This window comes from Lepus europaeus, chromosome 9 (assembly GCF_033115175.1).
Source record: "Lepus europaeus isolate LE1 chromosome 9, mLepTim1.pri, whole genome shotgun sequence".
In the NCBI taxonomy this organism is placed as follows: domain Eukaryota; kingdom Metazoa; phylum Chordata; class Mammalia; order Lagomorpha; family Leporidae; genus Lepus; species Lepus europaeus.
The window spans coordinates 74048269-74120357 of NC_084835.1; positions in this window are offsets into that span (position 1 = coordinate 74048269).

Genomic DNA, 72089 nt, shown 5'->3' on the forward strand with positions numbered 1-72089 from the left:
GCCTTTCCCCACACATCTACAAAGCTGTCCTTCTATTTGCCTCTAGTCTTTTGTGTAAATATCTCCTGTTGTATATCAATTTGTATATCTTACTGGGTCTCTGTCTTTGTAACTCCCTCTCCCCACGGGGTAACCATATCTGTTTTCTTCAGTTTACTATTACATTTAAAAATCACCTAGCACTTGGCAAACAACAGGCACTGAGGGCTTCTTGAATGAATAAATAAGTCACTCATTAGTCATATTAAAATTGAAAACCCTTGTTGGTTTAGCATTTTATTTAGATCTACCATTACCATATGTCTGAACATGGACATGTTTCATCTCTCCCCTTTGATTTATACCCCTGCTTGACACTGCCTCATCTGTCAATTACCTATTTGTTCTAAATCACAGTCTCCAAAAACTATCGACAGGGCTCCAATGCTACAATTGTGAAACTCCCATGTGGTAGACATCTTTCTTAGAAATCATTGCAGCACATTTTACATATCTGATGAGATCTGAATGTGAGGAAGGGAAGAAGGGAGGGAGAGAAGGAGGGAAGAACTACATTCTGAGAGCTGTGTCTATGAACTCCATTGAATCTGTCTTGTTTGTATTACTATCACATTAACATGAGAATTGGTGAGAATTACATTGTAGTAATTATTGTGCATTTGCTGTGACATTAATAATATAGTGCATTAATAGAATACTTTAAAAATGAATTAATTAGGGGTGGCACTGTGGCGTAGTGGGCTAGGCCTCTACCTGCGGTGCTGACATCCCATATGGGCACTGGTTCTAGTCCAGGCTGCTCCTCTTCTGATCTAGCTCTCTGCTATGGCCTGGGAAAGCAATAGAGGATGGCCCAAGTGCTTTAGTCTCTGCACCCACGTGGGAGACCAGAAGAAGCTCCTGGTTCCTGGCTTCAGATCGACACAACTCCAGCCATTGTGGCCATCTGGGGAGTGAACCAGGGGATGAAAGACCTCTCTCCCTCTCTGTCTCTCCCTCTGTCTGTAACTCTACTCTCAGATAAATAAATAAAATATTTTAAAATTCATAAATTAATCAATTAAAAATGAAACAATTTGGGTAAAAATGAAGTTACTAACTTGAAGGCACATCTCACGATGTTTCCAAAAATAATGTACAAATAGTGCTTTTAGAAGAAGCCCTAAAGTCACTTCTTTCTGCCATGAGATAAACTAATGAGTGTAAAGAGGAAAACCTTGAAGATAGTTTCCCCAGGAAGAAGGGGATATTTGTCCATTTTGTGGGGAGTTAGCAGAAGATCATACAAGACCACTGCTCAATCCTGTTCCTTCATATGAACTGACCCAGAATCTCTCCATTGGCCAAAGCAACATCTACTAGGAAAGCAGGGGAAAGTGCCATTTATAGGTGGGTCCTGACATATAATTTAATTCTGAAGTTCAATTCCCAGTCTCATCTTTCTTTCACAGAATATGGAAAAACACTTTGAAGCATTGGAAGCTCAGAAGACTAAACAACTTCTGAAAAAGGTAAATTGGATATTATGAATATATATATATAAAGTAGAAATTAATATACTTTTTGAAGGTGATCTTCCTTACTGCAATTATTTCATGGTCATGTGTTTTGGGTTGATGCTGGATGCTGGTTAATTGGCCAAATATGAATTATATATGTATATTTTAAGGATGTGTGCATGCATGTTAAAAAGTTTTTCCCTTTATTTTATTGTGAAGCAAATCATTTGATGTGGTGCTTCATAAAGCTCTAATACACATCAAAAAGCAATCAACAAACTCTTTGAATACATCAAGCAAGATAATTTAGATGGTTTTTAATCATGATTATGAAAACATAATTAGGTGGTTTCATGTTGGTTGTTGAGCATATGTAAGGGAAAGTGATTCTCCAAATAGAAAGATGTAGGCAATATTACACAGAAACCACAAGAGAGCTGCACAAATAATGCACAAGTGTGTGCTGCACATGCACACACACACACACACAAACCACTGGCCCCTTTCTTCAACACATCAACAGCTCTCTCATATTTAAAAAGAATATCATTTTTTCAAGATGTCAAAAGAAATCTTATTTAATCAACTGATTCTATAGAAATAGGTTTGAAAAATGCTTTCACTTAATGTCATCATAAACTTTAGCTGTTGCCTGCAATTTCCAACAGATCCTTCCTGCCATGACCCCCCACATTAAGAGAGCAGGGAAAGCTCATCATTGCCCAAGCAGCTCATGTGTCATTAGTGACTGCTGGGAGTCGGCACAGTCATGGATCTGCACAACTAAATGATTGTACACTTGTGGCCTTTTCTAATCCATTGGAAATAAGCCTGATATTTATCTATCTCCAATCCCCCAGTTTAGAAGTCGAACTGATGTGTAAGTTCCTGCACAGAAGGATGAATCACACACAGGCAAACTGCTGTCTCATTCCAGGCTACCCTGGCATCGCCACTACGGCTAGTCAAGATGGTATGGGGGACACTGGTTCTTTTGTCTCTGGTGGTTTCCTTTGCCCCCAAGTGTCCTAGTAGACTCTCCCTAGCCACATTTTATTTCCAAGATTACAGGTCCTATTAGAGACATCCATCCTTCCTAATCCATCTCGGAAATCACGTACTAGAGCCTGGAGTTGTGCTTAGAAGAAATTTGGTGACCAGTGAGCTGGCCCCTTTTGTTGGGAAATTCAAAGAGTTGCAGCACTGTGACTGTAACGAAGCCACAATTAGGGTGGCTTTCTTCCAGCACCATGTGTAATCTGTTTTACCACGGAAATACAAAGTTGCTGTCTGTGCACACAATTTTAGCATTTCTGGTTTTTATGCCATCTTACTTACAAGAAACTCCCAGCTGTTATAATTTGTCTCATCCATCGCGCTCTTGTAGAACCAGCCTTTGTTCCTTTTTTTCAGTGCCAGGGACTTGCTGGGTTTCACCTGATGTGATTTGTCCAGGCATTAATAATGCATCTTCAAGATGCAAGATGCATGAATTCCTTTAGTAGCAGATCTGCTGGCAGAGGGCTGTATTGTATTGTACAGCTTTGCTGCAAAAAAGGCAAGGCAAGGGGACAAAGAGAAGGTCACTGGCCTCAGGATTGAGGCTACTGGCTATTCTAGAAAGTCATTCCAACTGGCTCATGGTGAAGGCAAGGACATGCTGAGGAGAGTGAATACTAGTCCAACAATCTCTTTAAAAAAAAAAAAGCTTTTGCCAAATCTGTACCTTGTCCTCATAGACAAAAGTGAGCTGTACACATAGATGACAGTTCTGAAAGTCCAGGGTATCTGACTAGCCTGAAGTCTTACCTGGTGCCCCACTAGAGCTATTTTCTATCCATATATCCTTTTTCTCCCATTGGACCTTAGGGTACACTCCAGCTGCCTTTGCAGTGGCCTTGATTTGTTTGTTGTCATTGTTACCCATATGCATTGTTTTATCCTCTTGCTTTTGTGAAGAGCTTGTATTTTCAAGCTGCTTTATAATCATTAATAAATTATTTCTCACAATTAGCCTGAAAAGTAGGGCAGAGTTCTTTTCTCAATGTTATAATTAAGGGAAAAGAAGTGCAGAGAGGTTATCATGTGAAAAGCTCACAGGAAGTATGTATTCCAAGGTTGGAATAAGGACCCATTTAGAGGGTCACCCTACCTCCTAACCCAAATAGCTGCCACTGGCATGGTAATGGGAATAATTGAAAGCAGAGTGAGGGACCCAATTAGAAATAACCAGGTTGCATGGTTAACACAGTCATAAACCCTGCAGGGAAATAATCCTGCTTCAGATGATTGGGTTTTTCAACTCAGGGCTAACCCCACCACCCCGCTCCCACATCTCAGATCTTCTAAAGACGCAACAAATTTACGACATACCATTGAAATCAAAAAGTTCAGCCATGGAAACATTCACTTGTGCAGATGATCATTTAACTTCCAGTTTCTGCAAAGACTCCTGACAAGATTTGTCAATATCCAACCAAACCACACTCTCAGCACGGTCATTACAGTGGGTTCACCTGCTTCCTACTCCTGTTCTCACTATGGCCATCCCCTCACCCCCCCAAAAAAAATCTCATTTAATCAATAACATTTGCTTTCAGGGCAGCTCTCCTTTACTGCTGTTCCATCTCTGTCTGGGTTACCATAGCAACTATTCTCAGAGCAGTGTGATACCCAGTTTATACATTTCAGCCCTGTCACATGACTGACTACCTGCTTCTACTTTAATCATGGCTGGAGGGAACACTCAAAGTGGCTGCTTCCTGCTTCCTGTTGCAGTCCACCAAACTGCCGTCATGTTTTACATTTCCTCCTTCCACCTGGAAAACACGTGTTAATTGTGCTGACTTCCAAATCAGAGAACAAGAAGGGCTGCAGGGGTTGGAGACAATACCCAACCTGCTGGAATCAGTCAGCTGAACCATCAGGCTCTGCAGCCAATGTTCCGCCCACAGAGGCTCTCTGGGGTTTCCCAGGTCCCCTTTTCAAAGATCTTAATTATAGGAAAAAAGATGGGTCCAATCTCATCCTGGCCTGAGCGCCATCTTCCAGGGATCCCATGGCCTCTGAACACTCCACTCCATTCGTGAAGCCATCTCCTGGGCCCCTGCCCCTGCAAAGTAAGGCCAGTAGTATGGGACTCTTAGAAGCCTCACCAGTGGCCGCTCAAATGGATTCATTTAAATTACGTTAAAATCCTAACAAAATACAGCTAATGAAGCACACATGTCCTATCAGATTTGGAGCTCTGAGTCCCTGTAAAAGCCCAGTAACAATAAATAGAAGAAGACTCATAGCCATGGAAATGGGCAACTCACCTTTTTTTTTTTTTTTTTTTTGACAGGCAGAGTTAGACAGTGAGAGAGAGAGAAAGAGAGAAAGGTCTTCCTTCCATTGGTTCACCCCCAAAATGGCTGCTTCAGCCAGTGCGCTGCTCCAATACCAAGCCAGGAGCTAGGTGCTTCCTCCTGGTCTCCCATGTGGGTGCAGGGCCCAAGCACTTGGGCCATCCTCTACTGCCTTCCTGGGCCACAGCAGAGAGCTGGACTGGAAGAGGAGCCACCAGGACAGAATCCGGTGCCCTGACCGGTACTAGAACCCAGGGTGCCAGCGCCACAGGCAGAGGATTAGCCTAGTGAGCCACGGCACCGGCCATCAAGACCATTTCTAACCCCAGGACTTCTGAAAGCATTTGTGGCTTCTGGGTCAGTCACTTCCTGGACGCTCACAGGGAGCTGGGCATCAACACCCTGACTTGGCCACTTTCTTGGGGGCCATTTTCTTTCCTTTTAGAGCTGCTGGCACCCCAAAGTTCCCCTGGGACCTGGCAACAAGGACTTCCATGAGCAGGATTCCAAGGGGGCAGCAATATAGAGCTGTCAGGAATGACACCCAAGCACTCTTCTGTCACATGTCCTGTGTGTCCTGCAACCTTTCTTCTCTAGAACAAGATGCTGTCATTCCTTCATCCAAGGAAGAGCTTCCAGCTAGGATTTTTTTAATTATCTCAATTTATTTCTTTCTTAATTTGGTTGAAAGACAGAGCTAGTGAGAGAGAAAGAGATCTTCCATTCACTGGTTCACTCCCCAGAAGGCTACAAGAGCTGGGGCTGGGCCAAGGCAAAGCCAGGAACCCAGTACTCATCCAAGTCTCCCATACAGGTGGCAGGGCCCCAAGTATGTGGGCCATCAAATACTGCCTTCCCAGGTGCAATAGCAGGAAGCTGGATCTGAAGCGAACAGCTTGGACTCAAGCCCATGCTCCGGTATGGGATGCCATCAACGCAAGCAGCAGCTTAACCCACTGCACAACAACACCAGTCGCACTTCCAGCTACCATTACAGCAGCGACTGGTGTTGAAAAGGATCATGAAGGAAAGCAACAAAAGAGGGGTAAGTTTATTGGGAAACAAGATGAGACTGAGTCTTAGTCCAGAGTTCAAGGCCCTCTCTGGAGTAACAGGTGTGAGCAGACACTGCAGGGGAGCTGGAAGGCACCTGGGGGCATGGAAGGGGCCCCAGGGAAGAGGGGACATGCCCCAAAGAGAAGACGAGAAGGAGCAGAGTGCGTCTTCAGGAGCAGAGTTTGCCTCGCTCACACATTCAGCTTGCTGAGGATGACTAAGCAGCTTCTTTGGGCCTGGAACAAGGGCTGAGGGGCCGTCTGTGCCCATCAGAGGGCTGTTCCTCCTGTAGGGTAGCCACCTAATAGCGCCCATTCCCTTCCTGAGGCATCTGCTTCCTGAAACAAGCAGTTTGTATTAGAGCCAAAGTGGCTCTCGCAGGGAAGCCCCTGGGGGTCCACCTTATGGGTTTTGTTTTGAAGATGCAATTTTGGATTCCTAAATTCTCAAAGCTGGCTCTTGGAGGAAAGAGTCCATGTTCTCATTTTAAAGGAAAATCGCAGAGTGTCAGTAGTCCCTGGCATTCAAGTCTCCCCTTTCAGAGCTGACTATACCTCTCTGTCACTTAGCCATTCCCAGAAACCAGTGGTGGTGCTCTTCATGAGGACACTGAGGCATGAAACGACAGAGAGGCTTTCCTAGGGACATGTATGAATGCAGCAAAAGAATGGAGGCTCCTAACGACACCTTGTAGACCCCAAGTAAGGAAGCATTCCAAGCCCCAGGCATTTTTTCTTTCAAAGCAATCAATTCTGTCCATCTTCTTAGCTGAAAAATGAACGCTTTATAAAAATGGTCCAAGAAATTAAAGCTTAGGCTTGTGATTATTACGGTGATTTGTCAGCAGTAGCATGTGATTTTTGGAAGAGGACCAGCTGTATTAACAAGAGGATAAGAGTGCAGTTCATTTTTCATTTGCCTAATATAGACATCCTTGCTTTGCCAAAGAAAGAGCTAAAAAGAAGTGACGAAACATCAGAGACGGAGCAACATAACCGACTTCGCTGGAAATGATTTCAACCTTTTGCTGCCTGCTAACACACGGGATTCTTACCACTGATGTATGTGAAGAACTGTCTGAACTGTCAGAAATAACAACAACTCTGACAAGGGAAACAACAGAGAAGTTATGTGGGCATCTAAGACCATTTACCTACTGTCTCTACCATGTGACTCAGGGGCTAGGAGGTGGGACATGTGTCACAAAAACTAAACGCAGCGACCTGGGTGTTGACAGGGAAGATGCTGAAAGGGTCCACTGTTCAACAGGGCAAAACCTGAGGTGTGCTACACGGATTGACGACCTGTTGCCTTGGAACTTTCCTCTCTCAGTTAGAGCGAGTAGCTAGAATTGAGCTGTCATGCTAATTCACCAGGCAGAGCCAGCCAACCAGCTGTCCTGGCGTTCTTTGGCTGGCACCACCTCCCTTTTCTCCCCAGCTGTTTTCTTTTCTCCTTTTGGACTTTTATTCAATCCACCCCTGTCACCCCTAGTAACATGCTTCCAGCAGATGGGTCAGCCCAAAGCCGAAGAACATGTTACCTGTTTAAGATGCTTAAAAGAGGACAATCTTCTCTCAAGAATTTCAAAGGGAAATAAAGACCAAAGTGGTTGAAACCTTTCAAAGCGAATTTAATGTTGACATTATATGAAGATATCAAGAAGTTCATGGGAAAAAGGTGGAATTTACAGATATTTTTACTTTAGTTCAAAATAATTTGAAATCCATGTTTAGTTTATTTTTTTCATAATATGCATAGTCTGTGAATTTTGCAAGAACCCTTGTAAATTGAAAGACACTGGACAATGTGGATGCTTGGAAACAAGGAAGTTGAGTATTTTTAAGTTTAGAGGTCAAATAGTTGGCTTTTGCTGTCACTGCCCACTCCAGCCAGAGGGCAGGTGTTTGACATGAGGAACCAGGTGAACAGAAACCACAGCCCGGCATCACTGCCCTGGCCTTCCTCATGCTCTTCCCAGGGAGCAACAGGTGGGAAGCTTTACCTTTTCTGTTATACCAACAAAGTAGTGTTTGGATCTTCAGAATCAAATCCTCAGGAGTGCATCATAAGCCAATAGCTCTGCAACTATGCATAAACGGAGAAATGTGATAGCATCTGGTAAGTGTGTTTAGGCACTTTGACATCTCTTTCGCCCTATGCATCTTCATGATCCTTCAGGCAAAGGAAGCTTTGTTCAGGTGAGCTACCAGAGTAGACAGGCACAGGGTAACCCCACCCTCAGGGAGCTTGGGTAGATGTGGCCTAAAATTGAGCTCCACCAAGGCCTAATCTCTGTTCTCTGCTCTCCTCTGCCACATTTTTCAAAAGTTGCATCCTCAAATCATGTTAGTTCTACACTGTGATCTAGTGTCCCAGCTTCCAAAAAAGTATGACTAATATAATCAACTAACTTAAATAACATATTCTTGAACATATAGTGCTTATTTTATTTTTTAAAAATTATCTATTTGAGGGGCAGAGTTACAGACAGAGGGGGAGACCGAGAAAGTTCCTCCATCTGCTGATTTACTCCCCAAATAACTGCAATGGCTGGAGCTACACCGATCTGAAACCAGGAACCAGGAGCTTCTTCCAGTCTCCCACATGGGTTCAGGGGGAAACAAGGGGCTAAACATTTGGGCCATCTCTCACTGCTTCTCCAGGCCATAACAGCTGGATCAGAAGAGGAACAGCCAGAACTAGAACCAGTGCCCATATGGGATGTCAGCACTACAGGTAGAGGCCTAGCCCACTACAACACAGCGCTGGCCCCTAATGAATTCATTTTTAAAGTATTTTATTGGAGAGTGGCAAGATGGTGGAATAGGAAGGGCGCACACTGATAGTCCGGGAAGAGACAGTTTAATAGAAGTGGAGATACTGCAGGGTCAAGGAAGAGTAGGGGAAGAAACAGCAGAGGAAACTCTTCCGGAACTAGTGATTCACAGTGGACCTGCATGGAGAGCGTGAGAGCCCACAGTTTGGGACACCAGCGGCAGACTCAACACACCAGCACTGGAACGTGAGGTGAGCCGAACCTCAATAGCCTGAGACACCAGCGGGAAAGCAGAAAGAGGAGACTAGAGCAAACAAGGCTTGAAACCCCATGGGAAAAAGTTCACCAGGCTAACTAGAAGAGAGAGAGAGAGAGAGAGAGAGAGAAAAGTGACCGATATGGACACGAGTTTCTCTCTCTCCACTAACCTCTTAAAGCTGAGCAAGACAAAGAGCAGGCACCATTTTGGACATACGTCCTAAGCAGGGCGACCTCAGGTCTGCACCAGCCCTGAGCCTAGCAGAAAAACCTGACTCTGGGAGAGGGGGGTGAAATAACAGGAGATTGGGACATAGTGAATGTGTGTTGCTAAAGAACAGAGACTATGAAAAAAGAGACGGTGGGTGAGAGAACTCATGGAGTTCACATGAGTACTCTCCAGAAACACCACAATTCGGTAACCTTGGCAACCCAGTGGGAGACTGCAGGAGAATTGGAGCCCACACTGAAGGCAGCACAGATTCGCTGTGTGGTCCTTGGGAAAGAGCTTCCAATCTCTGGCTCCTGTGGGTATATCATTCGCCTGCTAACCACCTCCAATTCCGTTCAGCTGTACAGAATTACTTCCCTTTTGAATCAAAAAAAAAAAGAGAGAGAGAGAGAAAGAGAGATTTACCACACCTAACCTGGGAGTGTCACCTTTGGCACACCCTCAACCCTGAGGAACCAAACAGAGCTCTCAGGCCACACCCATCTCAAGACTCTAAGGCTCCATCCAAAGAAGACAGTCCACTTAATCTAGACTCATAGTATAACAAGAAAAAACACCACAGTGAAGAAATCAAAGAATATCTCCAATATGCCAAAAAACAAATGCAAACATCAAGGTAACAAGAATAAGGAAGACACTATGATGCCCCCAAATGAAAAACACACCCCAATTCAAGATTATGAAGATGATGAGATAGAAGAAATGCAAGAAGCAGATCTCAAAAAATTGATAAGAACATTAAGAAGTTCTCAAAAACAAATTCTTGAACTACAGAAATCCTTAATGGACAAGATAGAAAATCTCTCTCATGAAAACGAAATATTAAGGAGGAATCAAAATGAAATGAAACAACTAGTAGAACATGAAACTGTTATAGTGATGAGAAATCATAATGAAATGAAGAATTCAATAGATCAAATGACAAACACATTAGAGAGCCTTAAAAACAGAATGGGTGAAGCAGAAGAGAGAATATCGGACTTAGAAGACAGAGCACAGGAAAGCATACAGTCAAACCAAAGAAAAGAAGAAGAAATTAGAAATCTAAAAAATATTGTTGGGAATCTACAGAATACTATTTAAAAATCCAACATTCGGGTTCTAGGAGTTCCTGAAGTCATGGAGAGGGAGAAAGGATTAGAAGGCCTTTTTATTGAGATACTAGCAGAAAATTTCCCAGGTTTGGAGAAGGACAGAGGCATCTTAGTACAGGAAGCTCATAGAACCCCTAGTAAACATGACCAAAAGAGATCCTACCACGACATGTTGCAATTAAACTCACCACAGTGAAACAGAAAGAAAAGATCCTAAAATGTGCAAGAGAGAAACGTCAGATTACTCTCAGAGGATCTCCAATTAGACTCACAGCAAACTTCTCATCAGAAAGCCTACAAGCTAGGAGGGAATGGTGAGATATAGCCCAGGTACTAAGAGAGAAAAACTGCCAGCCCAGAATACTATATCCTGCAAAGCTCTCATTTGTGAATGAAGGTGAAATAAAGACCTTTCACAGCAAACAGAAATTGAAAGAATTTGTCGCCACTCGTCCAGCCCTGCAAAAGATGCTTAAAGATGTGTTACATACAGAAACACAGAAACACGGTCACCAATATGGAAGAAGGTAAAGGAAGGAAACCTCACATCAAAAGATCACAGGAAACTCAAAGCATATATTAGAAAATATCTTTGGCAAATGGTAGGGCAAAGTTACTACTTATCGATAGTCACATTGAATGTTAATGGCCTGAACTGTCCAGTTAAAAGACACCGATTGGCTGACTGGGTTAAGGAACAAAACCCATCTTTTTGCTGCTTACAAGAAACACATCTTTCCAACAATGATCCATACAGGCTGAAAGTGAAAGGCTGGAAAAAGGTATAGCATGCCAACTGAAATGAAAAAAAGAGTGGGCGTAGCCATCTTAATATCAGATAACATAAATTTTACCACAAAAACTATTAGGATAGACAAATAGGGGCACTATTTAATGATTAAGGGATCCATTCAACAGGAAGATATAACGATTATCAATGTATATGCACCTAATTACAGGGCACCGGTTTATTTAAAAGACTTGTTAAGGGACTTAAAGGGAGAATTATACCCCAATACAATAGTACTGGGGGACTTCAATACTCCACTCTCAAAAATAGACAGATCAATAGAACAGAAGATCAACAAGGAGACAGAAGATTTAAATGACACTATAGCCCAAAATGGATATCTACAGAACTTTTCATCCTACACATAAAGCATTTACATTCTTCTCAGCAGTACATGGAACCTTCTCTAGGATTGACCACATACTAGGCCATAAAACAAGTCTCAGCAAATTCAAAAGAATTAGAATCATACCATGCAGATTCTCAGACCATAAAGGAATGAAGTTGGAAATTAGCAACTCAGGAATCCCTAGAGCACGTGCAAACACATGGAGACTGAATAACATGCTCCTGAAGAAATTAAAGAGAAATCAAAAACAACATGCTCATAGAAAAAATTAAAAGAGAAATCAAAAATTACCTGGAAGTAAATGAGGATAATAGCACATCATACCAAAACCTATGGGATACATCAAAAGTAGTGTTAAGAGGAAAGTTTATATCAATAGGTGCCTACATCAAGAAAATGAAAAGGCACCAAATAGATGAGCTTTCAGTTCATCTCAAGGATCTAGAAAATCGGCAGCAAACCAAACCCAAACCCAGTAGGAGAAGAGAAATAATTAAAATCAGAGAAGAAATCAACAGGATTGAATCCAAAAAAATTACAAAAAATCAGCCAATCGAGGAGCTGGTTTTTTGAAAAAAATAAACAAAATTGACACCCCATTGGCCCAACTAACTAAAAAAAGAAAAGACCCAAATCAATATAATCAGAGATGAAAAAGGAAACGTAACAACAGACACCACAGAAATAAAAAGAATCATCAGAAATTACTACAAGGACTTGTATGCCAACAAACAGGGAAATCTATCAGAAATGGATAGATTCCTGGACACATACAACCTACCTAAATTGAACCAGGAAGACATAGAAAACGTAAACAGGCCCATAACTGAGACAGAAATTGAAAGAGTAATAAAAGCCCTCCCAACAAAGAAAAGCCCAGGACCAGATGGATTCACTGCTGAATTCTACCAGATATTTAAAGAAGAACTAACTCCAATTCTACTCAAACTATTCAGAATAATTGGAGAAAAATGGAATCCTCCCAAATTCTTTCTATGAAGCCAGCATCACCTTAATTCCTAAGCCGGAAAAAGATGCAGCATTGAAAGAGAATTACAGACCAATATCCCTGATTAACATAGATGCAAAAATACTCAATAAAATTCTGGCCAATAGAATGCAACAACACATCAGAAAGATCATCAACCCAGACCAAGTGGGATTTATCCCTGATATGCAGGGATGGTTCAATGTTCGCAAAACAATCAACGTGATACACCACATTAACAGACTGCAGATCCGGCGCCGTGGCTCAACAGGCTAATCCTCTGCCTAGCGGCACCAGCATACAGGGTTCTAGTCCCGGTCAGGGCACCAGATTCTGTCCCGGTTGCCCCTCTTCCAGGCCAGCTCTTGGCTATGGCCCGGGAGTGCAGTGGAGGATGGCCCAAGTGCTTCGGCCCTGCACCCGCATGGGAGACAAGGAGAAGCACCTGGCTCCTGGCTTCAGATCAGCACGATGAGCCAACTGCAGTGGCCATTGGAGGGTGAACCAACAGCAAAAAGGAAGACCTTTCTTTCTGTCTCTCTCTCTCTCACTATCCACTCTGCCTGTCAAAAAAAAAAAAAATTAACAGACTGCAGAAGAAAAACCATATGATTCTCTCAATAGATGCAGGGAAAGCATTAGATAAAATACAACATCCTTTCATGATGAAAACCCTAAGGAAACTGGGTATAGAAGGAACATTCCTCAATACAATCAAAGCAATTTATGAAAAACCCACGGCCAACATCCTATTGAATGGGGAAAAGTTGGAAGCATTTCCGCTGAGATCTGGTACCAGACAGGGATGCCCACTCTCACCACTGCTATTCAATATAGTTCTGGAAGTCTTAGCCAGAGCTATTAGGCAAGAAAAAGAAATTAAAGGGATACAAATCGGGAAGGAAGAACTCAAACTATACCTCTTTGCAGATGATTGATTCTTTATTTAGGGGACCCAAAGAACTCTACTAAGAGACTGCTGGAACTCATCGAAGAGTTTGGCAAAGTAGCAGGATATAAAATCAATCCACAAAAATCAACAGCCTTTGTATACACAGGCAATGCCACGGCTGAGGAAGAACTTCTAAGATCAATCCCATTCACAATAGCTACAAAAACAATCAAATACCTTGGAATAAACTTAACCAAGGACGTTAAAGATCTCTACAATTAAAACTACAAAACCTTAAAGAAAGAAATAGAAGAGGATACCAAAAAATGGAGAAATCTTCCATGCTCATGGATTGGAAGAATCAATATCATCAAAATGTCCATTCTCCCAAAAGCAATTTACAGATTCAATGCAATACCAATCAAAATACCAAAGACATTCTTCTCAGATCTGGAAAAAATAATGCTGAAATTCATATGGAGACACAGAAGACCTCTAATAGCTAAAGCAATCTTGTACAACAAAAACAAAGCCAGAGGCATCACAATACCAGATTTCAGGACATACTCCAGGGCAGTAGTTATCAAAACAGCATGGTACTGGTACAGAAACAGATGGATAGACAATGGAACAGAATAGAAACACCAAAAATCAATCCAAACATCTACAGCCAACTTATATTTGACCAAAGATCCAAATCTAATCCCTGGAATAAGGACAGTCTATTCAATAAATGGTGCTGGGAAAATTGGATTTCCACGTGCAGAAGCTTGAAGCAAGATCACCTTACACAAAAATTCACTCAGCATGGATTAAAGACTTAAATCTATGACCCAAAACCATCAGATTATTAGAGAGCATTGGAGAAACCCTGCAAGATATAGGTACTGGCAAAGACTTCTTGGAAAATACTCCAGCAGCACAGGCAGTCAAAACCAAAATTAACATTTGGGATTGCATCAAATTGAGAAGTTTCTGTACTTCAAAAGAAACAGTCAGGAAAGTGAAGAGGCAACCGACAGAATGGAAAAAAATATTTGCAAACTATGCAACAGATAAAGGGTTGATAGCCAGAATCTACAAAGAAATCAAGAAAATCCACAACAGCAAAACAACCCACTTAAGAGATGGGCCAAGGACCTCAATAGACATTTTTCGAAAGAGGAAATCCAAATGGCCAACAGACACATGAAAAAATGTTCAAGATCACTAGCCATCAGGGAAATGCAAATCAAAACCACAATGAGGTTTCACCTCACCCCGGTTAGAATGGCTCACATTCAGAAATCTACCAACAAAAGATGCTGGAGAAGATGTGGGGAAAAGGGGACACTAACCCATTGTTGGTGGGAATGCAAACTGGTTAAGCCACTATGGAAGTCAGTCTGGATATTCCTCAGAAACCTGAATATAACCCTACCATACAACCCAGCCATCCCACTCCTTGGAATTTACCCAAAGGAAATTAAATTGGCAAACAAAAAAGCCATCTGCACATTATTGCTGCTCAATTCACAAGAGCTAAGACCTGGAACCAACCCAAATGCCCATCAACAGTAGACTGGATAAAGAAATTATGGGACATGTACTCCATAGAATACTATACAGCAGTAAGAAACAATGAAATCTGGTCATTTGCAATGAGATGGAGGAATCTGGAAAACATCATGCTGGGTGAATTAAGCCAGTCCCAAAGCGACAAATATCATTTGTTTTCCCTGATAGGTGACAACTAACTGAGCACCAAAGGGGAAACCTGTTGAAGTGAAATGGGCACTATGAGAAACAGTGACTTGATCAGCTCTTGTCCTGACTCTTCATGTACAATGTAAATCTTTATCCATTTTAGTATTTTTTTTTCCTAGAACTAGTGGTTGAACTCTGTAATTAACACACAATTGTTCTTAGGTGTTTAAATTTTAACTGAAAAGTGATCCCTCTTAAATATAAGAGTGGGAAAGAGAGAGGGAGGAGATGTACAATTTGGGGCATGCTCAATCGGACTTGCCCCAAATGATGGTGTTAGAAACGTGCCAGGGGATTCCAATACAATCCCATCATGGTGGCATGTACCAATGCCATCTCACTAGTCCAAGTGATCATCTTCAGTTCACAATTGATCATACTGATAGGTCTAAGAGTCAAAGGGATCACATAAACAAGACTGCTAATACAAACTGATAGAACCAAAAAGGGAGAGAACGATTCAACATGGGAAGTGGGAAACACAGCAGACTCCTAGAATGGCAGATTTCCTAAATAACACTCTGGCCTCAGAATCAGCCCTTAAGGCATTCGGATCTGGCTCAAGAGCCCATGAGAGTATTTTAGGCATGGAAAGCCAAGACACTCTGGAAAAAAAAAAAGAAGACCTAAATGAAATATCTATGTGAGTGAGATCCCAGTGGAAAGAATGGGGCCATCAAAGAAGGAGGTACCTTTCTCTGAAGGGAGGAGAGAACTTCCACTTTGACTATAACCCTGTCAGAATAAGATCGAAGTCGGAAAACCCTAAAGGCTTCCATAGCCTCAGCAACTCATGACTAGAGCCTAGGGAGATTACTGATGCCATAAACAAAAGTGTCAAATTGTTAAATCAACAACAGGAGTCACTGTGTACTTACGTCTCATGTGGGATCTGTCCTTAATGTGTTGTCCAATGTGAAGCAATGCTATAACTAGTACCGAAACAGTATTTTTACACCTTGTGCTTCTGTGTGGGTGCAAACTGATGAAATCTTTACTTAGTATATACTGAATCGATCTTTGGTATATAAAGATAATCGAAAATGAAAAAAAAACTTGGTGTTAAATTGAAAATTGCATAGAAAATTAATCAATTATTAAAAAATATCATGTAGGATCTCTGTCCTTAATGTGCTGTACATTGTGATTTAATGCTATAACTAGTACTCCATTAGTATTTTTCACTTGGTAATGCTATGTGAGGGCAAACTGTTGAAATCTTTACTTAATATATACTAAACTGATCTTCTGTATATAAAGAGAATTGAAAATTAATCTTGATGTGAATGGAAGGGGAGAGGGAGCAGGAAAGGGGAGGGTTGAGGGTGGGAGGGAAGTTATGGGGGGGGGAAGCCATTGTAATCCATAAGCTGTACTTTGGAAATTTATATTCATTAAATAAAAGTTTTAAAAAAGTATTTTATTAATGCACTATATTCTTAGTGTCACAGCAAATACATAGTAATTACTACAGTATAATTCTCATCAATTCTCATGTTAATGTGATAGTAATACAAACAAAACAGATTCAATGGAGTTCATAGACACAGCTCTCAGAATGCAGTTCTTCCCTCCTTTTCTACCTCCCTTCTTCCCTTCCTCACATTCAGATCTCATCAGATATGTAAAATGTGCTGCAATGATTTCTAAGAAAGATGTTTGCAGCTGTCTACCACATGGGAGTTTCACAATCGTAGCATTGGAACCCTGTCAATAGTTTTTGGAGACTGTGATTTAGAACAAATAGGTAATTGACAGATGAGGCAGTGTCAAGCAGGGGTATAAATCAAAGGGGAGAGATGAAACATGTCCAAGTTTAGACATATGATGATGGTAGATCTAAATAAAATGCTAAACCAACAAGAGTTTTCAATTTTAATATGACTAATGAGTGACTTATTTATTCATTCAAGAAGCCCTCAGTGCCTGTTGTTTGCCAAGTGCTAGGTGATTTTTTAAAGGGTGAACCTGGGTCTTTCCTAAGAGTCCAGGAATGTTTCTCTGTCAGCAACCAAATGGCCTCTGGCCTGCTACAGAGGACCCTGCTCTTGGCAGGTGTGATGCCCACAATGGACTAAGGTGAGAGGCAGAACCTACTGAGCTCCACACCACAGAGCACAGTGCTCCTGACACAGACAGCCCAGTAGTTAACCATGTCCCAGCATCCTCTGCGCCACAGGATCGAGGAGAGAAATACTGATCTGCAAGCATCACAGTCCCTGTGCCTCCTAAAGTGCTCTCTAGTAGTCCGGGGATGGTGATGATAATGACAATACATTCCCTGGTGATGGCAGTGCCTATCTACCAGTATTCACATGACTAGTCAAGTATTTTATTAAGCAAAACTGCCAAAATATGTTTGACCTAACTTTCTGCTCCATCGTCATGTTTGCTATGTCACCACTAGCTTGGGACTATTCCTAAGAAAAACTGACCTAAATGTGCTCACTTCCTTCACCTATTAACCCACTCAACAAATGTATGGGTCATCCTTGACATGACAGGCACTAGGTTCAGAAGGAGAAGCAAAGACTAACCACATTGCTCAGTCCATAATACCAACAACAACATTAGTACTGCAATGAAAATACTACAAATAGGGGCCAGTGTTGTGGCATAGTGGGTGAAGCTGCCACCTGGGGATGCTGGCATCCCATATGGGTATCAGTTCAAGTCCCAGCTGCTCCACTTTTGACCCAACTCCCTGCCAATGTGCCTGGGAACACAGTGGAAGATGGCCTGACTGCTTGGGCCCCTGCCATCCACACAGGAGACCCAGATGAAGTTTCTAGATCCTGGCTTCAGCCAGGCCCAACACTGGTGGTTGCAGCCACCCGGAGAGTGAACCAGTAGATTGAAGATCCTCTTCCTCTCTCTCTGTAACTCTTTCAAAATAAATAAATAAATCTTTACTAAAAAGAAAAGATACTACAAATAGTATTGGAAGAAGAGAACTTGGATAGGCATTCATCTGAGAAAGAGACATAAAGAAAAAGTAGGGAACCACTTAAAAACTAAACTATTTTCAAGTAAATGGTTGAAAATAAGTAATACATTGGTGATAATAAGGAAGAGACCCTTAAAACAATGTCGAAATATTCAGGTGTCATACACTGGCACCTTTATAGAGGAGATATGTTATGCTATATTTCCAAAAGTTTGTAGAGAAAAAAGGTAAGTCTATTTCAACGCAAAAAAAATTTTAAATCCAGGCAGCAATTTTAGAATACATTTTCCACAGATTTTTTGAAAATCTTTATAATATTGTGATCCTGAGGGGAACTTGAGATATGACAATTCCAATTTTATTTTAACAGGGAGATCCTTATCACTCTGCAAGGAACTAACCTGATTAGTGAGATCTGAAAATTGGCTGAACACTCTACAGTTCTCTATAGTGTGTCCTGTGCTACACTGGTGGAGGGTGTGGTGAAAGCATGCTGATAACTCCAAGGCTGTCTCTGGAGCTAAAATGGCACAGCCAGTCTTAAGCACACAACTGAAAGTGCCACACCAGGCATTTGTGCCACATCAATAAAGCCAAGTGACATCTGAGAAGGGCACTGTCCCTGCGTGGGCTGACACAGAGTTTCCTGCAGTTATGTTGGGAAAGCTCTGTGGTTAAGGCTTCAGGCATCATTCCATCTCAGTCCTGATGCCATGAAGATGGCCACCACAGCCATTCTTACCAAGTGCCTATCATCTCTTTCCCAATGAGATTGTATGTTCCAAAGAGATTATATGCCAAAAGGCCAGAAGCCATCCAGCCAACATGTCCAGCATTAAAGTCTGAGAACACACATCCCCTTCTGTTTGGCTTTGCTGTTCTTCATCTCCTGTCTCGTCTCTCGTTTTTCACCCTGTTGTGCTTATACTTTATCACTCCATGCTTCCTACCTCTTTCTCCCCACACTGCTGTACAAGAGACCAGATTCTTTGCAGACCAAATCTCCCTTCTTTATATCAATACCTCATCTGCTTCCCTGCATGTATTTCCTAAGTAAGGGAGGGAATCCCTTCCCTTACTCATGAGCCATAGCAAATATGAAAATGTATTTATAACTTGACCAAAATGAGTTAAGTAAAGAGGGAAATAAAACCTCACCCATTTAAGTCAAGGAAGGATAAGAAATCACGCCAAGTATGGCCATCACACCCGTGGTCCTGGCCAAGAGGAAAGGTCACCAAAAAGTAGTGAGATGGGAGGATAGAAAGGGACAACACTGTAATTATTTGCATATGATGTGATTATCTAAAAGAAATATAATGGAATCAACTGGAAAATTGCTGTGACTAATCTAAGAGATGAATAAGATTGCCAGATACAAGATCAATGTACAAAAACCACTAGCATCTTCATTTATCAACAACATCCCACTAGAAAACATAATGGACAAAGGAGCTTGTCATAACAGCAAAGTGCAAAAATCAACTCAACTAATTTGTGCAATAGCCCCTGTGGTGGCTACTATTACCACCTCTATTTTTCAGATAAGAAAATTTAGACAAAGAGAAATACAAGTACTTGCCCAGAGTTATACAGATGGAAGGTGCTGTAGTGGAAATTCAAATCTTTATATGTTGACACCAGAGCCCAATTCATAGAAGAAAGCTATACAGTTATCAAAGTAATTTAAGAAAATGCAAAGATTAAAACACAGTGAGGTATTTTTACCTGTCAGTCAAAAAAAATTAAATGGATGATTACGACCAATGTCACTGAGATTTTGGGGAAAGAGCTGGGTCTCATTCTCAGTTAATGGAGATGTCCTATGTCATCACACTTAAAAGAACTTATACTTTGACCCAAAATTTCATTTCTATCCTAAAAAGCATCTGGACATGTGACCAGAGGTGCATAAAGTGAAAATAGCTTATATGTCCATCCCCATATGGGAATGATTAACAAAATGATTGTAGGCCGGCGCCATGGCTTAACAGGCTAATCCTCCGCCTTGCGGCGCTGGCACACCGGGTTCTAGTCCCAGTCGGGGCGCCAGATTCTGTTCTGGTTGTCCCTCTTCCAGGCCAGCTCTCTGCTATGGCCTGGGAAGGCAGTGGAGGATGGCCCAAGTCCTTGGGCCCTGCACCCGCATGGGAGACCGGGAGAAGCGCCTGGCTCCTGGCTTTGGATCAGCGCGGTGCGCTGGCCACAGCGGCCATTGGATGGTGAACCAATGGCAGAAAAAGGAAGACCTTTCTGTCTGTCTCTTTCTCACTATCCACTCTGCCTGTCAAAAAAAAATGAAATAAAATAAAAATAAAAAATTAAATAAAAAATTTTAAAAAATGATTGTATATCCAATCATGTGTAGTATGGTGCTTAAAAAGAATGAGTCATGTCTACATGAACTGACATGGAAACATGTGTAAGCTATATCATCAAGTGAAAAATTAACTCATAAAAGAACATATATAACCTGATATCATATACAAATATGTGTACATTATATACTCACTTAGGAACTGCACTCAACAACAATAACAAAATTAGCAACTAATCCATGCTGTGAACTATTCTAGTCAGTAGAAATAAAGTAGTGAGTCAAACAGAGCTGACTCTCTCTCCTGGGACTCCCATTTTGTTGGGTAGGCAGATAGTAAGCAAGCAAACCAATAAAAGACCCAAATAATGTGGATGATATGCCACCATTCCATTGTTGCCATAGCAAATTACCACACACTTGGTGGCTTAAACTACACACACTTGTTATCTCACAGTTATAAAGTTCAGATATCCCACATGAGTCTCACTCTACAAGGGCAGCATTCACAGCAGAAGGTTCTAAGGGAAAGATCTATTTCCTTGCTCGTCTGAGCTGCTGGCAGAATACAGATCTAGTGGTTGTAGGACTGAGGTCCCCGATTCCATGCTGGCTGTCAGCACAGAACCATTCCCGCATTCAGATGGCCACCTGCCTCCTGTAGCTAGCACCCCTGCCTTCTTCAAAGCCAGCAGTGTAAAGTCCCTCCCCTACCCCAAATCCCTGTCCTTCTCGCTGACCCAACAAGGAACACATTGTGATTTCTAAGGTCTCATATGATTAGACCAAGAATGCCACCATAAGTCAGGTTATCTCCCTGTCTCAAGGTCCATAGCTTTAATCATATCATACGTGGTCCTCTTTGTCATAGAAGGTGACATCTTCTGTACAATTTGGGACATGCTCAATCGGACTTGCCCCAAATGATGGAGTTAGAAACGTGCCGGGGGATTCTAATTCAATCCCATCAAGGTGGCATGTACCAATGCCATCTCACTACTCCAAGTGATCAGCTTTAGTTCACAATTGATAATAATGATAGGATTAAGAGTCAAAGGGATCACATAAACAAGACTAGTGGCTGCAAATACTAACTGGTAGAATAAAAAAGGGAGAGAACAATCCAACATGGGAAGCGGGATACACAGCAGACTCCTAGAATGGCAGATGTCCTAAATAGCACTCTGGCCTCAGAATCATCCCTTAAGGGCATTCAGATCTGGCTGAAGAGCACATAAGAATATTTTAGACATGGAAAGCCAAGATACTCTGTCAAAAAGAAAAAAATGACCTAAATGAAAGATCTCTGTGAGTGAGATCCCAGTGGAAAGAATGGGGCCATCAAAGAAGGAGGTACATTTCTCTGAAGGGAAGAGAGAACTTCCACTTTGACTATGACACTGAATAAGATCGAAGTCAGCAAACTCAAAAGGCTTCCATAGCCTTGGCAACTTATGACTAGAGTCTAGGGAGATTACTGACACCATAAACAAGAGTGTCAATTTGTTAATTCAACAACAGGAGTCACTGTGCACTTACTCCTCATGTAGGATCTCTGTCCTTAATGTGTTGTGCATTGTGAATTAATGCTATAACTAATACTCGAACAGTATTTTTCACTTTGTGCTTCTGTGTGGGTGCAAACTGTTGAAATCTTTACTTAATATATACTAAATTGATTTTCTGTATATAAAGAGAACTGAAAATGAGACTTGATGTGAATGGAATGGTAGAGGGAGTGGGAGAGGGGAGGGTTGCGGGTGGGAGGGTAAGTTATGGGGGGGAAAAAGCCACTGTAATCCATAAGCTGTACTTTGGAAATTTATATTTACTAAATAAAAGTTAAAAAAAAGAAGGTGACATCTTCACAGGTTCCAGGGATTAGGGCACATACATTTGGTAAGGGAAGAGGTATTATTCTTCCTATTCTCAGCGGTCATAAATGAGGAAAACAAAAAGAGTGATGAGTAAAAGGTGGTATAGGGTTTGGGGACAAGGAGCTGACTTAGATTGTGTTATCAGAGAAGCCCTGTGTGAAGAAATGGCATCTGAACTGACTGCCCTGGACCAAGCATTCCAGGTGTGCATTTAAATAGACAGAAATGGCAGAGAAAGCTACGAGGGTGCTTCAAAAAGTTCGGGGAAATAGAATTAAAAGATAAGTATATCTTGGTGCAAAAACACTTTGAAATTCATGCACACAAAGGGTCTTCAAAAAATTGATAGGAAATGCATATTATGAAAAAACTATAGGGGCCCGGCGCCGTGGCTCACTAGGTAATCCTCCTCCTGTAGTGCTGGCAACCCATATGGGCACCAGGTTCTAGTCCCAGTTGCTCCTCTTCCAGTCCAGCTCTCTGCTGTGGCCCAGGAAGGCAGTGGAGGATGGCCCAAGTGCTTCAGCTCCTGTACCCATATGGGAGACCAGGAGGAAGCACCTGGCTGCTGGCTTCAGATTGGCACAGTGTGCCAGCCGTAGTGGCCATTTGGGGAGTGAACCAACAGAAGGAAGACCTTTCTCTCTCTCTCTCTCTCTCTCTCACTGTCTAACTCTGCCTGTCCAAAAAAAAAATGTTTGCCACAAACTTACCTTTTAATTAAATTTTTTCACAAAATATATTTTGTATTCATTTGAGAGGCAGAGAGAGAGAGAGACAGACCAAAAGACAGAGCTCCCACCAACTGGTTGAGGGCCAGGGCTGAGCCAGGACTGAAGCTGCGAGCCAGGAACTTGATCCAGGTCTCCCAGGTGGGTGGTAGGAACAGAATTACTTGAGCCATCACTGCATTGACAGGAAGCTGGAATCAGGAGGCAGAGCCAGGACTTGAATGTAAGTGGGGATGCAGACATCTTAACTGCTAGGCTAAATTCCTGCCCCTCCACAAACTTTCTCAACTACCTCTGGACATCAAACTGCTCACAGGCTACCTCCAGAGAGAAGAATGGAATTCAATGGTGAGAAATAACACCTCTACTCATTCATCTATATCCTGTTTTCCTGAGTGTTTTACCTGTATAAATTTTTAAATTATTCATGTTTATAAAGATGCAGAAATGAAAAGGGAGATTATCTTTTCCTTGGGTCCCATGGAAGCCAAGAGGATTGAAATCTTAGGTATTGGTGAAAGGGAATCCGAATCTCAATTCTCTCTCTCTCTCTCTCTCTCTCTCTCTCTCTCACACACACACACACACACACACAGAAAATAAAGATAAAGCCTTGCCTTGAATCCTGAGAAAGCATCCACTCTAGAGGGGAGTAATAAATCAATGCCCTTTCTCTTCTGAGTCTTTAAGAACACACTTGCCAATTAGACATCAGCAGCCTTGGAAACTTCTCGTGACTGTAACCTCTTTATGTGGCTTCTAAGTCCTGACTCGGTGCTCATTTTCTGAGCCCTCACCCTGGACATCTCCCATCAGTTTGTGTGGTTTCCCAAGGAGGACACTAAAAGCCTCTCTCTGAGTGAGGGCAGACGCAAGAGAAGTTACTGAAAGGGCTCGCTAGTGCAGCAATTTGTCACGGCAAAAGGGGCAGTCATGCCAGAATGCATGACACAAACAAGGGAGACTTCACAGGAAGGTCCACGGCCGTGCCTGCCGGGGCACTGAGCAGGAGCCAAGACAGACGACCAAGGGCTGTGGCAGCACACAGCAAAGCCCAACTTGGAGCAATGTGCTAGAGTTTCAAAACTATGCAATACAACCGTAGAAAATGGGCTTCTGCTGGTAGTGTGCATGTGTGTGTGCATGTTTGTATGTGTGTACACATTCACGCATGTGCTAACCAACCCTACAACTCCACTGGAGCAAACACGTTAACGCTGAGAAGTGGTGAGAAGCAAATAACGTCTCCAGTTACAAATGAAGGAGTTCACATTTATGCGCTAATCACACAGATTTGTTTTCTCAGGCACCCTGGCTATCAAAGATAGGAATTCTCTGAGTAATATGTTTACAGGAGCTGGTAGACTCTTGTGTTGGAACGTCCTTTCATCACCTCGAGAGTGACAAATCCAAAACCTAACATATCACACTCTGCTCAGAAGTGCTTTCCCCTCCCAGCTCTTCCTGCCTGAGAGAGTGAGGTCCTCCTTTTCCTCATCACTCACGCCTGAGAACTCAGGGTCATTCTTCATTCATCCCTCACCTTCCACGAGTCCTCTGGGGAAGCAGGTGAAATATAAATCATCCATAAATAAAAAGAGCATTTAATCAGCCTCCAAATAGATCATCAATTATTGGGTAACCCCCTTCGTCGGGGCTCCCTCTGTCAGACACATACCCCACACCCCGCCCTGTGGAGGGGTCATCTCAGGAGTGGTTATCACAAGTGCTTCCCCAGGGGCCTGCCCCACCCACTACTATCAGGTTAGTGCAGTCTCTCTGCATCTCACCAGCTGGCCCACACAAACAGCCACTTTATCTTCCCCGACCCAGCCATGCTTCTGAGTCCCTTTCTGGCTTGCCTTGGAGTTCAAAGGCAAGACCGGCTCCTCCATCTCCCTGAGGCCTCACAATGCTTGAATACGGCTGTACATCAGCCCCAGCTTTCACTCTCGGCCACACACAGCCCCGGGACTTCTTCAGCAACGCAGATCTGCGGCAACCTCTTTCCTCCATGAGCCCTGGTGTGAGGGTACTGGAGCCTCACGTCCAGCCCCTCACCTGAGGGTCTGGACCACCTCCTGCCTTCTACCCAGGAGGTGGCAAAGCATGACTGAGCGCTGGTCGCTCAGCCTCTGCCCCCCAAAAGCAAACTGAACCATGAAACCCAACAAAACCACCCAAGTCCCCATCAGGGCAAGAGCAAATCAGGCCCATGTTATCTTTGTCCATGAATTTAAAAAAAAATCTGTTATTTACTTGAAAAGCAGAGAGAAAGATCTTCCATCAGTTGGTTCACTCCCCAAATGGTCACAAGGGTGGAGTTGGGCCAGGCTGAAGCCAGGAGTCTGGAACTCAATCCAAGTCACCCACATGGCCATCTACTGCTGCTTTCCCAGGCACATTAGCAGGGAACTGGATCAGAAGTGCAGCAGTCAGGACGGTACCAGTATGCATAGGGCATGCCGGTGTCACAGGCAGTGGCTCAACCTCAGCACCACAATGACAGCCCCCAGTCCAGACGAGAGAGAGAGAAAGAGAGAGAAGGGTGGGAATGAGCCGTGTCCAGAAACACAGCTATGACCATACACAAATCTCTAGTCCCAAATCAAACTTGATCTTCTCACTCATTTCTTCTTGAATCAGGTTTGTTTTTGAGTACTTACTAGGTGCCAAGCACTGAAAGGAATGCACAGGAGCCTTCTGAAACCTAAGTTCCAGTGTGAGACGTAGACAATGAAGAAGCAAACGTCGGCAGTGTTGCATCAGGCAGGGACAAGCCTATGAGGGAAACAAGCAGGGCACCGGGCTGGAGGGGGCGGTGGGTGCCGGGACACTCTTAGGCAAGGCCATCCCATGGGCCGCTCCGTGACAGCTGAGTCTTCCAACACCATGCATCTGATCCATGTGAGCTATTTTCCCCAGTAAAAACGGATGGACACATCCTTCACACGTGTATTTATTTTCCAGGCTGCCATAGCAAATATCATCAGCTAGGCAGCATAAGAAGACAGAAGTCTGTCGCTGGAATGGGCATGTGGCCCAGTGAGTTATCCACTGCTTGGGCCATCAGCATCCCATATGGGAGTGAGGCTTCAAATCCTGGCTACTCCACTTCCAATCCTGCTTCGTGCTAATGCCCCTGGGAAGCAGCAGTTGATGGCCCAAGGGCTTGGGATCCTGCTACCCACATGGGAGACCTGGATGGAGTGCCTGGCTCCTGGCTCCTGCCCGGCCAAAACCTGCTGCTGTGAGCATTTGGGGAGAGAACCAGCTGATAGAAGCTATCTCTCTCTCTGTGTGTCTCTGTGTGTGTGTGTCTGTGTGTCTCTCTCTCTTTCACTCTGTCTTTCAAATAAACAAATTAATTAAAAAAAAAAAAAAAGAAAGAAAAGAAATGCACTGTCTCCAGTTCTGGAGGCTGGAATCTGTGGCCCAGGTGTTGGCAGGGCTGTGCTCCCTCCGAGGCGCTAGGGGGCTCTGTGTCTTCCACCTCTCTCCCAGCTCTTCCAGCTCCCTGGCTTGTGGCAAAACTCCAGTCTGCATGTGGCGTTCTCCCTGGGTGGGGGTCTGTCTGCAGATTGTCCTGCTTTGTAAGGACACCAGTCCGGTTGGATTCGCGCCGCCCTGCTCCAGTGGGAATCAGCAGCATCCGCACCAACCTTATTTCTCATAAGGTCACATTCTGAGGTACAAGGGGCTAGGGTTGCAGCAGATGGATTGCAGCAGACATAGTGCAACCCGTAGTAATATCTCTGTAATAAAGAACTCCGCTGGGCCGCGGTGGACCGGCAATGGTCTGACGGAGCCAAGATGTCTACTGTCTCCCTCCCTGTCACCAAGCCCAGCATGGAATAAATGAATGGATACTGATTAATGGTACATTTTACACTAAGACTTAAAAATGTGTGTGTTATCATATGGAGGTAGTTTGGGATTTGTTGGTGTGCCAGGAACAGATCTCACGCTTAGCAGATAGCGAAAGGCTTACATGGTTTTAGGGTCTGATATGATTAGTAGCTGTTCCCAGAGCCCATGTGGAAAAAATAGAGCCTGCATCTGACGCTGAGCCAGCCCCCTTTGTCTCCCGGCCTGGATCCCACAGGTGCAGAGCTGATGTGCACAGGCAGGGTCAGCAGAGGTCACGTTTGTTGAAGATCCTAGAAGAGATCCTGGCGAAAGTGCAGCGGGCGAGAAGGCAGCCAGCCAGCCAGGCCTCCAGGCAGCTCGGCCCCCTCGCCCAGCCTGGGGATACACAGCTGCCCGTCCAACCTCAGAGGGGCAAATTCCTGGACATCAGAGACACAGCCCAGGGCCACTAAACAGAAACCTGGCCGGTGAGGAAGCAGCTGTTCTTGGCAAACAAAATATAATGCCCCAAGCAAAAACAGAGCAGGAGGGAGCCTGGAAGAGCTGCATTCTGAGGAGCCACTCCCTCCCTAAACCAATTTTTCAACCTAATCTAAAATGCTAAGTCTGTTCCGAAAATGCCACAGCAGATTCCTTCAGTCTCAATTCTCTGTGATTAGAAATTCCTGGAAAGTCTTTTTTTTCCGGTCAAAACACTCAGCAATTTCCTCCAAAAGTCTGCCCCACACTGCGATCAGGTACTTGGTGATCCACTTTGTGCTTTGTTTTTTCTTTTTTTTTTTTTTAACATAGCACAGACAACAAGACCTTGTGCATTTTAATGAGGATCTGTGTTACACAGAATTGCATGTTTAGGGACCATTTATTGTTTTTCTATCTGTTTATCTCATGAACGATTCATGACAAGCTACTTTTCATTGCTGAAGACTATAGTGGTGTATGCATGTGTAGAAACACAGCCACACCTTATGACACATATGTTTCATTCGTTTGCCAGTGTCCCACTGTGCGTAAGAATTCGTGAACCTGACATTCAGGGCACATGGAGTTCTTCTAAGGGCAGCAACTCTACAGATACAAGGGTACTTCAGAAAGTTCCTGGGGAAAAAAATGGAATTTAAAAGCAAGTTTACTTTGGTTAAAAAAAAAAAAAAAAAGAAAGAAAGAAAGAAACTTGAGATACATGAAAAAACTTGAATCTTTATCTTTGAATGGCATTTTTATCACATTTTCCATGAACTTTGTGAACACCCCTCGTGTGGCTGAAATAAAGTCGAGTGAATTTTCAAAGATCCATTCATAGCTAGGTTAGAGGATCTAAATGAGACCTCATCATTCTTATTGATAGCAGTAATAATAGAATTGATTATTATGTACTCACTACATGATAGACAGTGTTGTATACCTATCTGATCTCAAATCCTTTCAGTTTCATAAAGGAAATACTGCTTAGAAATATGTGATTTGCTTATGATGAAAGCAAGTATTGGGAAGAGTTGGGATTCAGATTCTAGTTTCTCAAACTCTACACCTTATGCTTAGCACAATTCAACAGCATAGCTAAAGGGGGGGGATAATTAAAACATGAAAGATCGCAAGCCACTAGTGGGTGATTCATTAACATAACTTAAGTCAACAATAGGAGTCACCATGTACTTACTCCTCATGTAGGATCTCTGTCCTTAATGTGTTGTACAATGTGAATTAATGCTATAACTAGTACTCAAACAATACTTTACACTTTGTGTTTCTGTTTGGGTGCAAACTGTTGAAATCTTTACTTACTATATACTAAATTGATCTTCTGTATATAAAGATAATTGAAAATGAATCTTGATGAGAAAGGAAGGGGAGAGGGAGCGGGAGAGGGGAAGGTTGCAGGTGGGAGTGAAGTTATGGCGGGGGGAGCCATTGTAATCCATAAGCTGTACTTTGGAAATATATATTTATTAAATAAAAGTTTAAAAAAAAACATGAAAGATTGCAAGCCACTAGTGAGTGATTCGTTAACATAACTTCTGCAAAAAAAGAAAAAAAAACAAAAACAGAAGGTAAATTCCAAAAACTGAACTGAGGCATAGCACTTGTAACGCTGAACTTCCTTGCAGCACAACTGTGTATCTACGAACTATCAATTTGGACTATTTTGAAGGTAAATTCTAGAAGCACTGGAGACTTATATTGATAAAAACTACACGATAACCTTTTCTGCAACAGGCTTAGTGAACTGAATATTATGTTAGTGATGCTATTCTAAGAACTAGTCATGCTGGGCTAAATTTTCCAAGAATGCAATTTAAGCCCACAGTAAGGTGTGTTATAAAATGAATGGAATACTGTGGTTCAAACGCAGCCCTCCAAACGGTCCATCTGTGGACCTTATCTCACCGATTCTCATTAAACAGTGATTTCATTCCTCCACCCCATCGCCAGCTCACTCCCGGGCAAGTCTCACAGCACATGCAAATATGAATTAAAGACGGCCGCCCCACAAGAGGAAGGAGGGTTCACCGAGACCCTTCTCAGTGGGAAGCATGGGCCCAGCCATCACAGATGGGAAAAAGAAGTTTGCGGTCCCAGCAGGCCTTCTGTTTATTACCCCCCGAGGCCTCATTTGGAGCCCGGCAGTCATACACATGCACACATGTGCATGTACACACACACATGCAGCTCAAAACCACATCCACACCCTCCACATCCCCTGTGCTCCTAAGGATAAAGATGTGTTTGGACCCCACGAAGATAAAAATTCCAAAGCCTTCACAGGACTTTGTCATCACTCTCCTCACTGCCCACTCAGCTTCTTATAAAAGAAGCTATGTTTTCCTCCCTGTGTGTATGGGGAAATTGGAATGTGAAATGTCACCATTAGTCCAAAACTAGGAGAATCAAAGCAAAAGACAGAAGAGGGAGTCTCCTATTCTATAGCCTCCTGTAATACGCACTGTGCATGTTTCTAATGGCCCCCCCATTGCTTTCCACAACACAGTCAAGTTGTTTGTAAATCTTTCTTTTCTCCCTTATGTGACAATAAGCTCATTAGGATGAGGGACTACTTGTATGCATGGATTTCAAATATTTTTGCACCATGGCTGGCATTGTGGTACTGCAGGTTAAGCTGCCATCTGCAATGCCAGTATCCAGTGCCTCTTTGAGTCACAGCAGCACCACTTCTGATCCAGCTCCCTGCTAATATGCCTAGAAAAGCAATGGATGATGGTCCAAGTCCTTGGACACCTGCTCCCACATGGGAGATCACCCACATGGGACATTTCTAGGCTCCTGGCTTTAGCCTGGCTGAGCCTGAGCCATTGCAACCCTTAGTGGAGTAAAGTATTAGATGTAAGATCTCTCTTTCTCTCTCTCTCTCTCTCTCTCTCTCTGTCTCTTTCTCTCTCTCTCTCTCTCTCTCTCTCTCTCTCTCTCTCTCTCTCCCTGCTTTTCAAATAAATGAATAAATCTCTTAAAAATTGCACCAAAAAATTTATCTGTTAATTCCATTTTTCCACAAACTTTTCTAAGTGCCCTCTATTTCTGGTTCATTTTTGTGTTCTCATCAGACCACACCTGCAAGGTTCCCTCCAAGGTTGTCTGTGACAACTGCATGTGGGTTTATGGCTTTTTACTGGAAAGGCAAAGGATACAAAGAAAGATGCTGGATGGATTGGATGGGCGGAGCACTGGCAGCAGTGGCTGTCAGTTGTGGAGATGTCTGGGCATTGGTGAATTTCCTTTATAGCACACACATCTCTCCCACAAGGTTGTTTTACTGCAAGTTGCCATGAAGGAAGGACAACCGCATGGTTACTAAGGAACTAGTGAGAGCTGAAGGAATAGGTAAGTTTTCCTGGAAGTAAACCCATCTTGTCAGTTTCCTGGTGCTCTCCACATCCCAGTGGCCAGTTTTTGTCGTCCCCACACCCCATCTCTCCATTACTCACACCAGGAACCCCATTCCTACTTTTAACTACATCTATCACACTTTAATACATTTACCTGACAATTTCTTTCTTTTCTAGGTAGGAAGATTCTTGAGGGAAGCCTGATCATGTTCACCTATTTTCGTCTCAGAGGTTAGCACTTACTTCAAACATCCTGAAGGAATTCATGAATGAACAAATAAGAGAAGTATTGAATGAGCGAGTAATGAACGAACCAACATTAGGAATCTATTGGCAGAAGTGATCAATGTGTACATTCCTCGTAGCTCTGACTGAAGAAAACTTTTGCTCAAAAGATGTCAAAATGCTTTGTAAGAACATCAGATCAATGCTGAAAACACATTTTGAGTCCAGTGGACATCTCAAGGAAGAGTCAAGGTCAGCCACAAATGGTGCAGCCACACAGAGGACCCAGTCCCTGGAGCCAACCTCTGGACAGGTCTTGTTCCCAGTTCCTCACCCAACTCCACACAGAGCCACACTGGGCCCTCTTGAAATGGACAGCCTTGATTTAAGTCAAATCTATATATTTAAGTAATACACCTCTCAAAACTCTCCAAATTCACTGAGTTGCTTCTCTACAGAATCTTTCAACAAACTTCAGATGAATTTTGAGTTCCCTGTCATTGAACTGGGTATCTTTATGAATTTCATATTGCTTCTCACAGTGTGACCATCTCAGTGAGTATACAGCCATACATCCTCACTAATGGCAGGAGTTTACACTCTCATTTGAGTGTTGATGCAAGTGATTTCAGTGTCCTTATTCATGCACACATCACCTTAGAAAAAAGAAAAAGTCAGACAGTGGTTTGCTCAAGGTGTCCTAAGGACACAAAGGCAGTGTTTCAAGTTAAGCCAGGGTTCCCCAAGCATGAACATCATTAAGTCTGGGTTGGAAAGAGGATTATCTTTGTTGATTTGATCATTATCAACAAATTTATTCATTAAACATCTACTGTGTGCATATATACAGAGGACTGTGCTAAACTTGTGGTATATGCACAGACTTTACATATTGTTTGTACCAGAGGAGAGCAATTGAGGAAGGAGACCACTAACATCCTTTAAAACCATGACTAACACTACAAAAAAAAAATGTGATTGGAACCCAGCTTCAAAGATCTCTATCTCTCCCTCTCCAGGGGCTACTGGACAATTGGGTATAATCTCAGTCTATCATCTAGACAGAGTGTAAATAACATAGATTCCACAGTCCCTGTCTGTGACCAGAGCTCAGAAATAACCATGTGTCCCCCAATCTTGGTCTGTCACTCAAAGAAGAAATGGAAGAACATCCCCAGGTCTTTCCCATTGCCTCAACAACAATGAACTTTTCTTGAATTGACTAATTTTGTCCTAGAATGTAAGCAGAAGAAGAATGCTTAATTAACTTTCACTCAATTGTCTTATCTAACTTAATGTGAAAAGTTTAATAAATCAAAATATTCTTTCAGTTGGGTCCATCTAATTAACCATCACAAAGTTAATTCTTAACTCATAAAATCTCGTGATTACTTTCTGAATCTTCAACATTATGACATTCATGTGTGCCTTTTCCAAATAGAGGGAAAAGTGTATTTGATTCCCTTTCATCTTGATCCCCAAGTTTCAATAGTCATAAAAATGATTTAAAAAAAAAAACTTTCCAACATTGACTTATGAGCACTGAAAGAGTTGAGATGTAGAAAAGTTTAAATAAAAGTTGAGACCTCAGCTTAGCTTTGAAGATCAAAAATACTTAAAATGGCGAGGGAAAGGACAGCTATTCCAGGAAGGTGGGTCAAAGGCACAGGCAGATTCCACGTATTCCTGGACTGCCTCTAAGCAAAGGGGGGCAGGCAGGGGTGATGGGAGAGGTAGTTAGAAAGTCAGGCTGATAGCATATGGGGATAGTCTGCAATGCCAGAAAAGGGACTTTCTCAGCATGCAAATGGAAGTCATTTCTGATTTGGGTTGAGAGATATGGTACAGGGTTGGAGCAAAAGACCCTAGAAGCCAGGAGAAAATAGTGGAGACTCACCTTAACAGTAGTTTGAATAGAAAGGAAGGGGTGTTGTGAGGAATGCTGTAGAGGAAAGACCAATAGCAAGTATAGACTGAGTCTGAGGAAGAAAGAGCAAGATAAGGTACCTCTCAAAGTAACAGCTTTGCTTCAGATGCAGTGTACCCCAAGGGTTCATGTGGTGGAAGTTTGGTCCCCAGTGCAGTGGGCTGAGATGATAAGATATGGTAGGACCTTTAAGGGGTGGGGCCTCGTGGGAAGCTCTGGCTTCCTGTCTCACCACATGATCTCTCCTGCTCACAAGCACGTGGGTCATTGATGTAATCCTCCTTGAGGTGGTGCAGCCAGTGGGGCCCTCTCCAGGGCTGGCTCCATGCTGCTTGGGCTTCCAGCCTTACAAGCTGTGAGCTCAATAAACCTCTTTTCCATATAAGTCACCCAGTCTCAAGTGTTTTGCTGTAGCACAAAAAATGGACCAATGCAGTAATCAATAGGATAAATGTGCCATCTGAAGAGACAATTAACAACTGGCAGGCTTGAATTCTATCTCTCACATTTACTAGCTGTGTGATCATAGGGAAAATTCTTTTTTTTTTCTTTTTTCTTTTTTGACAGGCAGAGTTAGACAGTGAGACAGAGAGAGACAGAGAGAAAGGTCTTCCTTTTTCCCTTGGTTCACCCCCGAAATGACCACTACTGCCGGTGCACTGCGGCCAGCGCGCTGCTCCGATCCAAAGCCAGGAGCCAGGTGCTTCCTCCTGGTCTCCCATCTGGGCGCAGGGCCCAAGCACTTGGGCCATCCTCCACTGCCTTCCCGGGCCACAGCAGAGAGGCTGGACTGGAAGAGGAGCAACCAGGACAGAATCCGGCGCCCCAACTTGGACTAGAACCCAGGGTGCCGGTGCCGCAGGCGGAGGATTAGCCTAGTGAGCCGCGGCGCCGGCCAAGGAAAATTCTTAACCTCTCTGTGCCTCTATTTTATCATCCATAAAATGAGGCTAATAATAATAAAGCTACCTCCTAAGGTTGCTGCAGTATTAAGGAGGTTAAAACTTGTAAAGCACCTTGCATTCAGCAAACAGCAGCAAGTTTCCATGCTGCTGCTGGTGCTGTAGTTGTTATGCAAACATCAAGATTGGTAGCTGTAGGAATAACATCTAAATCCCTTCAGAAATTGCTCTGGTGAGAATGGAGGCATTAGCAGAGGAATATATTACAGTAAGTCATTTTACATTTACCATTAGGATACAAAGCCCCCATTCATCTCCCTTGCTCCCCTAATGTGTATTTCCCTGGCTACTCTCCTGTGCCCAGACCTCCTAACACATCCACCCTAAAATTTCTAACCCTAATTTATTTGAATGGAAATGAAATTTCTTTTGGGATACTTACTGGTTAAAAGGGAATTTTAAAATCATTTTTTAAGTAGAGAAACATCGCTTTAAATGCATTCAGAGAGCCAGAAGCCTCCAAGAGAGACACTTTCCAAAGGACATTGGCTTTGAGTATTATATAATCTGGGCATCTAAGGATGAAAATAAATCCCAGGCACATTTGCCTCCCGCCCTTCCTGAGACAGGGCCATTGCCAAAGCTCTCAGCCGCCATTTCCCCATCTTCAAAGAGAGGATAAAAATGTAAAAATTACTCCAATAGGAATTGTACTTGTTGGAAGGAAAAGAAACAAGGGAAAAGGAGTAAATAAAGGAAAAAGAGGATGCATGTTTAGAAACTATTACACATTATTAGATTGGAGGGAGGGAGGAATTGGGGCACCTAAATACTTAAGACAAGGAGGGAACAGGAAATTAGGATGGTGGTCCTAGTCTCTTCTTCACAACTGAGCCACAGCTGGACGTGGAGCAAATTGCTGCCCTGATCTACCTGGGAGACCATGGGACTCCCCTAACGTCTGATCTCAGAGCTTCCCTAACTGGCAGGTGCCTAGAGTAAAGGTAGCATTTTCGTTTTCATTTCCTTATATAATAGTGAAGAAGGTAGCAAGAATCAGATCTAATATAACCCCACATTCATTCCTTTCAGGATGTTTCTGTCTTCACTTTACATTTTTGCTACTGCTGATAAAGCTTTCTTCCTTTAGACAGAAACTTTACAACTGCTATTTTAAAAGACGTCAAAGTGATATATTTCCATCTGAGAGTTGGAGGAAAGGCAGAGCTGAACTAAAGTCTGAGGAAGGTTGACACATGATTTGATTTCTACAATGGTACATCATAGTCCAAGGCCAGTGTAAATTCATTGTTCAGTGGACAAAGCTGTTCACACCTGCACATTTTCTTCCTAGTGTGCGTGGCTACGTCTCTGATGTCAGCCTTCCTGGTGCTTCACAGGGAGCTTTATGATGTCCATCATTTCCTGACTCAGGTCCACTCTGGTTCCTGAGTCATCTCCACTTATGGCCAAAAGTCTATCAATTGTCTCAACCCATCTCACATCACCTGACTGTCAATAGGGCCAGTCACGACTGCTGCCTTCATGCATTCTCCAAAATAGTCTTGCTGTTCACTAAACAGATTCAGACCCTAGATTCCCAGACACTCTTTGGTGTTGCTTCATCTGAGTTATGGCTCTGTCATCAAGCCCCATTGCCACCTCCTACAGGTGCAATCCCTAAACCCTTAATCCAATGACTTATGAAGATGTGTGACTGACATCCACAGGGTCTCTCCATGCCTTGAAATTGTGTAAACCTTCCAGAGTTTTCCCAGGGCTCTACAGAAGGGGAAACCCTAAAATAATTGAGATTAAGGTTCCTGCTAGTCCAATGAGGTGGAGGTTATAATAGAAATATATTTTAGAAAATAAAATAATTTCACATTCACCTCTTAGTTAGGGACCGTGGGACATGTCCTCACACTTTTGCCAGCACCAATCCTCCTGGGACAGCCACTCCTCTATCTGCTGGCTGGCTCTCTGTTTCCAATGGAAAGATTTCCCCAATGACAAGTGACTTCCTCACCTGACTCCCATGTTTGCACAGCTTTTCCCTATACCACCAACTGCACCAAAGCACTTTCTACGCCATCCTTTCCAACTGGGTCAGGGCAATTCAACCCTTTTACTACTAGACTTTCTCCTAAAAGACAAGGATAGTCTTAGTTATCCAGTGGATTCTCTGCCCCAAGGAAAAAGCTCAAACCCAAATACACAGGGCACTGTATTCTGACCACAGAGTGTCCATGGACCATCAGAGGCCAATACATAGACTCCAGATTTAAATGTTTGTGTTCAATAGATATGGCTGAACACAGACACAGCTCATTTTGCCTACCCAGTAACTGAGAAGGAGCATGGACACCCTTAGCCCCCAAGTCATTGTTGGCATCTGCAGAAGCTGCTAGGCAGTCACATGGGTTGACTGTCCCAAAGAATGATCCTTCTGGTCACAATTCTGGAACACTCATGTAAAACTCAAGGCTTCACTTAAAAACTAAATAAGCACATCATTTTAAAAAGATATATCTTAAGTATGCAAAAAAAAAAGAGGAAAATGGGTTTCCCTAGGAAGTCAGGGCAGGGGTAATTAGTATAGAAGTACAACTGGGGGGAGAGCGGCAAGATGGCGGAATAGGCAGGGAGCACACTATTAGTCTGGGGGGAGAGAAAGTTTAATATAAGTGGAGATACTGCAGGGTCAAGGAAGAGTAGGGGATGAAACAGCAGAGGAAACTCTTCCGGAACTAGTGATTCACAGTGTACCTGCGTGGAGAGCGTGGGAGCCCAAGTTCGGGACACCAGCGGCAGACTCAACACACCAGCGCTGGAACGCGAGGTGAGCCGAACCTCAATAGCCTGAGACACCAGCGGGCAAGCGGAAAGAGGAGGCTAGAGGGAACGAGGCTTGAAACTCCGTGGGGAAAAGTTCACCAGGCTAACTAGAAGAGAGATAGCAAAAAAATAAAAAAAGTGACCGATACAGACACAAGTTTCTCTCCGCTCACCTCTCAAAGGTGAGCAAGACAGAGCAGGCGCCATTTTGGACATACGTCATAAGCAGGGCGACCTCAGGTCTGCACCAGCCCTGAGCCTAGCAGAAAAACCTGACTCTGGGGGGAGGGGTGAAATAACAGGAGATTAGGATCTAACTTGGCAACCCACTGGGAGACTGCAGGAGAATTGGAGCCCACACTGAGGGCAGCACAGATTCCCTGTGTGGTCCTTGGGAAAGAGCTTCTGATCTCTGGCTCCTGTGGGTATATCATTTACCTGCTAACTACCTCCAATTACATTCAGCTGTGCAGAATTAGTTCCCTTTTAAATCAAAAAAAGAAAGAGAGATTTACCACACCTAACCTGGGAGTGTCATCTTTGACACACCCTCAACCCTGAGGAACCAAACACAGCTCTCAGGCCACACTCATCTCAAGCCTCTAAGGCTCCACTGAAAGCAGACAGTCCACTTAATATAGAGCCATAGTGTAACAAGAAAAAACACCACAGTGAAGAAACCAAATATCTCCAACATGCCAAACAACAAACGCAAAAACCAAGCTAACAAGAACAAGGAAGACACTATGATGCCCCCAAATGAAAAAGACACCCCAATTCAAGATTATGAAGATGATGAGATCGAAGAAATGCAAGAAGCGGATCTCAAAAAATTGATAAGAACATTAACAAGTTCTCAAAAACAAATTCTTGAACTACAGAAATCCTTCATGGACAAGATAGAAAATCTCTCTCGTGAAAGTGAAATATTAAGGAGGAATCAAAATGAAATGAAACAACTAGTGGAACAAGAAACTGTGATAGTGATGAGAAATCATAATGAAATGAAGAATTCAATAGATCAAATGACAAACACATTAGAGAGCCTTAAAAACAGAATGGGCGAAGCAGAAGAGAGAATATCAGACTTAGAAGACAGAGAACAGGAAAGGAAACAGGCAAACCAAAGAAAAGAAGAAGAAATTAGAAATCTAAAAAATATTGTCGGGAATCTACAGGATACTATTAAAAAACCCAACATTCGGGTTCTAGGAGTTCCTGAAGGCATGGAGAGGGAGAAAGGATTAGAAGGCATTTTCAGTGAGATATTAGCAGAAAATTTCCCAGGTTTGGAGAAGGACAGAGGCATCTTAGTACAGGAAGCTTATAGAACCCCTAATAAACATGACCAAAAGAGATCCTCACCACGACATGTTGTAATCAAACTCACCACAGTGAAACATAAAGAAAAGATCCTAAAATGTGCAAGAGAGAAACGTCAGATTACTCTTAGAGGAACTCCAATTAGACTCACAGCAGACTTCTCATCAGAAACCCTACAAGCTAGAAGGGAATGGCCAGACATAGCCCAGGTACTAAGAGAGAAAAATTGCCAGCCCAGAATACTATATCCTGCAAAGCTCTCATTTGTGAATGAAGGTGACATTAAGACTTTTCATAGCAAACAGAAACTGAAAGAATTTGTTGCCACTCATCCTGCCCTGCAAAAGATGCTTAAAGATGTGTTACACACAGAAACACAGAAACATGGTCACCAATATGAAAGAAGGTAAAGGAAGGAAACTCACAGCAAAAGATCACAGGAAGCTCAATTTCTCTTTGACATAGAATTAAACTCTGATGCTCTGTTAAAGCAATGTGTTAAAGTAATCTATTATGTTCTCTTGATGTCTGTTAAATTCTAATTGTTCAAAAACAGCTGAATTTTTATTAAGAGCTATGGGTTATTTAAATATGTGCTTATTGTCAAAAATTTGAATAATCACCTTGTAACAATGATCAAATTTGGTCTATGTTATGTCATGATTTTAAGAAATCTTATTTCAACCAGATATTTTGGATTTTGAGCCTTCTTGGCATTCTTGACAGGCATTCACAAAATCAAAGTTTCAAACAATCTGGTCTCCTGGACTTTGGTTTTTCCAGTTTGGGCCCAACTGAAAAAATCGAAGGACCTATGTCTCTCATCTTATAGAGACACCAACTAATCAGTCTATTTGGAGTATATTAGAAGGACTGTCAAGATGTGATGTGGTACCAGACTTTAAGTTTCTATAATGGAAAATGCTATTAATACAAATGTTTGAGAATTAAAAAGTCTAATGATCTTGCGTTACTAGACATGATAGTTATCTTAATGAGAAAGCCCCAGAGGCCTAAAGGGTTAAATACTTGTAAAATCCTACAGGTGCTTTCAAAAATACTGTGAAGTAAGCAAGTGCCTCTTGTTGGTTGATGAGTTTATAATTTTAAACATGGCAACTTAAAGTCTTTTGTCATCCACAGTTATATATGATGTGCTGCTCATAAAACTAAATCATTGTTGGTTCTGTGTTTGGCTGTCCTCCTATAGGTTCCTATGGACTTTTTCCAGCCACTTCTATTGTATTCAGTACATTGGGATGGCTCTGTAAACAGACGAAGCCAGTAATGTATTAACAGTACCAACTGAGAGAAAGTATGGTTAACTGAGGTTACTAAAAACAAAAAGCAATTCATATCAATTGGCAATCTACAAAAAGAGTTAAAGATTTTAAAAGCTATTATTAAAATTGATATATTGGTCTATTATGCTATGTTATATGTGTGTACATATTGTATGTCCACATGGGGAAATTTTATTAAGAGTTTTATTTTAAATGGCTTATAGATAAGATTGTCCATAAATTTAAGCTGCTAAAATCAATCTAAGATAGAGTTTAATTTGAGTGACCTGAATCTGTGTATCATATATTTTAAACGTGTTGGTAGAAAGAAACTAAAAACATTTTAGATGGTTGTGCTTAAGTTTACTGGTTAAACAAACTACACCATGTTAGATATTTAAGAGGTGTTTTCAAATTGGACCTTCTGGTAAATGTTTTCTTAAGTTGTTATCTAATGGTTGAAACGGTTTGCTAAGTATTCATGTGATATTGCTATTGTCAGCAAGTGATCTAGGACTTGCTCCCTCATTTCTCTATTCTAAGCCCAACTTGTTCTTTCATTTCTCTATTCTCTTCAAGGTAGGAAACTAATTCTATTATGAAGGAATCTGTAGGATGCACAATTTAATCTTTAGACCTTATAAAAGAGATGGCTAATATTTTTCTGTAATAGCATAGCCAAAATAAGAACTTAAATAATAATCTCATAGCTAGATTCACTTCGTCATCAGCGAAGTATACAATAAGTAGAAAAAATCTCCCTTTCAGACCAAAGGGAAAGAAAGTTTTAAAGTGAGAATATAATTTTCCTCATGGGCATTGTCTACCTTAGAAAAACTACTACAGAACATGCCTGTGACTATAGACTTGTAGTTCAGGCCACCGAAGATTAGAGATGGGACATGGGCACTCCCTTGACTTGCATCCTCTGGTCTGCTTTAACACAAACCAGGAGGAAAAGAAAGCTCGGCATCAGAAGCAATGGGTGGCAGGCCTATTAATGGCTGATCTGTACAGTGATCTGCCTCAAAGAGACCCAACAGGCCAGTCCACTGCAGTGGCTTTCAATGTGGTAAGCCTGGGCTTCAGCAGAAGTCAGCTTGTGAAGAGCCCTGGCAGCTCTGCCAAGAGTTGGGTCACTGGAAATGGACCTGCCCTGGAGTCGAAGGATGCCCAGGTCAGAGCCACAGATCTTATTGGCTCTAAGCTGAAAAGCCCTTCACTCAGCCCAACTTCCAAAGTGACCACTGCAGCTGAGGGGATGGTCAAGTAGGGTCAGCAACATTGCAGGCAGAACTGTCAATTTCTTGTTAGAGATGCCACCTGCCTTTACCTGGCCAGCTCTCCTCCCAGGCCAGCCAAGTAATGAAAGTCAACAGAGTGCCTTCCCCTAGGAGGTTCACACCTCCCTTAGGATATACCCCATGTGAAGAGATACATAGGCCTGGGCCTCTGAATTTACAAGGCCTAAAGCCCACCAGATTATTATCAAGCCCCTTCTATCAGGTTCTATTTGCCTCTCAATCAGAAAAATTACTTGTAGCTTAGACAGCACCTTTCTTAGCTCCTCTAATAATGACTCTGTCCTTTGTTCTAGGCCCTGTCTAGTGCACTTGGGCCTCATTCCTTTGTAATCATAACCTCTACTCTACCACCAATGGCTCTACTCCCAACCTGTGTGTACTGATGGTCCTCTTCCCCACTTAATGCTGTATAATTGTTCAAACCTGGTAAATACCACTCTTAGCATCATTGGTTACTATCCTCACTCGTCTTTTATGACCTTGTCTAAATATGATCAGAGTCGGTAAACTTGGAAGGCTTCCATAGCCTTGGCAACTCATGACAACAGCCTAGGGTGGTTACTGGTGCCATAAACTAGAGTGTCAATTTGTTGGGTCAACAACAGGAGCCACTGTGCAATTGCTCCTCATGTGGGATCTCTGTCCTTAATGTGCTGTACATTGTGATTTAATGCTATAACTAGTACTCCAACAGTATGTTTCACTTTGTCTTTCTATGTGGGTGCAAACTGTTGAAATATTTATACTAAATTGATCTTCTGTATATAAAGAGAATTGAAAATGAATCTTGATGCAAATGGAAGGGGAGAGGGAGCGGGAGAGGGGAGGGTTGCGGGTGGGAGGGAAGTTATGGGAGGGGGAAGCCATTGTAATCCATAAGCTGTACACTGGAAATTTATATTCATTAAATAAAAGTTAAAAAAAAAAGAAGTACAACTGGGAATGTCAGGAATAAATACTCCAGCCATGGGAACAGGGACCTCCCTAGTTCCCCTTCACCTTCACAAGCCTTAGGATAAAGTTGGAAAGGAACCGTCCCAGCATCAAATCACTGATCCTTGCTCTCATGGCCTGGATCAGTGCTTCTAGAAAAATACATGTGGCAACAAACAGTTGAGATATAGAAGGAAAGTCCAATTTTGGCAGAAATCATGAAATCCAGTACCTCCATTCTTCCTCCTCTTTTCTTTGTGAGGGTTCTTTAGCTAGGTAAGAAGTAATGATGCTAAGATCAATAAGAACCTCCTCCTTTCCTCTCTCACCAGTAGTCCTATGCAGAAGGGGTTTTCAGAACTAAAGCTAAGACTAGTATTTTCACTTCCTTTTTTTAATTAATTGAGAGGCAATGAGAAAGAGACAGGAGCAGACATTTGGTACAAGAGTTAAGATGGCACTTGGGACACCTATAGCCCATACTGGAGTACCTGGGTTCAGGTCTGTGCTCTACTGATTCCAGTCTCCTGCTATTATGCACTCTGGCCAGCATCAGGTGATGGCTCAAGTAGTAGGGTTTCTGCCACCCATGTGAGAGACCCAGATTGAGGTCCTTGCTCCTGGATTTGACCTGGCCAAGGTTCTGTCATTGCAAACATTTAGGGAGTGAACCAGTAGATGGGAGATCCATCTCTCCGTCTGTCTCTCTCTGTCTTTAAAACAAATAAAATAAACAAGTGAAGATTAAAAACAAAAACACAGAGCTTCCGTCCACCTATTCACTCTCCATGTGACCACAAAGCCTGGGGAGCTAGAAGCTCAATCTAGGTCACCTACCTGGATGGCAAGGACCCAACCCCCTGAGCCATTACCTGCTGCCCCTCAGGGAAGCCAGAATTGGGAGCTGGAGCAAGGCATTGATCTCAGGCACTCAGATGTGGGATGTGGGTATCTTAACCAGTAGGCTGAATGCCCACCTCCCTTCTTTTTTATGCACATACAGTCATGAAGTCAGTGTTGGAAAGATCATTTTGTGTCCTAGAATAAACTACCCCTATTCTTTTAAGAGCTCTGAAAATAACAACTCCCCAAGGGTTGAGCCAAGATTTTATACCTCTGACATTTATTCATTCAACAAATATTTGTTGTGCATGTACTATCTATCAAGTCCTGTTCTAGGTGTCAGAGATACAGAAAGGACCTGCAGAAACCCTACTCTTAGGAAGTCACAGTGAGCTGGAAAGGCCACCATTGAACAAGTGTAACATCTGCAAAGAAAGAAAAGTGCAAGCGTCCCAATAAGGGAGTCCTACCTCAATAAGTTCTTCCAGGTGAGTCCATCTTTGTATTATATAAGAAGATAACCATCACACCTGGCAAAGACATCACAAAAATGGTAACACTGAGGAAATCATGCCTTCTCATTCTCTGCTCTTGATTAAGCAGCTCTGTTTCCTGTAACATTTCTTCACAGGACACATTTCCTTGCCTTCAATAATAACTTTCCTCACACTGGTGTCGACCTTTGCTGTTGATCGGGTACTCTGTGGCTTACAGAGTCCTTCCGCCTCATTATCACACTGTGATCTTCATGACAATACAAGGAACTAACTGCAGATATGTGCCATCTGTGTCAAAGGCACTGTTCCAAAGCTACAGGGGCACCTGTGCCATTTCACACTTGTACCCATTGAAAATTTATCTGTTTTGTGGAGCCATTTTCTCAGTGAGTCAAGGCCAATTTTGAATTTTATTTCTGTCTCTCTGAGCAGTAACAACCACACCTAATTTAGTGTCAGCTGCAAATTTAATGAGCATAGTCTTAATTCCTTCATCGAGGCCATCAATATAGTTATTGAGTAGGATAGATCCTAGCCCCAATGCCTCTGGGACAGCGCTCAATATGTCCCTCCAGACTGAAGTTGAGCCATTGATATTTCCCGTTGGGGTGATGCCTACCAGCATCTAGCAGACAGGAACAAACTATTTCAACATGTCAAAAACAAAACCTGGTTTAAAAACAATCAACATCTCTACTAAAATTAGGATAAATCCCATTAGTCGATTCCCCTGGTCTATGTAGCCTCTCACATTCATGGGAAGAAATTAAATAGGCTGGCACTATTTGCTCTTTACAAAGATTTACTGATTGCTACTTAGTATTTTATGTCCTTTCAGGTGCTATCCAATTGATTATCTGATGATTTATTCCAAGATCTTCCCAGGTATTGATGTTAAGCCCACAAGTCTGAAATTTCCAGGGTCATTCTGTCTTTCTCTCAAAGATGGGGCACCTCAGTCACTCTTTTGTTATCCTCAGGGGCTTTTCCAATCCCCTGTGATTTGGGGGAAACAGTGGCTAATAGTCCTAAGATGAAAGTTGGAAATTCATTCAGTGTCCTACAGGGCAAGCCATCAGGCCCTGCTGACTCAAGCGTATTAGGTTTTTCTAAGTTTTCTAACTATGCCATCCCTTTGGTCTTCTCTCCTCCTATTATAACTGGGACTTATTCCAGGAAGCAATTTATAGGTGAGATTATCTTCCTCTTGGAGGAGGGAAGAGGAGAAGAGGGTCAAAAAATAGTCAAAAAATAAACTAAATAAGAAGCTCTATCTTTTTCACTCTCTCTTATGCTTTTCCATCTTTGGCACTGACAAAGCCACACATCCAAATCCCAAACTAAAAGACTGCATTTCCCAGCCTCCTTTGCAGTTTAAATGGGGTCATGTGACTGGGTTTAACCAATCTATGGATGAAGGCCAGGGCTCTCTGCATGAGCCTCCTCCGTGTGCTCTCTTCTCTTCTGGGGGCACCCATGGGATGGCAATGACTGATGGAGCAACACACCAGGAAAGGAGAAGGAGAACTTCAACAACCATTCAGGAGGGGGTTCAGGACAGCTGCCCAGTGGAGACATGAATAAGAGATGCATTCTAGTGTTATTAAACCATTAGCATTTAGGAAATTTTCTTTATTTTGATCTAAAAATCTCTCTCTCTCCCCACAATCTTCTCACATTGACCTAAGTTTTGCAACTTTAGGTCATACAGGGAATATTCCTATCATTTGCAAAGTAAAATTGTCTCTGTGGATCTTTTTTTTGAACTAGTGAAATATCTAAAGACTATCTTCTCTTATTTTTATTATCTTTCCTAGATATATATATACATATATATACATATTTATTTTAGCTTTGCTAAGTCATTTTATTTTTTATACACTTATGTAAATTATTATTCCATTTTGAGGAGACCTTGCCAAAGGATCTTAATCCATTATCTGCTACATAAAGAAAACTGACAACCTCAATTTTTTTAAGTAATAAAGAATTACATTGGGTTAGATACCTTATGTATGTGTATATTTCATTTGAAAAGGTATTATAAAGTTATTTGCTACAGAGAAAAATATAGCAAATACCTGAGTATCCATCACCCAATGTTTTTAAATGTCCACATTCCTTAATATATAAGAGAAACACAACTTGATAGCCCAAGTCTCTCTGCTCCCCTTCTAACCTCATTTCCTTTATTCCCAATTCAGAGAAAACCAGTCTCCTGTTTCTACTTGAATGACAAGTACCTCTGATCATACAAAATGTATTTTATTACATTGTGTGTTTTTAGCTTAGATAAATGGTACTGTGTTTATGTCTACATAACTTGCTTATTTTCACTTAACATTATATTTTGAGATAAAATCAATAGGATCCATATAGATCTTATTGTACTCATCTTCACCTGCCACGTGGATTTAATCCATTGTATAAATATAGTAGTGGTTATTTATTCATTCCCCTCTTCATTAATGGGCATCCATGTTATTTCTAATCCTTCACTATTACAATAACACCAATTGCTCTCCAGAATGGTTATACTGCTCTGTGCTCCCACAAACTATGTATGCAGGTCTCTGTTTCAGCATTCCTTTATCAACACTTGGTATAGCTGAGATACTTTCATTTTTCCAGTATTTTAGGTCTAACTGTTTAAATTTGTATCCCATTCTGTTCAATCTTTGTGTCTTTCAATGATCATAAGAATCCTTCAAAAAGTGTTATATATATTATTCATTTGAATTCTTAGATACCTTATGGTTCTATTGATTTTATAAATGAAATACTTAGTACTAGTATATTATCTAATTGACTATTGCTGGTACTCAAAAATGACATTGATTTTTGAGTAGTTAATAACTATTCAAAAGGAAACAGGTTGACATCAAACAAACAACCTAGGAAAGAAACACCTAATTTTTTTTCTAAAAGTATTTTACAATATTTTCATCTGCTGATGTAGGGCTCAGCCCTCATTCATTCAACAAGTATCATCTACTGTCCACCAGATTCTAGGCTCTGTGCTTAACAACGAGACTACTGCCAGGAGAATATGACAGGCAATGCTTGCTGCTCATGGCTCCATGACAATCTAATGATGCTCAATAAAAAACAAGCAAGGGGTAGGCATTTGACCTAACAGTTAAAACACTGGATTAGATACCCATGCCTCACACCACAGCAATTCCTGACTCTGGCTCCTTATTCTAGATTCCTGCTAATGCAGATCCTGGGAGGCAGCAGTGATGATTCAAGTAGAGTTCCTGCCACCCACATGGCAGATCTGGATTGAGTTCCTGGCTCCAGATCATCTCCTAACATTGTTGGGGCATTTGGGGAGTCAACCAATGAGTAAGACTGATCTCTCTCTCTCTCTCTCTCTCTCTCTCTCTCTCTGTATATGTGTGTGTCACTCTTTCAAGTAAATAAATAAATCTTTTTTAAAAATAAAACAATTCTATTTTTTAAAAAAAATGAACAATTACATGAAATTTCTTTAAAAATGTACCTCATTTCCCAAGATTATGGGAAATTCAGGAGTTCATGGAATACCAACCCTTCTTCTAAGTTTTCCAAACCCTAGAACACAAGCAACTCCATATACTTCTTTCTGCTATGTGATACCACCGCAAGAGATCCACCCTTCCCCAGCTGATGCAGTAATGATGCTGATGATGGGTCACATGTTTGCAATGGGCCGCTTTTCATCACACACATGCTCCCCACACTGCCCCCTGCCATGACTCATTTCATCTGCATCACCATTGCCTCTAGGTCACTAAAGAGTAAGGGTCATCGAAAGGGTCCCCTTATGGTCACCTGAGTACAGTTCAGCCAATTGTCTGGACACAGATCTGCCTCCTTCTACTGAATGGCCCATAGGCATTGTGCAGGCAGCTGGCAGTGGCCACCTCCCTTAGTAGGCACAAGAAGAGCAAGTCCATCTTTCTCGTTCCCGTACCCAGGCCACTGGCCTGCTGCCTTACACACAGGGCACCTTCTCCTTCTGCAGGGCTGGTTCTTCTTGCACACATGTCTGGGGTAATGCCACCTATGGTGTTTGGCAGTCTCTCAACAAACTCACCAAGGGCTTTCCCCCATTTCCAGCCTGACCCTCTCAGGCCCTGACCCTTCAGTTTCTCCAAGGTGATCTCACTTTTCCCTCTGTTTCCAATATATTGTTATAAGATAAAACCCACCCTCCATTTTTCTTCTCTTTTGATTCTGAGGAGCCCATACTGAAAGTCAAAAAGGCCAAGAATGGAGTATAACTTCCGCTATCACAATCCTAAGTCTCCTCAAGACAAACCAGTACAGGAGCCCAAAATACATCATGAGACACAGAAACAAAAGCTCTAAGTTAAGACTCTGATAATATCATACCACACAGAAAAGCTGAGAGGCAGGTGGAGGTACATGGTTAAGTTACCCGTTGAGATGTCCACATCCCATACTGGAATGCTTGGTTCCGGTACTAGCTCCTCCATTTCCCACCCAGCTTCCTGGTAATGCATATCCCGAGAAGCAGTAGATGATAACTCAAATACTTGGGTCCCAGGCATTCATATAGGAGGTCCAGAATGAGTTCCAGGCTGCTGGCTTCAGACCGGCCGAGGCCCAACCATTGCACGCATTTGGGGAGTAAATCAGCAGATGGAAGCTTCTGCCTCCCTCTCTCTCTCCCTCTCTGTTTCTCTTCCTGTCAAATAAAATGAAAGTGAAAGAAAAAACTAATGAGGCAAGAGAACATAGAGCCCTAGAATCAGATATCTGGGTTTGAATTCCACTTCTGCTATTTACTGGGATGGAATTTGGTACAAGTTATTTAATCTCTGTACTTCAGTTTCCTTTAAAAAAAAAGATTTATTTATTTAATTATTTATTTATTTGAGAGACAGAGTTACAGAGAGAGCGGGGAGAGACAGAGATTATTTAATCTCTGTACTTTAGTTTCCTATTTTTTTAAAGATTTATTTATTTATTTATTTGAAAGACAGAGTTACAGAGAGAGAAGGGGAGAGAGAGAGAGAGAGAGAGAGAGAGAGAGATCATCCATCCTCTGGCTCACTCTCCAATTGGCCACAATGGCTGGAGCTGGGCCTATCTGAAGCCAGGAGCCAGGTCTCTCACATAGTGCAGGGGCCCAAGGACTTGAGCCATCTTCCACTGCTTTCCCAGGTGCATTAGCAGAGAGCTGGATTGGAAGTAGATCTGCCGCGACTTGAACTGGCGCCCATATGGGTTGCCAGCACTGCAGGCAGCAGCTTTACCCACTATGCCACAGCACCAACACCTTCAGTTTCCTCATCTGTTAAGTGAAGCTGATAACAAATACCTCAAAATGTTCTTGTGATTATCAAACAAGTCGATACACATAAAGCACTTAGACCTGTGCCAAATACATAACAAACACCCAAAAATATCAGCTTTCATTTTATAATCAGAGATGACTCAGGACAAATCCACATCCAGCTAAGCCCACAGTATCTGTAGTCTAAACACTTGTCTCACCATTAACGTGACTTGGTAATGTCTGGAGATGGGCAATCTCCCACCAGTAGATGTGGTCTGATGTGGTGGCACATGTGCACATCATACAAGCGGTTAGAGAGGGCTCACAGATCCCATTCCTGTCCTTTTAAATGCAGATCCCAATGCCCCATCCCAGAAATTCTAAATAGGTGCATAGTGGAGCCCAGGAACTCACACTCTAAGTAAGAGCCACGATTATTCTAAAGCAGGGCATCCCTAAAACATGCTTTGACAAACACTGCCCTAGAGTTCCACAATACTGGATTAAAAGCCCAATGCCACGGGGAAGCAAGTAGATGATTTTCAAGAAGCATTTTCCAGTGAGGGGCATGGCTGGCACATTCTCATTTCAGGTTTCTGGAAGATCCTCTGCTAAGACAGGATTGCCACAACCAGCTTGTAGGGAGTCTCCCAGGCTGTTTACTTCTTTGTGGAAGCCATCACTTTGGAATTATCCTGAATTTTTCAGCCACTCACTCATTATCTACTTATTTGGGTCTCCTCCCAGAGCAAAGCAAGCTTCATGGGGGCAGGAGATTGTCTATCTTTTACTACTTCATTCCCAGCACCTAGAACAATGCCATAGTGTTACAACATAAACAATTAGTGAATTAAGGAATAATTTATAAATGAACAATTCTCTCTAGCTCGTAAAATCCTTCCGTTTCTTCTCTCCACCCTTTGTTCTGATGTTTCTTTCAAGCACAAATATCGTCCTCCTTAGCTCTACCTTCCCAAATTTTACCATCAAGACTTGGCTAAATTTATAATCAAGACTTGGCTAAAAGATATCTCCTTCTCTAAGAAGACATTCTTGGAGAGTCGCCAATTTTCTGACTGTCCCTTCGTGACTGTTCTTCCTACTCCTGTAGAAATAGCATAAATAGCATTCCAGACCTGAGCTCAGCATACAACCATCCAGAACAAGGCCTGTATGTCTCAATTTCTCTTGCAGCTAGTTGTGGCCATGTGGCTACCTTCTAGTCAGTGGAATATAAACAGAAATGTACTATGTCAGATTTGAGATAGCTTCCATTAAAAAAATGAAAAGCTGTTGCATACCTGCTCATCCCTCTTTTTCATCATCCCTTCCTCCAACCAACTTCCTGGTACACCGTTGTGTTCACTGCACTAGGCATTAATTTGCACCATGAAGATGCATGCCACCATCTGAGGATGATGTAATTGTGAGCCCAAAGCAGCCTGAGTTTCTGAAGCTCTGGTGAAAGAGAATGGCCGCGCCAGTCCAGCGCAGTCTGAACTCTGCCTGAAGGAGAGATCAATGTTTAGTGTGTTGAAGCCACTATTCACTTGGGCCTCTTTGGACCCCTGTGACTTACAGAGGGAGTGCTTTCAAGAAGCATCTGCAGGCCGGCGCCGCGGCTCAATAGGCTAATCCTCCGCCTTGTGGTGCCGGCACACCAGGTTCTAGTCCCGGTCGGGGCGCTGGGTTCTGTTCCGGTTGTCCCTCTTCCAGGCCAGCTCTCTGCTATGGCCCGGGAGTGCAGTGGAGGATGGCCCAAGTGCATGGGCCCTGCACCCCATGGGAGACCAGGAGAAGCACCTGGCTCCTGGCTTCGGATCAGAGCTATGAGCCGGCCGCGGCAGCCATTGGAAGGTGAACCAATGGCAAAGGAAGACCTTTCTCTCTGTCTCTCTTTCTCTCACTGTCCACTCTGCCTGTCAAAAAATAAATAAATAAAAATAAAATAAAAAAGAAGCATCTGCAGGGTAGGGAAGGCAAGTGGGCAAGGACGTGGTATCCAGTGAGTCAGGAAGACAGTCTCTGCCTTGAGACAGGGCCTGGCTGCAGGGTCTCCCTGGGAAGGAACCACCAGGCCCCCTGAGAAGGGGTGAGGTGGTTTAGCAGCATTTGAGGGAAGGATGCACCGGCAGGTGAAAGAGCTCGAGGATGCCCCAACAGCTCCTCAAACAGCTTTGAAAGGGGTAGAGAAGAAAAGCCATTTTGTTCCCTATGAGAAGGGAAGAAGACAAGAAGACTCAACTATACCTCAATGAGCTCATTTCAGTTGTGAAGATGGGAAACTATCTCAAATCTCTCTCTGAATGATGAGCACACACCACCCCCAAATATGTTGTCAGTCACTTTAATTTCTTTTTTTTTTAACTTTTATTTAATGAATATAAATTTCCAGTATACAGCTTATGGATTACAATGGCTTCCCCTTCCCATAATTTCCCTCCCACCCACAACCCTCCCCTCTCCCGCTCCCTCTCCCCTTCCATTCACATTAAGATTCATTTTCAATTCTCTTTATATACAGAAGATCAATTTAGTATACATTAAGTAAATATTTCAACAGTTTGCACCCACATAGAAACACAAAGTGAAACATACTGTTTGAGTACTAGTTATAGCATTAAATCAAAATGTACAGTACATTAAGGACAGAGATCCCACATCAGGAGCAAGCGCACAGTGGCTCCTGTTGTTGACCCAACAAATTGACACTCTAGTTTATGGCACCAGTAACCACCCTAGGCTGTCGTCATGAGTTGCCAAGGCTATGGAAGCCTTCCAAGTTCCCCGACTCTGATCATATTTAGACAAGGTCATAAAAGACAGGGTGAGGATAGTAACCAATGATCCTAAGAGTGGCATTAACCAGGTCTGAACAATTATACAGCATTAAGTGGGGAAGAGGACCATCAGTACACACAGGTTGGGAGTAGAGCCATTGGTGGTAGAGTAGAGGTTATGATTACAAAGGAATGAGGCCCAAGTGCACTAGACAGGGTCTAGAACAAAGGACAGAGTCATTATTAGAGGAGCTAAGAAAGGTGCTAAGCTACAATTAAGTTTTCTGATTGAGAGGCAAATGGAACCTGATAGAAGGGGCTTGATAATAATCTGGTGGGCTTTAGGCCTTGTAAGTTAAGAGGCCCAGACCTATCTATCTCTTCACATGGGGTATATCCTAAGGGAGGTGTGAACCTCCTAGGGGAAGGCACTCTGTTGACTTTCATTACTTGGCTGGCCTGGGAGGAGAGCTGGCCAGGTAAAGGCAGGTGGCATCTCTAACAAGAAATTGACAGTTCTGCCTGCAATGTTGCTGACCCTACTTGACCATACCCTCAGCTGCAGTGGTCACTTTGGAAGTTGGGCTGAGTGAAGGGCTTTTCAGCTTGGAGCCAATAAGATCTGTGGCTCTGACCTGGGCATCCTTCGACTCCAGGGCAGGTCCATTTCCAGTGATCCAACTCTTGGCAGAGCTGCCAGGGCTCTTCACAAGCTGACTTCTGCTGACGCCCAGACTTACCACATTGAAAGCCACTGCAGTGGACTGGCCTGTTGGGTCTCCTTGAGGGCAGATCACCGTACAGATCAGCCATTAATAGGCCTGCCACCCATTGCTTCTGATGCCTAGCTTTCTTTTCCTCCTGGTTTGTGTTAAAGCAGACCAGAGGATGCAAGTCAAGGGAGTGCCCATGTCCCATCTCTAATCTTCGGTGGCCTGAACTACAAGTCTATAGTCACAGGCATGTTCTGTAGTAGTTTTTCTAAGGTAGACAATGCCCATGAGGAAAATTATATTCTCACTTTAAAACTTTCTTTCCCTTTGGTCTGAAAGGGAGGTTTTTTTTTTCTACTTACTGTATACTTCGCTGATGGCGATGTGAATCTAGCTATGAGATTATTATTTAAGTTCTTATTTTGGCTATGCTATTACAGAAAAATGTTAGCCATCTCTTATAAGGTCTAAAGATTAAATTGTGCATCCTACAGATTCCTTCATAATAGAATTAGTTCCCTACCTTGAAGAGAATAGAGAAATGAAAGAACAAGTTGGGCTTAGAATAGAGAAATGAGGGAGCAAGTCCTAGATCACTTGCTGACAATAGCAATATTACATGAATACTTAGCAAACCGTTTCAACCCTTAGATAAGAACTTAATAAAACATTTACCAGAAGGTCCAATGCCTTCTATAAATTTTAAGAATCATGTATTTGAAAACACCTCTTAAATATCTAAGATGGTGTAGTTTGTTTAACCAGTAAACTTAAGCACAACCATATAAAATGTTTTTAGTTTCTTTCTACCAACAAGTTTAAAACATATGATACACAGATTCAGGTCACACAAATTAAAATGTATCTTTGATTGATTTTAGCAGCTTAAATTTATGGACAATCTTATCTAAAAGCCATTTAAAATAAAACTCTTAATAAAATTTCCCCATGTGGACATACAATATGTACGCACATATAACATAGCATAATAGACCAATATCAAAATCCAAAATATCTGGTTGAACTAAGATTCCTTAAAATCATGACATAACATAGACCAAATTTGATCATTGTTACAAGGTGATTATTCAAGTCTTTGAAAATAAGCACATAGTTAAATAACCCATAGCTCTTAATAAAAATTCAGCTGTTTTTGAACAATTAGAATTTAACAGACATCAAGAGAACATAATAGATTACTTTAACACATTGCTCTAACAGTGCATCAGAGTTTAATTCTATGTCAAAGAGAAATTGAGCTTCCTGTGATCTTTTGCTGTGAGGTTTCCTTCCTTTACCTTCTTTCATATTGGTGACCATGTTTCTGTGTTTCTGTGTGTAACACATCTTTAAGCATCTTTTGCAGGGCAGGATGAGTGGCAACAAATTCTTTCAGTTTCTGTTTGCTATGAAAAGTCTTAATTTCACCTTCATTCACAAATGAGAGGTTTGCAGGATATAATATTCTGGGCTGGCAGTTTTTCTCTCTTAGTACCTGGGCTATGTCTCGCCATTCCCTTCTAGCTTGTAGGGTTTCTGATGAGAAGTCTGCTGTGAGTCTAATTGGAGATCCTCTGAGAGTAATCTGACGTTTCTCTCTTGCACATTTTAGAATCTTTTCTTTATGTTTCACTGTGGTGAGTTTGATTATGACGTGTCGTGGTGAGGATCTCTTTTGGTCATGTTTATTAGGGGTTCTATAAGCTTCCTGTACTAAGATGCCTCTGTCCTCCAAACCTGGTAAATTTTCTGCTAGTATCTCACTGAAAATGCCTTCTAATCCTTTCTCCCTCTCCATGCCTTCAGGAACTCCTAGAACCCGAATGTTAGATTTTTTAATAGTATCCTGTAGATTCCCGACAATATTTTTTAGATTTCTGATTTCTTCTTCTTTTCTTTGATTTGATTGTTTCCTTTCCTGTTCTCTGTCTTCTAAGTCTGATATTCTCTCTTCTGCTTTGCCCATTCTGTTTTTAAGGCTCTCTAATGTGTTTGTCATTTGATCTATTGAATTCTTCATTTCATTATGATTTCTCGTCACAATCACCATTTCTTGTTCCACTAGTTGTTTCGTTTCATTTTGATTCCTCCTTAATATTTCACTTTCACGAGAGAGATTTTCTATCTTGTCCATGAAGGATTTCTGTAGTTCAAGAATTTGTTTTTGAGAACTTCTTAATGTTCTTATCAATTTTTTGAGATCTGCTTCTTGCATTTTTTCTATCTCATCATCTTCATAATCTTGAGTTGGGGTGTCTTTTTCATTTGGGGGCGTCATAGTGTCTTCCTTGTTCTTGTTACCTCGGTTTTTGCGTTTGTTGTATGGCATGTTGGAGATATTTGGTTTCTTCACTGTGGTGTTTTTTTTTTTTTTCTTGTTATACTATGACTCTAGATTAAGTGGACTGTCTGCTTTCGATGGAGCCTTAGAGGCTTGAGATGGGTGTGGACTGAGAGCTGTGTTTGGTTCCTCAGGGTTGAGGGTGTGTCAAGATGACACTCCCAGGTTAGGTGTGGTAAATGTCTCTTTCTTTTGTTGATTCAAAAGGGAAGTAATTCCACACAGCTGAACGTAATTGGAGGTAGTTAGCAGGAAAATGATATACCCACAGGAGCCAGAGATTGGAAGCTCTTTCCCAAGGACCACACAGGGAATCTCTGCTGCCCTCAGTGTGGGCTCCAATTCTCCTGCAGTCTCCCACTGGGTTGCCAAGTTAGATGCTAATCTCCTGTTATTTCACCCCTCCCCCCAGAGTCAGGTTTTTCTGCTAGGCTCAGGGCTGGTGCAGACCTGAGGTCGCCCTGCTTATGACGTATGTCCAAAATGGCGCCTGCTCTTTGTCTTGCTCGCCCTTGAGGGGTGAGCGGAGAGAGAGAAACTCGTGTCCGTTTCGGTCACTTTTTTTTTTTCCCTCTCTCTCTTCTAGTTAGCCTGGTGAACTTTTCCCCACGGAGTTTCAAGCCTCGTTCCCTCTAGCCTCCTCTTTCCGCTTGCCCGCTGGTGTCTCGGGCTATGGAGGTTCGGCTCACCTCGCGTTCCAGCGCTGGTGTGTTGAGTCTGCCGCTGGTGTCCCGAACTTGGGCTCCCACGCTCTCCACGCAGGTCCACTGTGAGTCACTAGTTCCGGAAGAGTTTCCTCTGCTGTTTCTTCCCCTACTCTTCCTTGACCCTGCAGTATCTCCACTTTTATTAACCTGTGTCTTGCCGAAGAATATCAATGTGCTCCCTTCCTATTCCGCCATCTTGGATAGGCCATTCACTTTAATTTCATCATTAGTATTCCTCTTTGAACTTTCTGCTTAACCTCCGTACACAGCCAAAACCATTAGCAAATAAACCAAGGCAAGATGTGGCTGTGTATATCAGGAGTGTTTGTATGCGTGTATGTGTGTGTGCACCTACCTATCCAAAAGCCCAAATATACAAACAAAGCAAAGCTACTTTGTTCTTAACATTTGTTTTTAACTGAAACATAAAAACCGTACATATGTATGAGGTACCATATGATGTTCAATACTTGTATACATTGTATAATATTTAAATTAAGGTAAACACATTTATCTCTTCAAATGTTTAGCATTGTTTTATGGTGAACATTCAAAATCCTTTCTATTGGTGTTTATTTTTTAGAAAAACAGGCAATAAATTATTGTTAACCACAGTTACCCTACTGTGCAGTAGAACACCAGAATTTCTTTTTCCTGTTTAACTTAATACCCAGTAATCAACCTTTCCTCATCCCACCCTCTCCCCTTTTCTCTCCAGTCTCTAGTAATCACCAACTACTCAAGGTCTATGAGATCAACTCTTGTAGTTTCCACGTACGCATGAGAACATGCAATGTTTTTCTTTCTGTGCTTGACTTACTGCACTTAATGAACTCCAGTTCCATCCACACTGTTGCCAATGACAGGATTTCATCCTTTTTTGGCTGGATAGTATTCCATTGTGTATTTGTACCTCCCATTCTTGGTCCACTCCTCAGTGGATGGACACTTACATTGCTTCCACTTCTTAGCTATTGTGAACAGTGCTGCGACAAATAGTGGGGTCTCCTCAACAGAGTGATTTCTTTTCCCTTGGAGAGCTACGGAGCAGTGGGACTGCTGGATCACAGGGTGGTTCTATTTTTAGCTTTTGACATGCTTCCATAGTATTTCCCACAATAGTTGTACTAATTTACATTCCTACCTATGGTATGCATTTCTCTACCACTTCATCAGCCCTTGCTATCCTTTTTGAAATAGCCATTCTAACTGGAATGAGATGATATCTCATTGTGGTTTTGAGTTGTGTTTCACTGATGATTAGTGATATTGAGTATTTTTCATGAACTTGTTGCTTTTGAATATATCCTTCTCTAAGAAGACATTCTTGGAGTGCAGCCAATCTTCCTTGAAAAATGTCTATTTAGATCTTTTGCCCTTTTTAAATTGGGTTATTTGGTTTTTTGCTAGTGAATTGTTTGGGTACCTTATATATTCTGGCCATTAACCATACATATCAGATGTAATCTTTGTAAATATTTTCTCCCATTTTGTAGGTTGTCGCTTCACTTGTTGATTATTTCCTGTGTGGTGCAGAAGTTTTTTAGTTTGATGAAACCCCATTTGCCTGTGTTTGTTTTTGTTCTCTATCTTGCCATCCTGATGTCCCTGAACTACATCCCCTATGTTTTCTTCTAGTAATCCCATGGTTTCAGGTCTTACATTTAGGTCTTTAACACAGTTTGAGTTGACTTTCATATATTTCAAAGAAATAGGGGACTAGGTTCATTCTTCTGCCAAAGGATATCCAGTTTTTGCAGAAGAATTTTTATTGAAAAGACCGTCCTTCCTTCAATTTGGCTTTAGCACCTTTGTCAAAGAGCAGTTGACTATAGATGTGTGGGTTTACATCAAGGATCAAGGTCTCTATCCTAGTCCACTGGTCTATGTGTCTATTTTTAGGGCAATAGCACATTCTTTTTTTTTTTTTTTTTTTTTTTTTTGACAGGCAGAGTGGATAGTGAGAGAGAGAGACAGAGAGAAAGGTCTTCCTTTGCCGTTGGTTCACCCTCCAATGGCCGCTGTGGATGGCGCGCTGCAGCCAGCGCACCGCAATAGCACATTCTTTAAATTACCATAGCTTTTTAGTATATTTTAAAGTTAGATAGTGTAATGTCTCCTCCTCTTTTTGCTCAAAAGAATTTGGCTATTCATATTCTTTTTTTGTGATTCATGTGAATTTTAGGATTGCGTTTTCCAGTTCTATGAAAAATATCATTGATAAAGATTTCAAAGCAGTTAATAGCAAATAGGAGAGTTCATTCTTTAAGTAGTATTTTATAGAGAGAGTTCATGAGTATTTAGAAATGCGAAAACAAATTGTTCTACAAGCCCAGAATACTGCTTAGCAACAAATTCTATTCATTAAATACAGTTATTGAGAAAGATTCCAAGTAAAAGCATGATGCTATTCTATAACTAACAGATAAGATGTGTTGCTGTTTTATAGGAGCAACATTTGAACAATGACAGAATTCTGGAGCTGAGACAATGCTCCTGCCTCTGATCAGCTCCTACATAGATACCATGTGTCTGATTTTGTTGAAGCTCTGTGCTAAAGAGCAGGAATAGGAGATGCTACTGTCTCCCACCCTCAAAAGCCACCCATCAACACTCGCTGCACCCAGTTACCACACCAGAAGAGTCAACACTGTGATGTTGAAGCTGTCTACATGCACAGAAAGGGGAACATGCTTTAAGCTTTTCCTAAATGAGACCGGCTAAACATCACTCTCTTTTTTAATCTTCTGGTTCTTTATCTCTCTCTCTCTCTCTCTCTCTCTCTCTGATGTTGCTCCCCAGTAAAACTTTCTCCCAAAACTCACAATGTTCCAAATCTCAGCATAGGTTTACACCCTGAGAATTTGTTATTCATGAGCTGAGCCTTTTGAAGTCTGATTTCTCAGGATTGATGCTTTATCTTTAAACAGTGAACAGGAACATTGGCTCAAAGGGCCTCTGACAATCACTTAGGAATAACGCAGACATCGGTGTCTGGGCAAGGTCTCCTCTACACAGGGAACCTTTTGTAAATATTAGTTACTAGAACCGTAACACTAATAGATGTAGTTAATAATTATCACAATGTGCCAAAACTGCACAGTTTGCTCCCTGATTACAATATTAAATTGCTATTGAGCTGTGGTATTTGCTTCAGGCAATACTAGTAAGAACCCCCCAAAGACCCTGCTTGGCCTCGCCATACAAAAATGGGAACTGTTCTGCTGCACACAATGCTCAGGCAGCAGTGGGCTTTGCCAGAAAACAAACACAAAACTCACACAATAGAAGGAAAGTTTTATCAGAGCTGAAGTGTCCTTTCACTTGGGAACTGTCATCCCTCAAAAAGAAAAACATGCACGCACTTGATCGCAGCTCACAAGGCAGGCCATTACCATGGGCGCAGTGACTCACGGTGCAGAGAGAAAATACCAGGCAGCCAGAGCTGGAAGTCTTTGTTTCATTTGCATCCGATTACATCCTAGAGATAGGCCCAGCCAGCTCTGAGAAGTTGAGGGCCCCTCTGAAGGCGAACAGGCCTCCCTCCCTGCGAGCAAGGAGCGAATTTTCTTTTCCCACACACCCTCTCCTCTCTGCTTGACAGGTCAAGTGGCCTGGACAATAGGGCAAAGCCACTGGGAGCAAAACTGCAATTTAATTGAGAGGTATCATTAGCTCCAGGACGGCACATTCAAAAGCAGACACAATGGGGGCACTTGTCCTAAGCAGCACACACCAACCCACCCCACACCCACCCACATCCTGCATCCCACCTCCATATCTACAATTTCAGAGGCCCACAGTGGGCAAATAAGTACTTAGCAATCAATTTGCACATACAGCCGCCCAGCCTGTGCAAACAGGAGGCTGGTTTGCCCACCCCAGAGATGCAGGAGCATGTTGAGGGTCCGCCTACTATGGAGGCTGAGCTCAGTATATGCTACTTTACAAGAAATCACGGGTTCTGAGTGCAGCACAGTATCAAGAGAAAGAACAGCAGCTCCTAGCCGACTAACGAAAAGACATGCAGCAGGAAAGATGCCACTTTGTGCTTTGACTTCTTTGTGCCAGGCAAAACTGTAGACAGCCAGCAAAATGCTTACGTGCAGATGAGAAGTTGAATTGCGAGTCATCTGCAGCCCTCTTAGCAGCTGCATTGTCTCTGGCAGACACAGCCATGGACACTCCTAGCACAGAGGAGACAGGAAGTGGCTGCTCCTTTTCTTGCCCCCAGCAGTCCAGGATACCTGCTCCAGCTGAGCTGGATCCACCCAGCAGGACCGGGCAACCTGGTGTGGGCTTGGAACTCTCCAGGCAATTCAAGCCACCATGTGACCTGTAAATCCAAAAGTTCCTGGGAGAAATTGAGGGTTATTTCTCCTGTCACATCTGAGAAAAAAGACCCAGTACATCAACTCTCAGCAAATCTGATGGGCATTGAACATAAAGAACCTTATGTCTATCAAAAAGCCTTCTCATTCTCTGTATTCCTCAAAATATACTTGCTCATTGTAAATCTATTGTATTAGTTCCTCAAGGATAAACATGGTTCTTTCCCCATTTACAAAGCATTGTGACCTTGGGAAAATTACCACCCCCTCTGTGCATCAGTTTATCATCCAAATGTGAGGATTACAGAGATGCACATGAAATCTCCTAGCTCAGAATAAGCCTCCAATAAGTGTTAGATGATGCTGTTACCATTACTGTTCTCATTCGTATTAGTATCACTCTTGTCTTTTAGCCTCAGAATCTAGCACAGGGCCTGGTACAGAGAAGATGCTCAGGATTTGTTCTTTGACCAGCTGAGTCAATGAATGAACAAGAGGATGAGGTGACAGGCAGCTTTCTACCCTGAGCTACTCCATCCCAGGCACCATCCTCCCCATGCCGGGGAATAAGGAGACCTTGGTCATACCATTTCATCTGCCACATTCAGGACCTCACACACCACAATACCAATTGCCAAAACCAAGGAAAAGCTAATCAAAGAGGAGAACAATGGAAGGATGATACTTTTTAAAGTCTCTCTTCTTCCTCTCTGATGAGCCTGTTTATTTGAAGGGAACAATGATGCCAAATAGCTGCTGATGATTCTTTTCAAAGAAGCCCATGTTGCAATGGATGGATGGAAGGTTAGGGTGGGGGAGAGCACTCAATAGCAGCTCTACCTATGGCTCATGCCAAAGCCACGACAAGAATAGAAACCAACAGAAAGTTGGGCATCTGCACAGAAGGTCCCAGCTCAAAATAAGGATGTCCAGTGAAATGCGTTACTGGAGACATGAGGAGCTGGAGTTATGGGGATCCGCATGCTAATTCCAATCCCCACACTTGAAACCATCAACAAATTAGTGGAGCTCTCCGAGCCTCACTTTTTTCATCTGAAAAACTGCAGTGAAATCAACTTTGCAGGACTTTGGAAAAGTTTAAATAAAAACATACACATAAAGGACCTAGGTCAGAGCCTGTCATACAGAAAGCCTGGCTATTTTTTTATTTTTATTCTTATACATTACCCTCCACAACAAGTTATGAGCAAACTGGGAAATGGACTTGGGTCTCCAGGATGGACCAAATACTAGTTTTCACAACTGGTGAAACTGGAGTAGAGAAGCTCTCTTGACCCAAGGCCAGATTGGGCTTTCTCCTTGTGCTAGCTCCAACCCACAAAAGGGAGAAAAACAGGGCTGGCATTGTAGCATACCAAGTAAAGTTGCCACCTGCAGCACCAGTATCCCATATGGGCACAGGTTCATGCCCCAGCTACTCCACTTCTGATATAGTTTCCTGCTAATGGCCTGGGAAAAGCAGTGGAAAAAGGCCCAAGTCTTTGGGCTCCTACCACCTACATGGGAGACCCAGAGGAAGTTCCTGGCTTCCTTCTGGCCCAGTCCTGGCCTTTGTGGCCATTTGGGAGAGTGAACCAGCAGATGGAAGGTGTCTCTCTATGTGTCTCTCCCTCTCTCCCTATAACTCTGCTTTTCAAATAAATAAACCAATCTTTGAAAAAAAAAGTGGAAGAGGGGGTGGCAGAGAATAATATTTACTACTTCAGCAACACAGAAACATGCCTTTCTCTCCTTCTGCTGGAAATAACAAGATTTCCCTCTGCTGTCCTCCTACTCATTGCAATAGCCAGTCAGGCTGAGTCTTTCCAATCGTAAGCATATTCTCAGACTGGATCCATTCCTCCTCTTCTGCATGTTGGCCTGATCCCAGAGTCTCTGCCTCTCCTTTTCCTTCTGGCCCAGACATTTATCTTTCTTACCTATTTTTGCATATTCTCTTGGAGCCTCCAATAATAAAGAAATAAAGTCCAGAATTTCTTGGCTCATCTGAAAAACACACTCACTACTTGAACTATTCTTGTCTACTCTCTAGTTCCCCAACTGGGCAACTGTGCATCAGGGAACACCTTCCCATCAGACAGCGAGAAACCCAGCACCATGATTCTATGGTTTCACTCCCTTTTCCCAGTCAGTGTGTTTCTCTCTCCACACCTCTCTTCTCTTGCCCATCTGTGTATTTCCCAGGAACCCTCCCTCAAGGGATACACAATGGCTGCCCTCTCACCTACAATTTCTGCGCTATTCTGAAATCTGATTCTGGTAAAAATGTTCAGTATTCATCTCCCTGGTCTTCTGATCTCAGACCTGAAGACCTAGAGCATAACCATCTCAATCTTTAAGCTTTCCTGGCAGCTTTTATTTTAACTCCATAGCCAGAAAATTAGGAAGTCCCTCCCAGGGCTGGTATTGTAGTGTAGTGGGTAAAGCTGCTGCATGTGACTCCAGCACCCCATATGAGCTCCAGCTAGAGTCCCAGCTGCTCCACTTCTGATCCAGCTCCCTGCCAATGCACCTGGGGTATCAGCAGAGGATGGCCCCAAGTTGCTTGGGCCCCTGCTACCACGTGGAAGACCTGAAAGAAGCTCCTGGCCCCTTGCTTCAGATCAGCTCAGCTCCGGCCATTGCAGCTATTTGGGGACTGAACCTGTGGATGGAAGACCTCTCTCTCTCTCTCCCAGCTCTCTGTCTCTTTCCTTCCATCCCTCCCTCTGTAACTCTGCCTTTCAAATAAATAATCTTTTTGAAAAAGAAAAAAAGCCCTCCTGACTGGGACTTCTTGACTCCCTTCCAGGATGATCACTGCCCTCCATGATCTTGCCTGTCCTGTGCTGGACCTCTCTGTGCCTTAGTCATTCCCCAGGTGTAGAAATCCTCTCAGTTCCCCATTGACAGGCAATGTGTCTGGTGATATTTCCTTGTTCCTTCCCCATCAGTCTAGCCTTTAGGTACCTCAGGTGCCTGCCGAAATCTGGAGAGCAAGACAGAACTGTGTTTGTTTTTAAATAACCAAGGAGGTAGATGTTTGAGAACACTAAGGGACTTGGCAATCACCTGCCACTCTGCAGGCCTGAACCATTGACTGGCTTAGAAACCAGTCAATAAGTGGTCTGTTACCCCCACTCTGCTCTGACTACATATATGGCTCAATACTGAGATATCACTGATGGGTCTTGGCCTTTGTCTTGTGAGATGAGTGGCTTCAAACATGTGCACAGCCTGGACCTCCTGGGCTTCGAGGGGAGTAAGCAGTAAGGTTGGGCGCAGAACCAGAGAGCTGCTACAAAGGGCAGCAGGAGGCAATGCTCTGGCCATCTTTACAAAGTTTCCTGCACTAGAAATGATGGGCAATGATGATTTGAAGCAGATTTTGTAGACTGACTTCTAAAACTGACCCACCACAATTTTTGAATACTTGACAAGCACCATATGCCCTGTGTGCTGCAGCGACATAAAAATTTATCTTCTGGGGGAAAAGTAAACACAAATTGTGATGTCACTTAACTTGGAAACAATAGCTAAATGTCTCAATGTATCACTCCCTCCTTTTTCCCAAAGACAAAGTGAGTGGATTATCAAATATATGATGGAAGGCATGGGAGTATCAGGCTGACGAAGATAATTTAACCAAGAATCTCCTGGAACGCATGGCCTCCAGGGTCTCAGCTTCTGTCCTCCTTTCAGATTTGTTTTTCCAAGCCTCCAAGATGGCAGCTTTTCCTTACAATCTTGCAGATTTCATTTTCCCTTTCCTGACCGTCTAGTTTTGGCTGCAGGATCTCAATCTTTTCTTAAGCAAACTCTTCTCTTTTGTGAGCCTAATCAGAATGATATTTCTTTCAGTCTCCCACTGCTCCTATTCCTACTCCTAGATCAAAGCCTGCTATTAAACCTACCCAGTTCTGCCCAGAGAATCTCAACAAACTTGATTCTTAGAAACCTACATAAGGCTTTTAAATTTCTTTTATTGCATTAAAAGTATGGGGCTGCAATAATTCCACTGAGTTTGTCCTCTGCCTGACTTAAGAGGATGACATCCATATATTGTAAGGACCTGTGCCTCTTTGTAGGTTCACTAACGAAAATCTGCCTGTGTCTGAACTCCAGGTTAGGTCTTTGAAATCTTTAGCCAAGATAGAAGATAATGTAATTAGCAAAAGTGAGTCCATTTGAGACCATTCTGGGTGAGAAGGGGCAGTGGCTTCAATAGCGCATGAACAAAGGACAAGGTACCCAGAGGGTGGTTTTGCCATTGTTCCCTCTTCAGCCCTAGGACTGGTTACAGGTCAAAACAAGTTAACAAAATTTGAAGCAGCTGATCAGTAACTGCTACCAATCACTTCATAATTTAGAAGCTGGAACAGATCATAGATCAGTGTTCCCAAGTCCTGGCCAGCACAAAAACATGGAAAGAGAACAAAAATGCTTCCACTTACCAATGCCAAAAAACCTTTACAAACAAGACATACTTTTATTTTAAACCCAATGCACCTGCTAAGGTCAAAAACAGCAACCCATCTCCCATAACCTGTGCCTGATGAAAATAGCCACGCACCTGTGACTCACAGCAATAAAGATGCCACAGACTGTAAAGAAAAATCTGAGAAGTGTATCCTTTCCAAAGCTTTCTTCCGAAGCACATCAACATAATGATTATTTCCCCAAATGGATGTGTAGGCTATCATATTTAGGAGTTTAAGACCCCTAAATTGTACATTCTCTCCAATCAAAATTCTGAAACAATATAACAGTCAAATACAGATCAAAATATCAATTTTATTTTCAGTACAAAGAATGAGGTAACTCAGGGGCCAGCACTGTGGTGTAGTAGTAGCCTAAGCCTCTACCTCCAGCACTGGAGTCCCATACAGACACTGGTTCATGTTTCATTTGCTCCTCTTCCAATCCAGCTCTCTGCCAATGACCTGGAAAAGCAGTGGAAGATGGCCCAAGTCTTTGGACCCCTGCACCTACATGGAGAGACCCGGGAAGAAGCTCCTGGCTCCTGGCTTCAGATCGGTTCAGCTCCGGCTGTTGTAGCCATTCGAGGAGTGAACCAGCAGATGGAGACCTCTCTCTCTGTCGCTCCCTCTCTCTGTCTCTGTAACTCTGCCTCTCAAATACATAAACAAAATCTTAATGAAATGAAGTAGCTCAATACTTACTGAAAAGGAGCAAGCTCCAAGATGAATAAATTTCAAAATCTTGGTGCAGAGCTGTGAGTAGTATATGGCCTCCTGTGTGCATATATATATATATATACACATACATATATGCATGATTAAAGATAAAACCGAGCTTCCTACACCATCCCATCAAGACTGTATTTTAGAATCTACAGATGGGAAATTTGGGACAACAGAGTAGATGATTAACTATGCAGCCACTTAAATGATTATGGCTCAACTCATCCCTGTTGAGCAGAATAGTAAATAAAGAAAGGCAGTACATATGTAGCCACCTGTAAGCGATTAACCCCTTTCACTAGAGAAACAGTGGCTACAACATTCCTGCTGCCTTACCATCACATATATCTTCTGTTCTGTGCAAACCCACAAGCTAGAGGAATGGAGAGGAGAGATCACTTCTCAATATGATTATGCAGTCCCACCGGGAAGCTAAGCAAATATGCAATAATAGATTTGCATTTAGTTGGCACAAACTATTCCTTGACACAGCGAACTTACAGGTATCTGAATATGCTATTGTGGTTAAACTGATATGTGTCCAGTTTAACACAGGAAAAGGCAAAGCACTTTTTTAAAGTGTCAGATAGTAAACATTTTAGGAATTTGGGGCCAATAAAATTACTCCAGCTCCTATTGAAAGTGCTCTGTTATTGTGGCTCAAAGGCAGCCAGACACTGTGAAGGTACCTTTTAAAGTTCATGGAAAAATTAAATCAAAATATATTCTTGGGAATGGCGCTGTGGCAAAGTAGGTTAATCCTCTGCCTGCAATGCCGGCAAACCCTTATGGGCGCGGATTCTACCCCTGACTGCTCCTCTTCCGACCCAACTCTCTGCTATGGCCTAGAAAAGCAGTAGAAGATGGCCCAAGCACTTGGGCCCCTGCACCTGTGTGGGAGTCCTGGAAGAAACTCCTGGACCCTGGCTTTGGATTGGCTCAGCTCCAGCCATTGCGACCATTTGGGGAGTGAACCAGTGGATGGAAGACCTTTCTATCTCTCCATCTGTCTATAACACTACCTCTCAATTAAATAAATAAAACCTTTTTTAAAAAATAAAATAAAATATATGCTTAATTTACAAAAAAATTTAAATCTATGGAATTTGTTTACAATATGAATTTCCATAAATTTTCTAAATACCCCCTATATACGGAAATTTCAAAAATTTTGCACAAGATGGGATTAAGATGGCAGAGTAGGGAGGGAGCTTACTGCTCTAGTCTAGGAGAAGATAGTTTTTAAAAAGTGGAGAGAGTGTAGTCTCAGGGAAGAGTTAGGGAGAAAATGGCAGAGGAAACTCCACACAAATAGGAGGGACACAGTGGACCTACGTGGAGGGTGTGGATGCATATAATTCAGGACCCCAGCAGCCAAGAGCTTCTGCACAGGCTTTGGAGAGTCAGGTGAGACCAAGCCACTGGCAATAAAGCTGCAGGAAGAGCCTGGAGGTAATTCGGCTTGGAGCTCTCTAGGGGATACTGTACCTGCCAAACCAGAGGAGAAAAGGGGGTGGGGGGGAGCACCTTTCTCTCTCCCTGATCACCTTGCAATGGCATTCTGTAACAAGCCAATAGAGAGCAGGCACCGTTTTGAACATATATAACAGCTGCACCAGCTCGTGTCCATGCCCAACAACCAGTCAAGTGGAGACTCCTGAGTCAGGAAGGGAGAACTGACAGGGCCCTGGGTGCTCATCACTGTGGGAAGCTTGTGTGCCGGGACTGTGCAAACACTAAGGCTACTGTAGGACTATGAAGACACTGAAGCTGCATATGAGGGCTCAGGGTGTGGCTAGGACTTTGTGCAGGTACTGCGGGAGGCTCCACATGCTCAGGGCTCCCTGATTCCCTAGTAAAGGACATTGCTGGGGAATCTGTGCTTATACAGAGGACTGCACAGATCCTTTGTGTGGTCCTTGTGGCAGCATGGATGGATATTACATCCAATGGGGCTAGCACCCAGGCACTGGTGTACTTTGAGGAGTGGAGGTGAGCTGAGTCTATGCTAACATAGCAGAACAAACCTCCCCTCTGATTTAAAAAAAAAAAAGAGAGAGAGAGAGAGAGAAGATTTACCACGCCTAACCTGGATATCACCTTAGACACTCCCTTCACCCCAGAGCACTGAACAGAGCTCCCTGGCCACAACCACCACACATCTCAAGGTATTCACTGAAAAAGTAGACACTCAAATAATCTACAGCGCCATAGTCCAAAGATAAAGCCATTGGGGGTGGGAGCTGTGGTGCCCAGGTTAAAGCCCTGGCCTGAAGCATTGGCATCCCATATGGGCACCGGTTCTAGTCTCGGCTGCTCTACTTCCAATCCAGCTCTCTGCTATGGCCTGGGAAAGCAGTAGAGGATGGCCCAAGTCCTTGGGCCCGTGCACCCACCTGGGAGACCCAGAAGAAGCTCCTGGCTCCTGGCTTCAGATTGGTGCAGCTCCAGCCATTGCGGCCACCTGGGGAGTGAACCAGCAAATGGAAGACCTCTCTCTGTCTCTACCTCTCTCTGTAATTCTGTCTTTCAAATAAATAAAATAATAATCTTAAAAAAAAGAAACAAAAAGAACAAAGATAAAAGCTGCCACAGTAAAAGAAGAATAAGAAGGAAGAAGAGAAAGAGGAGGAGGAGGAGGAGGAGGTAGACCGAGTATCTCCACAGATCTTGGATAATAATTATATCAATTCAAGAAATAAGAATAAGGAACACAACATGATACCACCAAAAGAAAACAACACTTCAGTACAAGATTATGAAGATGAAGAGATTGAAGAAGTGCCAGAAATGGAATTCAAAAACTTGATCGTAGGATTACTTAGAAGTAATCAGAAGCAAATGCATGAACTAATGAAATCCATATAGGACACGAAAGAAAATTTCTCCCACAAAATTGAGATCTTAAAGAGAGATAAAAATAAAATCTTGGAAATGAAGAATTCAATAGAGCAAATAAAAAATGCAGTGGAAAGCCTTAATAATAGAATTGGTAAAGCAGAAGAAAGAATATCAGACTTAGAAGAAAAATCACAGGAAATTATACAGTAAGATGAAAACAAGAAGAAATTAGAAAACTATAAAACACTGTTGGGTATCCACAGGATTATATCAAAAGACCTAACATACAGGTTCTAGGAGTTCCTGAGGGCATGGAAAGAGAGAAAGCATTAGAAGGCCTTCTTAGTGAAGTATAACAGAAAACTTCCCTAATTTGGAGTAAGAAAGGGACATCCAAATACAGGAAGCACATAGAACTATTAGAAATGACCAGAAGGCCGGCGCTGCAGCTCAATAGGCTAATCCTCTGCCTCGCGGCGCTGGCACACCAGGTTCTAGTCCCGGTCGGGGCGCCGGATTCTGTCCCGGTTGCCCCTCTTCCAGGCCAGCTCTCTGCTGTGGCCCGGGAGTGCAGTGGAGGATGGCCCAAGTCCTTGGGCCCTGCACCCGCATGGGAGACCAGGAGAAGCACCTGGCTCCTGGTTTCAGATCAGCATGGTGCGCCGGCCATAGTGGCCACCTGGGGGGTGAACCAACGTTAAAGGAAGACCTTTCTCTCTCTCTCTCTCTCTCTCTCTCTCTCTCTCTCACTGTCCACTCTGCCTGTCAAAAAAAAATAAAAAGAAATGACCAGAAAAGATCTTCACCATGAAATATTGCTATCAAACTCTCCACAGTAAAACATAAAGATTCTACAATGTGCACAAGAGAAATGCCAGATTACTTTCAGAGGATCTCCAATTAGACTCACAGAAGACTTCTCATCAGAAACCCTACAGGCCAGGAGAGAATAGTGAGATATATTCCCAAGTCTTAAGAGAAAAAAACTGTCAACCCAGAATACTGCATTTCTACATGTAGAAGTATGAAGCAAGACCCTTACCTTGCACCTTACACAAAAATCTATGACCCAATTCTATAAAATTATTACAGAACATTGGTGAAACCCTACAAGACATTGGCACAGGCAAAGATTTCTTGGAAAATACCCCAGAGGCACAGGCGATCAAAGCCAAAATTAACAAGTGAGATTATATCAAATTGATTAGTTTCTCTACTGCAAAAAATAACACTCAGGAAAGTGAAGAGGCAACTGACAGGAGAAATTATTTGCAAACTATGCAACTGATAAAGGATTAATAACCAGAAAATATAAAGAAATTAAGGAACTCAAAACAAACAACCCAGTGAAGAAATAGGCAAAAGAATTAGATGTACATTTTTTAAAGGAGGAAACCCAAATGGCCAACAGGCACATGAAAAAATGCTCAGGATCACTAGCCACCACGGAAATGCAGATCAAAACCACAATGAGGTTTTACCTCACCCCAATTAGAATGGCTCTCATACAGAAATCAGTAAACAACAAATGCTGGCAAGGATGTGGGGGAAAAGGTACCCTAATCCACTGTTGGTGGAAATGTAAGCCACCATAGAAGACAGTATGGAGATACCTCAGAAATCTGAATATAGACCTACCATATGACCCAGCCATTCCACTCCTAGGAATTCATCCAATGGAAATGATGAAATCAGCATATGAAAAATTTATCTGCACCATGATGTTTATTGCAGATCAATTCACAATAGCTAAGACATGGAATCAATTCAAATGCCTGTCAACTGAAGACTGGATAAAGAAATTATGGGATATGTACTATTATGGAATACTATATGACAGTAAAAAAAAAAAATGAAATCCAGTCATTGACAACAAAGTGGATGAATCCGGAAAACATTATACTTAGTGAAATAAGCCAGTCCCAAAAGGACTAATACCATACATTCTCTCTGATCTGTGATAACTAATAGAACACCTAAAAGGCAATCTATAAAAGTGAAATTGACACTTTGAGAAGCAAGGACTTGAATAGCCCTTGTCTTGACTGTTGAGTAACAGTTTTCTTTTTTTCATACTATTTGTTGAATTCTTTACTTAACATAGAGTTAAACATATGTATATAAAGTCAATTAAAAATAGATCTCAATGTTCCAACGTGAGAAGCAGTCCACACAGCAGACTCATAGAATGACAGTCACTTTAAAAAACACTCAGACCTCAGAATCAGCCCTTAAGGCATTTGGATCTGGCTGAAAAGCCCATGAGGGCCGGCGCCCCAGCCCAATAGGCTAATCCTCCGCCTCACGGAGCCAGCACACCAGGTTCTAGTCCCTGTTGGGGCTCCGGATTCTGTCCTGGTTGCCCCTCTTCCAGTCCAGCTCTCTGCTGTGGCCCAGGAGTGCAGTGGAGGATGGCCCAAGTCCTTGGGCCCTGCACCCGCATGGGAAATCAGGAGAAGCACCTGGCTCCTGGCTTCGGATCAGTGTGGTCGCCAGCCACAGCACACTGGCCGCAGCGGCCATTGGGGGGGGTGAACCAACGGAAAAGGAAGACCTTTCTCTCTGTCTCTCTCTCTCTCACTGTCCACTCTGCCTGTCAAAAAAAAAAAAGAAAAGAAAAGCCCATGAGAGCAGTTCAGGCATAGAAAGCCAAGACTGCTTCTGAAAAAAAAAAAAATGTTCTACATGAAGGATCTCTGTAAGTGAGACACCAGTGGAAAGAAGGTACCATCAAAGAAGTTACCTCTAAAGGGAGGAGAGAACTTCCATTTTGCTTATGGCCTTGTCTAAATACTGACAGAGTTTGTGGATTCAAAAGGCTTCCATAGCCTAGGCAGCTCATGTCAAGATCCTCAGATAGTCATTGATGTCATACATAAGAGTGTTAATGGTTAAATTAAAAACAGGAGTCACTAATGCACTAACTCCCCATGCAGGACCTCTGTCCTCAATGAGTTGTATTATGATAGTTAACTATAAAACTAGCTCTCAAACACTTGTGTGCATGCATGCGTGTGTGTGTGTATGCAAATTGTTGAAATCTTTACTTAGTATACAGTTGTTGTTCTGTGTATTAAGTTAATCGAAAATGGATCTTAGTGGAGAATGGGACTGGGAATGGGAGAGGGAGGAGAAGGATGGGTGGGAGTGTGGGTGGGAGGGCAGGTATGGTGGGAAGAATCACTATATTCCTAAAGTTGTACTTGTGAAGTACATGAAGTGTGTATTCCTTAAATAAAAGGTTTCTTTGGGGAAAAAAATTTTTATACCTAAAAACACATCATTTAGTTCCATTTTTCCATGAACTTTTTAAAGTGCCCTCTGGTTCACTTCCAATCAAATTTTCTTTACAAAAACAAGGAGCAATAACTTGTCAACCTGTGGTCAAACCTACTGAGTTGCACAGCTTCCTTTCTGAAGCTGAGGAATTATTTAAAAGATTTATTTCAGAGATGAAATGACAGAGAGTCGGAGAAACAGAGAGATCTTCCATCTGCAGGTTCATTCCCCAAATGGTCACAACAGCCAGGCATGGGCCATGCCAAAGCCAGGAGCCAGGAACTTCATCTGGGTCTCTCACACAGGTAGCAAGGACCCAAAACACTTGACCCATCATCCACTGGCTCCCCAGATGTGGTGACAGGGAGGTGGACTGGAAGCAGAGCCAGCGGGACTCAAGCCAGCACTCTGAAATGGGTTACCAGCATTGTAAATGGCACCTTAACCTGCTGCACCACAATGTTGGCCCCTGTCTGAGGAATTTAACAAGTACAAAAATACAAGAACTATTTTATAGCTTCAGTGCTATAGACTGAATATGATTTGGCCCCTTGAACTCACATAGGAGTTTAACCCCTAAAGATATAAGCTGATAATGCTAAGAATGTAGAAGCTAAATCTAATTAATGGTGTTTAGAAGTGAGGCTTTTGGAAAGTGAGCTTGGATTAGGTAAATGATTGAATCCAGGTGACTTTATAAGGAGACAGAAACCACAGAGCTATGGGAAGAAGCAAATGCTCCCTGGCTCTTGCTATGTGATACTCTGCAGCACCTTGAGACTCTGCCAACAAGAACACCATCACCAGAGGCCCAACCAACGGACCCCACCCAATCTTGGACTTCGAACTTCCAGAACCATAAGCTAAAATAAGCCCCTTTCTCTACAAAGTGACCTGCATCATATATCATGTACAGCAATGAAAAGCTAACCAATACCTAGGGCCCTCTCTATCTCTTCCCCAGACTATTGCAGTAACTTCTAACTGGTCTCCAGCTTCAGGTTCTCCTCATTCCAATTCATCTAGACGCTCCACCATTGTTTTAGCTCCAAAATTCAATCTTGATTACATGACTATTCTGCATAAAGCCTTCCATGCTTCCCAGTAGCTTCAACAAGGAAATTAAATCTCTTTAAACTGGCCTACAGAATCCTTATCTGGCTCCATCTCATCTATAATGTCTTTTTGCCATGTGATATCAACCAGCTCCACTGAGGTATGAACATTCCACAAACATGCCATCTATGTCTTTAGATATTTTCACATGCTTATTAACTAATGTCAACTATCACAGTAGACAGGCTTAACACCGAAGTCTATTTCACTTTCACTTAAAGTACGATGTGGGTCAGAAAAGGCTCCAGTGACTTTGAGATCCAGGTTCTCTCCTTCTTGTGACTCAGACGTCTACATACATAACCACCAATTCGCAGCAGCAATGTGAGAGACCTGGAAGAAGCTCCTTGCTTCAGACCAGCACAGCTCCAGCAGTTGCAGCCATTTGGAGAGTGACCCAACAGATGGAAGACCTCTCTCTGTGTGTCTCTCCCTCTCTCTGTCTGTAACTCTACCTTTCAAATAAATAAATAAATCTTTAAAAAAAAGTCTCATTTCTAATCAGTGACTTCTCATTTCTAAGTACCATATCAGATACCTACACACAATACATACATTTGCTGTATGAATGAATAATGCCATTAAGATGGAATACAGAAGGACTTGCCTGTGGAAAAAAAAAACACAAAGAGAAATGATTCTTTCATGGGTCTGAGTTACAAGTTAAGGATGAAACTACTAATGGTAAGTGAGCCATCAGAATGGGTGATCCCTGGACCAAATTTACAAAAGTTTAAAACATTTAAAAGAGCCACATGATTACAGTGTTCCCTATAAAGTTTAAAAACAATATCACAT